At 46.0% G+C, this 72,089-nt stretch overlaps 1 non-coding gene across 1 annotated transcript; it reads left to right on the forward strand.

Annotated features, from left to right (window-relative positions):
* The first annotated feature begins 30,313 nt into the window (after window positions 1-30,313).
* On the forward strand, window positions 30,314-34,095 carry LOC109738277 (uncharacterized). The gene is made up of 2 exons (XR_005758227.3): window positions 30,314-31,798; window positions 33,549-34,095. It is a non-coding gene; the product is annotated as an uncharacterized protein (transcript).
* Window positions 34,096-72,089: the final 37,994 nt, after the last annotated feature.

Below are 72,089 nucleotides of genomic sequence, written 5' to 3' on the forward strand. Positions count from 1 at the left end.
CATCCGGGCCCGCGTGCCATCCACCAAATCACAGTGAGGTGCTACAGTCGAGACTCACCGGTCACCCCGGTGTGGCCGTCATGACCCGTCATATCACAAAACCCACACCTTTACCAGTAGTGGTAAAGTGGCCTCAAAGTGGCCTCGAAGTTGGATTGGACAAAGCAACCATCATTTCACTGGAACGCTCGTTGAAGCCCTTTCTCCCCTTTCTGGAAGAAAACCTCACTCCAGGCTACTCACTTCTGCCATTTTTCTTCTTGCCGATGAAGGAAAGGTGGGCGAATCAGTGATGCTACTATATTTTCATTCCAAGAATCTTCTTTTTGCGAAGCACCGACCGATTCTCACAACCTATTCTTTTCCCATTTTCATTGCGACTGTGGTTTCCTTTTGATTGGTTTTTGTTTTTCAGTTCATTGATGGATCCTAGAGCACTAGGCAAGGAGTTGCCGGCGAACAATCCACTGGAGACAGCGATCTCCAGGAAGCGAGCACCGACCAACGAGTTGACCATGTTGGCGGGCCAACCCATAGAGACGAAGAACTCCAAGAAACAAGCACTGGCCAAAGAGTTGACGACGTTAGCGGACGAACTCCTCAAAGAAAGTTGGAAGAACAGCAAGGGCCCCACCGTGCCTACCCTAGAAACTCTAATGGCCACCTATGCGAGGCTCAAGGCCAAGTTTGAGGAGATAGTCGCCGTTGAGAAGCAGTATTCCCCTGGCAAGGTGATGGCCCCCATCGAGGACAAGGAGATGGCCCCGGAGGGATGGGATCCCCCGGTGAGCTGCATAAGGTAAAACATAATGGCTTACCATAGTTGTGGTTTTTGATTATTTGCAATGTGCTTGCTAATATGTTAGGGTTGTGAAGGTACCGGTGGACGTCCTTGATGATTCCGATGTCGCGGCCCGTCCTGTGGACAACGCCCCAGAGATCGTTTTCGATGTCGCGGTCCGTCCTGTTGACATCGCCCCGGAGATCGATTCCGATGCCGCTGTCCATCCTGTGGACATCGCCCCAGAGATCAATTCCGATGTCACGGTCCGTCCTGTGGACATCGCCCCAGAGATCGATTCACATGCCGTTGTCCATGCTATGGTCATTGCCCGAGATATCAATGACAAGAAATAGTTGGTCACGCTAATCCTTCAGGGTAGTTTGCATTGTGTTTAATTACCAGAATGATGCATGTTATCAAACCATCTTAGGGCTAGTGCACTGTCTTGTGTGGGCGGTACTTGCTACTTTTGTTTGATAGTGAATCATGCGAACCCTCTCCGAGTTATGGAAACAGATGTATTCTCACCAGCTTTTGATGCAATATATGGCATTCTTAGATGTAAGTTTGAACTGTTTATCATATCAGCATGGCTTGTTTGATGATTCTTGGTGTTAGTAGGCTAGCTACTGTGCGAGCTATAGTACTTGCAAAACACTCACCGAAGAGAAACGTTGGGGCTGATGAGCTCGCGGTACGCTTATACTGACCCGTCGTTGATCGGACAATAGCCCAAGCTCCTAAAATTGTAGGCTTAGCGATCGATCAGACAATAGTCGACACAGATACATTCAGGCCTCATTTGGTTCATAGGGTAGGAAAATCGTAGCAAAAGGACAAAGACATACAACACAAAATCATAGCAGTACAGAGACGTACTCCCTCCGTTCCAAAATAGATGACTCAACTTTGTACTACCAACTTTGAAACGGTGGGAGTACAAATCCTAGGTGGGCTAGTTTAGCCTAGTGGGTTTCAGTGATATGACGTGGTACAGTGTCGTCCAGACTTCGCGTGTGGTATCAGTATTGCGGGTACAGTAAGTTTTCTTGAAGAAGCGGAATTCAATGAAGTCATGATGGTTCCTTCGTCCGACCAACTTACAGTGGGAAAGGTTGGGCCTGCGCTACGACCGGGGTGGACCATGATAATTTTGTGCATCGCAGGTGGGCCAGGATGGTCGACGTCCCACATGTCGACAAATGAAAGTATTATTTCCGATATAGAGGACGACCAACGAGTATTCATTGTTTATTTTTGACGAAAGCTATTGTCTCCAATGTTACGATGAAGGAGTGTGAAACACGGCAACCCAGTGAACTTGGCATGTGCACCCCTCCCTCCTTCCTCATGTAATACTACCATAGTGTTGACTATAAGGTTGGCTATAAGGTTACAACTTTTTCTCACTTTCTCTCTATCTATTTCCTCTCAAATGTTTTTACCTTTCTTTTTTAGACACAATTGTTTTTTATGCCTCTTATTTTTAGAATTAGTTTTTTTATACCTAGGAGCACGTGTAGAGACGGGCTCTTGCAGAGCCCACTCCTTGACTTTGTCGATGCCTCTCTCTCCTCCACATAAGCAGGCTTATAGCCCAGAATTTTACTGGTACTACTTGCTATGAATGCGGGCAGCTGGCGTCTGAGGGGGGAGCGCACGCGGGGAGGTGGGGGGTTTCTGGTGGGCCAGGGCGGTCAAAAGCGGGCTTGGAAGTGGTCCGGACTCCCGCATGGCCCACCTCACATTATCACCATATATTTCTTGGAGTCTGCCCGCCGAGCGATTAGATTTCGGCTATCGACGGTTTATTCAATTGCAGTCCCACATGTCAGTGAAAATGAAAGACAACGCGTGTCCCCTCTGGCGAGCGGCGTGCGAGCCAGACTGTCGGGGGTGCGACGCAAATGCGACGCGTACGAGTCGTAAGTGTGCCGCCTTTTCCTTTTGAACTTGCAAAGCGTAACATTTTCATGCGATCGATCGATAGAAATCCGGAACAAAATGACGAGGGCGGTGCTTTCCCGCACGTTAGGCGGGCTAGTTTCAGTGATATGACGTGCTACAGAGCCGTCCACTTGCTCCATTTTTATATAAGCAAGAGTCTACACTCTTACGTGGGAGGAGTGAGAAACACGGCGGATCTGATTTTGATCGAGGGATAACTGTTCCTTGCGAAATAATGGAGCACTATTAGCGATTATAGCATGATAGTTAGGGCATCTCCAGCGCTGGCCCACAAATTGACACCGGCATCTGTCCGAGGACACTGATGGATGCCATCCAATGCTGCCCGCATACCTTTCGACAACTATATGAACTAACCGGACAAAATTCATGCAAACAAAGCAAATTTCAAATTAACCGGATGAAATTCATTACATTTCGAAAACTTTTCCTATAAACTGGACAAAATTCATTACATATTTCACACAAACCGTAGTAAAACCTACTGTAAACCTAATCTAAATGATCGCCGGCGCCTAACCACCATGTCCGGCCATGAACCCGAGAAAACCGGCCATTGCCTTTGCCTCCTCCTCATCCGCCTCAATAACCTCCTTCTCCGGAGAACAAGGTTCTGAAGATTTCCGCCTCCACATCACCGTCAAGCGGCTAATCAGCCACCGATGTTTATCCCACCAAGCTTGGCGTCGACTGAGTGGAGGAGCGGTGGCCTTCCTGGGACAAAAGCGGCGGCGACCTACCGTGTACTACTCTTCCTCGCTGCCGGCTGCGCCCGCGCACGCGCGCCGGCTTTGTGGTCGTGGCGGCGGAGGGCGACCGGGGGGAGCCAGCGATCTCCTTCGTATGCTCCTGCGACAGTACGTCCAAGAGAGCTTTGGAGCGTGCCCGGAGCGGAGCCGCCGATGTCCTTCGTCTGCTCCTGCGATAGTACGTCTAAGAGAGCTTTCGAGCGCCAAGAGGCCATGGTTGCAGTGGTGCCGACAGAAGGAAGGGACCGGAGGAGAATGAGTGTGGGTCTTTGGTTATGGCTGGGAGCTGGGGCTCAAGTTAATATAGCGGGCGAATGGCAATGAGCCGCGGCAGACGGATGGACGGCTGGCGCTGGAGTAGGTTCGTTGGCAGCCGCGTGTCATTAATGTGGGCGGCGGACGGAAGGATGGCTGTGGTGTCGTTAACGCGGAGCAGTCGCTTGCACCGGGATGCCGTGCGGGTGGTGCTCTCTCGGCCGTCGCGCTGCTGCAATGCCGGCACCAGTGAGAGGTCGCGTCGGGCGTGAATGCGGACGCTGCTTCAATGACTTAACTGCAGGTGCGTTGTGTCACTGACATGTGGGCCCAACGGGCATCTGGCCCACAAGTCACTGACACACCAACTGCACCTGCAGTTAAGTCCGGTGAATGCATCATTGGCGTTCTGGAGAGACGGTGACCGTTTCAGGCGGGAAGCGCGCGCTAGCGATGGAAGGGGTTTCGATAGGCCAGGGCGGTCAAACGCTGGCGTGGTGGTAAAATGTGAACTCATGGATGACGAGCCTTTGAAGCGTATGCGGCACGTATTGACAACCAGGCGTCCATGCAACCGCTCTTGTCGCCATCTAGCCTTCGACGACCACCATTAGACACCACACAACCATGCATAACTTACAAATAATGGACGAATTGATCAGACACACACTCGTGTGTAGTGGCACTATGATCGGTCGCTCACGATAGTACATACTCCGTACCATAGTACCCTCTCTAGCTAGGTTGTTTTATAGATTGTTGTTGTGATGGACGATATACATGAGCAAGGCGTCGAGTCACGAGTATGACCGTTGGTATTGAGCCAGGTGAATACATGCTCGGTGCTCCCGGATGCCTCCAGCAAACGTCTAAACAGTAATGTCAGGCACCGCCGGGGCACGCAGGTGATGGGCTCGCCGTTTGCATTGCGCCATGAGCAGGACTTTGATTGAGAGGGCGACGTGCATGCATTAGCATGGTTTGACAGCATGAGCGTGAGTGTCTGCACGCGTACATGCTACTTGCCTCTATGGACGGTATGCGCTAATGTGTGCATCACGTATAATATTAAAAATCCATTTGTGCATTTAACGCAAAGTATTTCATTTTTATTTGGCTGAAGAGTGTGCGTTGCAGCGACGAGTCCGTGGTTTGATTCCTCACATACGCATAATTTTGGTTTTTATTTCTTTCTCCACTGATAGGTAGGCCCGCATAGATAGATAGATAAAGAACATGAGCTGATGAGGCGCATGCGGACTGTTTGACTGGTCAACCAGACAATACAGAGCTATACGCTGAGCCAGTGACCGTATAATCACCATATCTCGTATACAATGATCAAGGTGAGCTATCAAGACAAGTTCGATGACCGCCAATGCATTTTACTCGGTAATAAATGACCAGGATTGAAGGGGAATCCAAATTTCCTTCGTCTTCTGTCCTTGAGCTCTTGACAAACCAAGTCACTTTTATATACTAGTGGGAATTTTTCATTATAGAACTTGGCTTGTATATTCCAATGATGGGCTTCCTCAAATGCCCTAGGCCTTCATGAGCAAGCAAGTTGGATGCACATCCACTTAGTTTCTTTTTGAGCTTTCATAAACTTATAGCTCTAGTGCATCCGTTGCATGGCAATCCCTACTCACTCATATTGATATCTATTGATGGGCATCTCCATAGCCCATTGATACGCCTAGTTGATGTGAGACTATCTTCCTCCTTTTTGTCTTCTCCACAACCACCATATTCTATTCCACCTATAGTGCTATATCCATGGCTCACGCTCATGTATTGCGTGAAAGTTGAAAAGGTTTGAGAATACTAAAGTATGAAACAATTGCTTGGCTGAAATCAGGGTTGTGCATGATTTAAATATTTTGTGTGATGAAGATAGAGCATAACCAGACTATATGATTTTGTAGGGATAGCTTTCTTTGGCCATGTTATTTTGAGAAGACATAATTGCTTTGTTAGTATGCTTGAAGTATTATTTTTTTCATGTCAATATTAAAATTTTGTCTTGAATCTTATGGATCTGAATATTCTTGCCACAATAGAGAAGATAAACATGTTAGGTAGCATTCCACATCAAAAATTCTGTTTTTATCATTTACCTACTCGAGGACGAGTAGGAATTAAGCTTGGGGATGCTTGATACGTCTCCAACGTATCTATAATTTTTGATTGTTCCATGCTATTATATTATCCATCTAGGATGTTTTATATGCATTTATATGCTATTTTATATGATTTTTGGGACTAACCTATTAACCTAGAGCCCAGTGTCAGTTTTTGTTTTTTCCTTGTTTTTGAGTATCGCAGAAAAGGAAAACCAAACGGAGTCCAATTGACCTGAAATTTCACGGAGATTGTTTTTGGACCAGAAGAAGCCCATGGAGCATCGGAGATGGACAAGAAGAGTCCCGTGGCACCCACGAGGGTGGGGGCGCGCCCCCTACCTCATGGCCGCCTCGGAGACCCCCCTGACTTGTTTCCAATGCCAACACCTCTTATATATACCCAAACTTCCAGAACATAACCTAGATCGGGAGTTCCGCCGCCACAAACCTCCAGAGTCTCCGAAAACCAATCTAGACCTGTTCCGGCACCCTGTCGGAGGGGGGGAATCCCTCTCCGGTGGCCATCTTCATCATCCCGGCGCTCTCCATGATGAGGAGGGAGTAGTTCACCCTTGGGGCTGAGGGTATGTACCAGTAGCTATGTGTTTGATCTCTCCCTCTCTCGTGTTCTTGATTTGGCACGATCTTGATGTACCGCGAGCTTTGCTATTATAGTTGGATCTTATGATGTTTCTCCCCCTCTACTCTCTTGTAATGGATTGAGTTTTCCCTTTGAAGTTATCTTATCAGATTGAGTCTTTAAGGATTTGAGAACATTTGATGTATGTCTTGCATGTGCTTATCTGTGGTGACAATGGGATATTCACGTGATCTACTTGATGTATGTTTTGGTGATCAACTTGCGGGTTCAGTGACCTTGTGAACTTATGCACAGGGGTTGGCCCATGTTTTCGTCTTGACTCTCCGGTAGAAACTTTGGGGCACTCTTTGAAGTTCTTTGTGTTGGTTGAATAGATGAATCTGAGATTGTGTGATGCATATCGTATAATCATACCCACGGATACTTGAGGTGGCATTGGAGTATCTAGGTGACATTAGGGTTTTGGTTGATTTGTGTCTTAAGGTGTTATTCTAGTACGAACTCTAGGATAGATTGAACGGAAAGAATAGCTTCGTGTTATTTTACTACGGACTCTTGAATAGATCGATCAGAAAGGTTAATTTTGAGGTGGTTTCGTACCCTACAATAATCTCTTCGTTTGTTCTCTGCTATTAGTGACTTTGGAGTGACTCTTTGTTGCATGTTGAGGGATATTTATATGATCCAATTATGTTATTATTGTTGAGAGAACTTGCACTAGTGAAAGCATGAACCCTAGGCCTTGTTTCCTAGCATTGCAATACCGTTTACGCTCACTTTTACCACTTGTTACCTTGCTGTTTTTATATTTTCAGATTACAAAAACCCATATCTACCATCCATATTGCACTTGTATCACCATCTCTTCGCCGAACTAGTGCACCTATACAATTTACCATTGTATTGGGTGTGTTGGGGACACAAGAGACTCTTTGTTATTTGGTTGCGGGGTTGTTTGAGAGAGACCATCTTCATCCTACACCTCCCACAGATTGATAAACCTTAGGTCATCCACTTGAGGGAAATTTGCTACTGTCCTACAAACCTCTGCACTTGGAGGCCCAACAACGTCTACAAGGAGAAGGTTGCGTAGTAGACATCAGCCTCCCACTTTCCCTTGGAACCGGATCCAGACATGGCTGAGGAGGTTGGTGGCGGTGGAAAAGAATGAATTTTCGGGCGCTGGAGCTCGGAGATGGGAAGGCTGGATCTAGAAGAAGGCATGAGGGAGAAAGGAGGGATCTTTGCCCTCTTATAGGTAGTGAAATACCAAACGCCCCCCCTCTCAAGCCTTGAAACTCGCCTGTTCCCAAAGGGATCGTGCAAACGACGCGGTTGGATTACCCAAAACCGTATTAATGGGAATCCCGTAATGGGCGGGCATGATCTCTGTTTTGACAAGACGTGCCAATGGAGGCTATGCCTCGAAACACGAAACGGGGGCGTGGGAACGGTTCAAAATGTTAAGAGCCAGATGTGACTCTTCGTCGAAAAAAGTTGTCAGTAAAAGATAGTGTTTTGTTTTGACATTCTGCCTTCGTGGCTAAGGGTTATATTGACTATACAGAGCCGGATACAGTTCTTCTATGCAGAGAGTTATCCTAAAATATTCAAGAGAAGGAACCCACCTTGCAATGTTGAAGATAATCCGCGTGCTGAACACATCGTCATCGAAGACAGGTTCAGGGGCTACTGAGCGAGTCCTGGATTAGGGGGTCCTTGATATGTCTCCAACGTATCTATAATTTTTTATTGTTCCATGTTGTTATATTATCATTGTTGGATTTTTTATAATCATTTTATAGTCATTTTATATCATTTTTTGGACTAACCTATTGACATAGTGCCAAGTGCCAGTTGTTGTGTTTTTGCATGTTTTTTACATCGCAGGAAATCAATATCAAACGGAGTCCAAACACCGCGAAACTTTTTGTGGATTTTTTATGGACCAGAAGACCACCAGTGGGCCAGAGCAGAACCTGGGGGTGCCCCAAGGGGGTAAAGGGCATGTCTCCCCTATCTGGGGCTTACGGCTAACCCACCAGGGCGCGCCTGGGGGCCCAGGCGCGCCCAGGTGGGTTGTGCCCACCTCGGTGGCCTCCTGCACGCCCTCTTTACCCTATAAATTCACAAATATTCCAAAAACCCTCGGGGTTAACCTAGATCAGAAGTTCCGCCGCCGCAAGCCTCTGTAGCCATCGAAAACCAATCTATACCCCGTTCCGGCACCCTGCCAGAGGGGGGAGTCATCACCGGTGGCCATCTTCATCATCCCGGCGGCCACCACGATGATGAGGGAATAGTCCACCCTCGGGGCTGAGGGTTTGTACCAGTAGCTATGTGTTTAATCTCTCTCTCTCTCTCTCTCTCTCTCGTGTTCTTGAGATGTCACGATCTTGATGTATCGCGGGCTTTGTTAATATAGTCGGATCATATGGTGTTTCCCCCTCTCTATCTTGTTGTGATGAATTGAGTTTTTTCCTTTGAGATTTCGTTGTTATCGGATTGAATACTTTTATGGATTTGAGAGCACTTGATATATGTCTTCCATATGAATACTCATGGTGACAATGGGGTATCGTATTGATTCACTTGATATATGTTTTGGCACTCAACTCGCGGATTACCGAGGTGGCATTGGGGTAATCTATGCATAGGGGTTGAAGCACGTTCTTGTCTTTTGTTTCTCCGGTAGAAATCTTGGGGCACTCTTTGAAGTTCTTTGTGTTGGATTGAGTATTATGAATATGAATTTGCTTTGGTGTTATTTTAGTACGAACTCTTGGTTGGATCGATCGGAAAGAATAGCTTCGTGTTATTTTAGTACGAACTCTAGGATAGATTGATCGGAAAGAATAGCTTTGAGGTGGTTTCGTACCCTACAAACAATTCCGTCTTATGTTCTCCGCTAGATAGGAACTTTGGAGTGATTCTTCGTTGCATGTTGAGGGACGGTTATATGATCCAATTATATTAGCATTGTTGAGAGGTTGCACTTGTGAAAGTACGGACCCTAGACCTCATTTTCAAGCATTGCGATACCGTTTTTGTGCCCGTTTACTATTTGCTACCTTGCTGTTTTTTTATTCAGATTATAAAAATATATTTCTACCATCAATATTACACTTCTATCACCATCTCTTCGCCAAACTAGTGCACCTATACAATTTGCCATTGTATTGGGTGTGTTGGGGACACAAGAGATTTCTTGTATTTGGTTGCAGGGTTGTTTGAGAGAGAGACCATCTTCATCCTACACCTCCCACAGATTGATAAACCTTAGGTCATCCACTTGAGGGAAAATTGCTACTGTCCTACAAAACTCTGCGCTTGGAGGCCCAACACGAGTCTACAAGAATAAAGTTGCGTAGTAGACATCCGTCCTCGGGTGTCCGGACCGTTTAATATGGGCCGGACTGATGGGTCGTGAAGATACAAGTAGAAGACTTTCCCCCATGTCCGGATAGGACTCCTGTATGCATGGAAGGCAAGTTTGGTGTCCGGATATGTTATTTCCTTCCTCTACCAACCGACTCTGTACAACCCTAGATCCCTCCGGTGTGTATATAAACCGGAGGGTTTAGTCCGTAGAGGCTATCATAATTCTCATAGGCTAGACAGCTAGGGTTTAGCCATTACGATCTCGAGGTAGATCAAGTCTTGTAACCCCTATACTCATCAAATACATCAAGCAAGACGTAGGGTTTTACCTCCATTAATAGGGCCCGAACCTGGGTAAACATTGTGTCCCACTTGTCCCTTGTTCCATGAATCCTCAGACGCATAGTTCGGGACCCCCTACCCGAGATCTATTGGTTTTGACACCGACACTAGCCGCCGCGCACCCCGAAGACCAGGAGCTCCCCGGCGAGCAGCCGTTCCCGTATCAGAAGAAGGTGAAGAATCCACATCTGCTCCTGCTCGACTACTTCCTTGCTTCTGCTCAGTACGGACGCCGCTGCTCTGATCTGACCATAGTGTCGGCGCTGCTCCTCCTCAAGGTCAAGGTGGGGACCCATCTTTGGTTTGATTTGCTCTCCCCTTCTCACTGCTCTTCCCCCTCTCACAGATGGCCATGAGCTTGGTTTGTTCCTCATGCAGGTAGGCTGGGTAGGCCCCTCGTCGGCGTCAGCTTCCCCTGCCTGCCACTCCTCTCCTCTGATGGAGTTGACCTTTGCTGGAGCGGACAAGTTTGGATGCCCCTGGGCCTTTGGTGGTGGGCTAGGTAACCCCCCTAATGCTCTCTCTCTTTCTGTAATGTATCCATGGCCCCTTATATACGCATTTCAAGCAGGGGGCAAGCAGCTAGCAAAATACTGAATAAAAAGCTCCTTGTTGTGTTCTACCAAAGCAAACAATAACAACATTACATAGTGATCTAGATTTTGCTTGTCTTCTATAAAGGTGGAATCTGAGCCTTCTTGTTGAGGAGATGCTGATGTTTAGCTAGATTCCATCGAAGGAAAATTTTGTTGTCTTTCTTGCTTTGTTGGGTACCTAGCCTTTTGTATGTCATGGAGGAGGACAGTTTTGTCTGGGAGCCAGGGCCTTTTGTTCCTTTGCATGGTTAGCTTTTTTCCTTGTCCTCAAGTGGTAGGAGTTTAGGTATGGAATTGTTCTTTTTATCTGTTGTCCTTGCATGTTGTAGTGTAGTGCCAGATTAGCCGTCAACTTTGTTTGGGTCTCGCTAATAACATGGTAAATAGCTGAAAAGGTCTAGACTGGTTCATTTTCTTACCTAATTAGAAATAACTCCTCATTTTGATTTCTTCAACTTTTTGGACAGCGGCCCCTCCTCTTCTCCATGAGCAAGCATTGCCGTCTGTAGCCCCGTCTCTTCTCCTCTCTGGTCGCCGTGGAGGTGGGTGGTTGATGTTTGTTTCTTATATTGGTAATGTGGGTGAGTTGATCTGTGCCTGATTTGTGTGTTTTCATCTTTATTTGTTTAGCGTTGGAGCCCTTGAAGCATTCGAATGGAGCACATATAGGCATGCTCGGTTCATCTTAGGTGAGCGTGAATGTTGAAGTGTGATTTCGTAGCATTAGGCTTGCAATTTAGGATATCTTCCAATCCATTTTTTCTGGATTTTGGGGATGTGTACAGTGGAAAATTGTAGATAAATAAGATTTCTTTGTTCTTCTTTCATGTTGGAGAGAGTGACAGTACCTACATTCCTATGTCAGCTACTTACCATTCTTTTGTGTTTTTTGTTTTCTATTTCCCGTCAGAGGCTCATTCCATAATCAATTTCCAGGTTGTACGAGGGTAGTTAATGAATATACTTGTGACACCTATACTCTCAGGTAAATCACTAATCATTCAAATAGCTGATCGCCGCATGTTGACAAGAAAATCTGAGACATGCCCTTAGTCAATGGAGCAAGAAAATCTCAAGGCTTAAGACAGCCATTGCTAACACCAACAAAGCTCTACTTGAGATCGACCACATTGCTAATCGCCGCATGCTGACAAGACAGGACAGCAACTTTCAGTCCATTCTCAAGAAACATCTACTTAGACTCCTTCATCACCAAAAAGATTATTGGAAAAAGAGGTGCACTATTTGTTGGATTAAATTTGGTGATAAGAATTCCAAATTCTTCCAAGTTGTTGCCACGGAAAGATATCGTAAGAACTTCATGAAGGAAATATGCCCTAGAGGCAATAATAAAGTTATTATTTATTTCCTTATATCATGATAAATGTTTATTATTCATGCTAGAATTGTATTAACCGGAAACATAATACATGTGTGAATACATAGACAAACAGAGTGTCACTAGTATGCCTCTACTTGACTAGCTCGTTGATCAAAGATGGTTATGTTTCCTAGCCATAGACATGAGTTGTCATTTGATTAATGGGATCACATCATTAGGAGAATGATGTGATTGACTTGACCCATTCCGTTAGCTTAGCACTCGATCGTTTAGTATGTTGGTATTGCTTTCTTCATGACTTATACATGTTCCTATGACTATGAGATCATGCAACTCCCGTTTACCGGAGGAACACTTTGTGTGCTACCAAACGTCACAACGTAACTAGGTGATTATAAAAGTGCTCTACAGGTGTCTCCAAAGGTACTTGTTGGGTTGGCGTATTTCGAGATTAGGTTTTGTCACTCCGATTGTCGGAGAGGTATCTCTGGGCCCACTCAGTAATACACATCACTATAAGCCTTGCAAGCATTGTGACTAATGAGTTAGTTGCGGGATGATGTATTACGAAACGAGTAAAGAGACTTGCCGGTAACAAGATTGAACTAGGTATCGAGATACCGACGATCGAATCTCGGGCAAGTAACATACCGATGACAAAGGGAACAACGTATGTTGTTATGCGGTCTGACCGATAAAGATCTTCGTAGAATATGTGGAAACCAATATGAGCATCCAGGTTCCGCTATTGGTTATTGACCGGAGAGGTGTCTCGGTCATGTCTACATAGTTCTCGAACCCGTAGGGTCCGCACGCTTAACGTTACAATGACAGTTATATTATGAGTTTATATGTTTTGATGTACTGAAGGTTGTTCGGAGTCCCGGATGTGATCATGGACATGACGAGGAGTCTCGAAATGGTCGAGACATAAAGATTGATATATTGGAAGCCTATGTTTGGACATCGGAAGTGTTCCGGGTGAAATCGGGATTTTTCCGGAGTAGCGGGAGGTTACCGGAACCCCCCGGTAACTTAATGGGCCTTAGTGGGCCTAGGTGGAAGAGAGGAGAGGAGGCGAGGGCAGGGACGCGCGCCCCTCCCCCCAGTCCGAATAGGACAAGGAGAGGGGGCGGCGCCCCCCCCCCCTTCCTTCCTCCCCTCCACCTCTTCCCCCTTCCTCTCCTAGTCCAACATGGAAAGGGGGGGAGTCCTACTCCCGGTAGGAGTAGGACTCCTCCTGGCGCGCCTCTCCTCCCTTGGCCGGCGACCTCCCCCTTGCTCCTTTATATACGGGGGCAGGGGGCACCTCTCAACACACAATTGATCAACGATCTTTTAGCCGTGTGCGGTGCCCCCCTCCACCATATTACACCTCGATAATATCGTAGCGGTGCTTAGGCGAAGCCCTGCGTCGGTAGAACATCATCATCGTCACCACGCCGTCGTGCTGACGAAACTCTCCCTCAACACTCGGCTGGATCGGAGTTCGAGGGACGTCATCGAGCTGAACGTGTGCTGAACTCGGAGGTGCCGTGCGTTCGGTACTTGATCGGTCGGATCATGAAGACGTACGACTACATCAACCGCGTTGTTTTAAACGCTTCCGCTATCGGTCTACGAGGGTACGTGGACAACACTCTCCCCTCTCGTTGCTATGCATCACCATGATCTTGCGTGTGCGTAGGAATTTTTCTGAAATTACTACGTTCCCCAACACTTCATCTCTAGCTTGAAAATCAACGATGATACCGTCGTGGAGGACCATGCTGGAAAAGAGTGTATCTTATTTGAGGCTTTCAAAACTCGAATGGGGACAACAAAACCACCTCAGATGAAATTCAACCTTTCCCAGCTGCTACGTGACAGCGTGGATTTTGACAGCCTCACCACACCCTTCACGTCGAAAGAGATTGATGATGTAGTTACAGAAATGCCTCCTGACCGGGCACCTGGCCTGGACGGTTTCAACGGTGCTTTTCTCAAAGCTTGTTGGCCAGTGATCAAAGATGACTTCTACCGTCTTTGCGATGAATTCCATAAAGGTACTCTCAATCTGGAAAGCCTCAACTATGGTCACATTACTCTCATTCCTAAGACCAGAGCCCCTGAAACAGTCAATGATTATCGACCCATCACGTTGCTCAACTGCTGCCTTAAGCTGATCACAAAACTGCTAGCTAACCGTTTACAAAAAATCATTTTGCAAATCATGCATCGAAATCAATATGGTTTTCTTAAGGGGCGCAACATCTATGATTGCTTAGCCTGGGCCTTCGAGTACATACACCAATGCCAAGCATCCAAGCGAGAGATTGTTTTGCTAAAACTAGACTTCGCCAAAGCTTTTGACACGGTGCAGCACTCGGCCATCGTACAGATTATGAAAGGTATGGGATTCAATGACAAATGGATAGATTGGTTTAAATGCATCTCTTCCTCAGGTAGATCCTCGGTGCTCCTTAATGGAGTCCCTGGTAAACACTTCTGGTGCAAATGCGGTGTTCGTCAAGGGGACCCGCTGTCCCCCTTGCTCTTTGTGCTTGCCGCGGATTTACTTCCGACTGCCATTAATGAAGCCATGCACAACAACAATTTGCAACTGCCAATTCCCTCAGGACGCAACAACCATTTCCCTGTCATCCAATACGCGGACGATATAATCATTGTCATGCCGGCCTGCCGTGTCCAAGCAACCTACATGAAACAAATACTCATGGACTATGCTGACTCCGTGGGACTGCACATTAACTTTCACAAGTCCACACTTATTCCTTTGAACACTCCGGAGGAAAAGTACAAGGATATCGCTGCCATCTTTGGATGTGCATGTGCACAACTGCCGTTCACATATCTGGGCCTACCCTTGGGCGTAACCAAACCTATGGTCCTTGATCTAACTCCTTGGATCTTCAAGGCTGAGCGCAGAATCACCGTGGCAATGTCATTAATGTTATATGCGGGCACTCATGAACTCTTTGGTCACCTCGCTGGTGATATACCCTATGGGGATTCTTAAACTCCCGCCAAAGATAGTTGAACAATTCGACAAGATACGGAGACACGGCCTTTGGACTAAGAAAACTGAGGAGGGGAAAAAAAGAAACTCTCTTGCGGCTTGGGACATGGTGTGTTGGCCCAAGAAAAGTGGTGGCCTCGGAGTTCTCAATCTCAGAGTTCAAAATGACGCAATGCTTCTGAAACTGCTACACAAGTTCTACAACAAGTTTGATGCTCCCTGGGTGCACCTCATTTGGGACACGTACTATGCTTCCACTGACCCCCATGCTGCTGCGCCATGCGGCTCTTTCTGGTGGCGCCAGCTCACTAAGCTTATGCCAGTCTACAGGGGGGTCACTAAGGTGAAGATTGAAGCAGGTGACACGGCTCTGTTTTGGAAGGATGACTGGAACAACTCCATTCTCTCGGAAACATATCCGCGTGCTTTCTCCTTTACAAACGATGAAGATGCCTCAACACGAAAATTTCTCTCGATCACCCATCTTAACTAGGCTTTCTACTTGCCCCTCTCGGTTCAAGCTTTTGACAAACTGCGAGCTCTCCAGCAAAATGTTAACACTGCAATGATGGCCGACTCTAATGATGCCTGGATATGCTCTTGGGGATCTGCTGATTTCAAAACCACAGCCTACTACACCTTCTTCAGAGAGATGATTGCCCATGATGCATACCGATTGCTCTGGAAAACCAAATGCATCCCTAAAATCAAGGTCTTCGGTTGGTTCCTGCTCTCTGATCGCCTTAACACGAGAAACATGCTCAAGAGGAGGCATTATAACATTGGCAATAACTTTGACTGCCTGCTTTGTGGACGCCATGTGGAAGAAACCGTTGAACATCTGTTCTTCCATTGCACTTTTAGTCATGAATGCTGGAGCAAACTCAACATATATTGGCCATCACATGGCAACAGATTGGACCTCGTTGCACACCTCAAGACTTTGAATCCTAAGAAGATGATCATGGATGTTTTCTTGGTGGCAGCCTGGAGCCTTCGGAAAGAAAGGAATAATAACTACTTTCGCAAGGTGGCCCCATCAATCTCATCCTGGCTGGCTAGGTTCAAGAGAGACTTTGCTGACATCAGCTACAGAGTGTCCCCCCACAAGAAGCAGCTAGTGGCTGACTTACTTAACTCTTTACCTTAGTTGTAGCTTAACACTCTGGTCCGCAGTCTTCTGCCCCCCTTATACCTTTCTTGGCACACCTCCTTTTTCCACTTGTGCATATGTAAAGTAACACTTGTAACATGTACTGTTCCTGAGTTGGTAATATATATGCAGTAGGAGCCTTTCCTACTATCTAACCCCTTCAAAAAAAATTCAAATAGCTGATTAGTGTTGATTTTTACAAGTTATTGGGACACCTGAGAACCAGCAATAACACATACAAAAGAGTCTAGGGTTAGGCATTTTTAAATCTGGACAAGTTGTGCTTCATTTTGACTAAGTACCAACATCTCTATGCCTAGATCTCGGTGTTGTTATTTATTTGGATGTCATTGCTTCCTTTTCAGTGCTTATTATTTTGCATTGCGAGATCTTTTTTTCCGAAACGGAGGCATAAGCTTTGCCTCATCCATTAATTAAGAAGGAGAATAGAGTTTGTTTGTTACACCACACATATTACATGAGGTCCATTACTCTCCTGGCATTATGCTACCCAATTTGTGTGCACCCGCAGTAACCCAAAGTCTAGCTTCTCTTTTGATGGTGTCGAATATGACCAGCGCAAAGATAAGCAATTATGCTAATTAGAAATGGAAGGGAACTTCCAATCCACACATTGGTCCATGTGTGGCTGTGGGATTGGGTGACCAACGGGGAGGCCGCAGCATGCACGTCGCGGGATGGCGGGAGCAGGTCGCGAGGAGATGATTGGCCAAAGCTCTTTCACACATCTCAACGGTTAACCCAGCCAATAGACACAAGACCCCACCGAGTAATAAGCTGACCAGTCATAGAACAGGAAAAATAACCATGAAGTGAAAATAGACTAAAAATTAGACGGCTCGGAAGAGGTAAAGAAAGGATAGGACGACCAGTGAGCGCTCAATCTGGGGTAGCTCGGAGTAGCCGAGTTGCCCAGCTAGATTATTTTCGGGCATTCAGATTCTTATTTTGCATTTCCTAGATTTTTGGCTGGGTGTATAAACATACACATGCACAGTGACTTCAGATTTCAGTGACGGGGTAAATTATTGTGCTTGTTCCAAATTAGAAAAAGGGAGAATGAGTGAAATTTGTTATTAGTATGTATACACATAGTTGCATGTATATCTAATTGAATAGTTGGCTGAACAATTTCTTAAATGTACATCTCTGACGTTGCTTTGTTTATCAGTACATTCAGTTATTTGTCTTGTTGTTCCTTATCAAAGCAACAACCTTCTATTGCTATTTTGTGTCGTGCTCTTCTTAGTTTCTTATGAATGCGAAGACAACTCGAAAGAATGTTTAGATCTGTGTTGCATGCCACTTTGAACTTCGCGAACTACATTTTTAAATGGTTAGGAGTCGATCCATGTTGTGGTATTGAAATCTATACTGATGTTGCTCTGAGGGAAGATCTCATTATTACCGCTCTGAACTAATCATACTCTCTTGTTGTCTCGAGCTACAGCCTGGGTGTATGTTGCAAGTTTGTTGAGATAGCCACTGCGTGTACTACTGAAGAGAATGTTGGATTCGCTGACATCAATTTATTGTTGACTTAGAAATCTTTCTTTTGAAATTATGATAATTTGTTCTGCTCTTACATTAAGAAAGTGTTAAGAGGAGGTTCTGCCTTTGATGACGCTTAAAAACAAGCTATCACAAAATACTATCAATTTACAGGGGCCTACAGATCTTGCTTCGACCTCATAGAGGGCGCGCCAATGGGCGGAGCAGAGGAGAAGTCCCAGGTGGAGCGCACTACATAATCAGTTTTATCAGTAGTGATAAACAAACACTATCACTGAGAGCATTTTTTTCTTGTGCAAGTGCTCATCTCGGCTGGCATGTTTCCTGATACAAACTCATTCAACCACATATAGTCTTCACTGCACATCATGTGGTTGATGTTTAGTTCTTGGGTTTTTGCAAATGCAACTGGAACCCGCGACAACCCTTCTTCCTCGCCCTCAGGCTCGACACCACCGCTGACGCCTCCAGAAGTAGTGGGGCATCAGCGGCAATGCCGGCAAGGCAAGGTGAAGCAACTAGAACCCGCGACCAACCCTTCTTGGGTTACCAGAAAGTTTCTCAATATAGCCCATCTTTTCTAATTGGTATTCATTGCGGTACTCTCGAGTTCAGTCATTACGGTTGCTGACGTCGAGGCGGACGAGGACACTGAGCCAAGGTGAAGCAACTGCTAGCCACCGCCCTTCTCCACTTTACTGAGCTCACGGCGTTGCTATGACTGCCTCCTTCCTCCTCAGCAACAGATAATAAGATACTGGCAGTGTCTATGAGCGGATGGTCAACAGGATGTTGACAACAGTGATTTCATCGTTTGTGCACCATCCTGAGGTATATTTGGGCTCCCAGCCCCATCCCTGATGTTGCCCCTAATTTATTATTTTGAATTGCACCAATTTCTTTCCATCGCTTATATGTTATCAAATGCCCCAGATTTAGATATGAAATCTTCCTGCTTTATACAAGCATAACTATTTCCTGTGACGCGGGTGATGCGTATAGCGTTGCTTAGGGAGTTGTGTATTAGTCATTGGGTATGGTCATTGGTATGGTAGAAGCATTACACAATGCATTGGTGATAAATCTATTGTTCTCTCAAACTGGTAATATTGATCTGTTTTCTTGATTGATGTAAACTAACGGATAGCCTGCTAGCATCAGCTTGGTTTATAATAGGTTAATATGCATGTATATATTTATGTATTTCTATTTTAACTTTTTAGTGATGCTTACTGAAGTATTACATAACTGAATGTTAATTTCTATTTTGATTTATTTTTAGTGATGCTTTCTGCAGTTTAACATGATGAATATTGCTTTCTGATTTGATTTATTCTGGGTGAATGCTTCTTTTGTCATGTTATTGTATCATCCTTGATTTTCAAGCTGAAAATAAGCTTGCCATGATGTTACTGATTATGATAATCAGTGGATGTTGTCTAGAGTGCTTCTCCTTCAGATGTGATGTACGATGTCTTCTGGCTCATACTAGATGATACAGTCGTGTGCTCCCTAGCTTCCTTCCGTGGTTCTTGCTAATTAGGGTGATATTTATCTAATAATCTTACTTTGGCATCATCAAATTACTCACCTAGCATTTCTTCGGCTACAACTCTGCATCTTTTTGTTTATACATCCAGAAAGCATGGCTTGGGTTTTTATGATGGATAGGTTACTGCACTATTTAATTAGTTGTATTTTGGCTTCTTTCCATTTGATCTGCTTTAACTGTTCTTATATTTGGTTTTAACGATTCTATTTTTTGGCTGACCACAGCTCATAAACAAGATTATGTGTTTTGCACTTTGATCTCTTTCATTCTAAATGCTTAATACTTTGCCTCTTTGATATAAAACTTATATGTCATGCTAGCATGTTTGCGTTGTTTCTTAGGATTCCTGGGAGCATTTAGGTTTAAACTTGATTCTCATAGGAACTGATAAATTGTTTTCATATAGAAGCACTTATCAAAGAGAGTCTACGGCTCCATCAACTCCTGGTTGCACCACCGTGCGATGTACAATCCCTCTCTCTCTCTCTCCAATGAAGTGGTACTTCCATTATGGCAGATCGTACTATATGTAGTGTACATACCAACTTTTATAACCACTGATGTAACTAAGGTCCTTTTTAAGCATCTGATCAAGTTGAGGGAGATTGTGCTAGCTATACAAATATCTATCCACGCTGCACTAACTAATTTATTTTGCCCCTTACAGGATGCAAGGATGACTTATAGTTCTCTATCCAAGATGCGATGTGCACTCTTTTACCCAATATGCTATGTAAAAATAGCTTACAGTCGGTATTTGGACGAATGAGTTCTATCGGTGATGTAAGCTCGCTTCATGTAGCTAACTAATTTATTTTGCCTGGTACATCATATAAGAATGACTTATGTAGTTCTCTATCCAAGATGCACTGTGTACTCTTTGCCCAATATGCTATATAAAAATAGATTGCATTAGTTAGTATTTAGATGAATGAGTTGTATCGGTGATGTAAACTCGCTTCATGTATAATCTATGTGACTGGGTGTGCACATATAAGCTCTGATGTATTGTTCATACAGTTCTTATTCCTGTGACTCATCATCTGGATAGTAGATGAATGATTAGTTGTGACTTATTTTGGTATGATGAACCTTTATCCTTTTGGTATATCATGTTGCATTTCCTATGAAAACGCACTACTGGTATGTAATAGACTTTGGTACTCTTGGACATCTTTGTTTTTGTTAACTCTATGGAGTATAAAACATGCCTTACCGGGCTGGCTATGGCTGGGGCGGGTGGGGTGCGGCAAGCCACACTTCCTATCTAGTGTCTTACATGGCAAGCTTATTTTCAGATTTGGTTAGAGCCCACCCGCCGCAAGTGTCGGGTGGGGTGGGGTGCGGCAAGCCACACTTCCTATCTAGTATCTTTTGTCATGGATACCTTGTCAATGCTCCTCCATTGTTCTCTCGGATGATGAATTTCATCTTCAACCCCTATACCAATGAATTCGTTTTGGTGTATCTCGATGATATCTTGGTCTTCTCCAAGAATAAGCAGGATCATGCCAAACATTCGCTTCAGCACAGCTTTTCACCCTCAAACTAGTGGCCAAGTCGAGCGAGTCAATCAAATTCTTGAAGATATGCTCAGGGCTTGTGTCATTTCCTTTGGCATGAAATGGGAAGATTGTCTTCCATATGCTGAATTCTCCTACAACAACAGCTTCCAAGCGAGTTCGGGCAAGGCCCCATTCGAGATTCTCTATGGCAGAAAGTGCCGTACTCCTCTCAATTGGTCAGAGACTGGTGAACGCCAACTTCTTGGCAATGACTTAATCACTGAAGCTGAAGAAATGTGTAAAGTCATCCGTGATAATCTCAAAGCCACGCAATCGCGTCAGAAGAGCTACTATGATAGTAAGCACCGTGATTTGGCTTTCGAGATCGGAGACCATGTCTACCTCCGCGTCTCTCCAATGAAAGGCACTCGTCGCTTCGGTATCAAAGGGAAGCTTGCCCCTAGATACGTGGGTCCTTTCAAGATCATTGGCAAAAGAGGCGACCTCGCCTATCAACTTGAGATTCCTTCCAACTTCGCGAACGTGCACGATGTGTTCCACGTGTCACAGCTCCGCAAGTGCTTCAAGACGCCTGAGCGCTCTATCAACTTCGAAGAGATTGACCTCCAGGAAGATTTGTCTTATCATGAGCACCCCGTTGCTATTCTTGAAGAAACTGAGCGCAAGACTCGCAACAAGTCTATCAAATTCCTGAAAGTGAAGTGGTCGCACCATTCCGACCGGGAAGCCACCTGGGAACGCGAGGACCATCTCCGTTCCGAATATCCGGAGTTCTTTCAGTCCTAGATCTCGGGACGAGATCCTCTCGTAGTGGTGGAGTGTTGTAACACCCCGCATGTAACTTGTCATATTTGTAACTCCGACTCTTGCCATTTCCGGCTATGTGTTATGTTTTTCCCTCCGTTGTCGGGTTTTGTCTTTCGTTTTGTATTTTGTCATGTCATGCATTTTCATATCATGTCATCATGTGCATTGCATTCGCATACGTGTTCGTCTCATGCTTCCGAGCATTTTCCCCGTTGTCCGTTTTGCAATCCGGCGCTCCTATCTCCTCCGGTGCACCCCTCTAGTTTTCTTTCGTGTGCGTGTGTCAAACTTTCTCGGAATGGACCGAGGCTTGTCAAGTGGTCTTAATATACCACCCGGAGACTACCGGTCAAGTTTCGTTCCATTCGGAGGTCGTTTGGTACTCCAACGGTTAACCGGGCATCCGCAAAGTCCATTTGAGTATCCAGCAAAAACCCCCTCCAAAACCAGCCCAAAACCCACCAAACTCTCTTCCATGCTCTAGGTCGTTCGATCGCGATCGTGTGGGCGAAAACCGCACCTCATTTGGAGCCTCTTAGCTCCCTCTACCTATTTATATGTGGGCATCCCGAAAAACGAAACTGCACACGAAACCCTAGATTTTTCCCTCCGCGCCGCCGGACAACGTCCTCCGCCGCGCCCCGTCCAATCCCGTGGCGACACGTGGCCGTCGCCGTCCTCGCCCCGCCGCCGGCCCGCAGGCCCAACGCCGGCCCCCGCGGGCCCGCGCGCCGCCCCGCGCCTGCCGCCGTGCCCGCGCGCCGCCGGGTCCCGTCACCGCCGCCTGCCCTCGCCGGCGCCGGCCGGCCCCGCCATCTCCGCCGCCGCCCGACGCGCCTCCCGAGGCCGCCGCCGGCGCTCCTCCTCCGGCCACCGGCGGCCCCGCCGTCCGTGTTCCCCGCCGGCCGCGCCTCTCTCCCTCCGGCCGGCGCCCCGTCCCTCCTCTCCGGCGAAGTTGCGCCGCCGCCATCGACGGCCTCTCCCTCGATCCAATCTGGTAGACAATGTAGCTCCCGTTGACTTCGTCCTTCCTTTTTTTCTAAGTCCTGTTATTTTATCAGCAAGTGCTCCTGTTCCCGATGAGATAACTTTGTGCATGTAGCTCCGATTCACGCGTGTAATATGTCAAATTGTTCGTATCGTGATGCTCTTCATTTTGTTCAGTTGCACCATGTTCATTAGAGGTCATCTTGATGCCCAAATCTCTGTTGGAAGAGGGCTAGTTGCTGTTATTCTCTGGTTCTTATCAGAACTTGGAGATTTGTCATTTTTGTATCATTAAATCTGTGCATCTTTTGAGCATGAGCTCTACATGTGTTTTGAAGTATGTCATGCCATCTTTCCAGTGGTGTAGTCCATGTATTTTTGTGATCTCTGTGGTGACTAGCACAAGCATGCAAAGTAGGCCCCGTAATATTTCTGATTTCAGGGACTTGGTGATTTCTCCAAGTCCTCGTCTGCTGTAATTTTGTTGCCATGTAAACTTGATGCTACAGAGAGATCCATGCATATTTTGGAGATGTTCAGTAAGTATGTTTTGTAGATATTGTTGTAATTGATCCATTCCTGCAATTTTTTGCAATTATGGAGTGCCATAGCATGACTCAATCTTGCTCTACTTTTGCTATAAAATATTTCTGGCAGATTCTTAACATGGTATGCATTTTTGCCAAGCTTATTTTAGTTGATCCATACATGCTATGCAATTGTTCTTGCCATGGATAGCTTCATAAACATGCCATCTTGCTGTAGGTATACTTGGTTTGTCATGAATTGGTCTGTAGTGAGTGCATCAAGCTCACAAAGAGGCCTACATATTATTATTTCTGCCATGCTCTGTTTTCCGCCAAGTCTGAAACCTGATAACGAAACTTGCTATGTTTACATGCTTGCCATCATATCTTCTGATCCTTTTTGGCTTATGGTCAGTAAGGGACTTTTGTCATGTGCTTTTAGTAGAACACTGCCATGCCTTGTTTTGCTATGTTAAGTTCCTGTAGCATGTTGATTTCATGCTCTGAGCATTGCTACCTGATGCTGATTTCTGCCATGTCCAGTTTTTCACCAAGTCTGTGAACCTGTAATCTTTTGCACTTTTGCCATGCTTGTTTGAGCTTGATATGTTGTGAACTAGCCATAGCTCAGTGTTCATCTTTTGTCAAGCATCTCCTGTAGATTACTGCCATGTACTTTTTTGCTATGTTGGGGTGCTGTAGCATTGTTACCTGTTGCATTTTAAGTGCTATCTTGCTGTTAATCGCAGATTCGTGTCATTCTTGTTTTGCTCGCCATTTGCAAACCGTGCACCCGATTCCGGTGATCTTTATATCGATTTCGACCGAAATCATCTCACCTTTCCAGTGGAATGCTTGGTTTGCCAAGTTACTGCCATGTTCATCATTTTCCTTCCGGAGCACGCATATGCATCGCATATCATATCTTGCATATCATACATGTTTTGCATCACGTTGCTTGCGCATTTCTCGTTGTTGATTGTGGTTCCGTTTGTTTGTGTTCTTGTCTTGGGTAGAGCCGGGAGACGAGTTCGTGAACGAGGAACCTGTCGAGTACGCTTACGAGGATCAAGCTTTCGACAACTCTGAGAATCTTGCAGGCAAGATGACCACCCCTCGAAATCACTTCTATCTTTGCTATGCTAGTTGTTCGCTCTATTGCCATGCTCCGCTACCTATGACTTGCTATATCATGTCTCCCATTGTAGCCATGTCAGCCTCTAACCATCCTCTCCTAGCAAACCGTTGTCTGGCTAAGTTACCGCTTTTGCTCAGCCCTTCTTATAGCGTTGCTAGTTGCAGGTGAAGTTGAAGTTTGTTCCATGTCGGAACATGGATATGTTGGGATATCACAATATATCTTATTTAATTAATGCATCTATATATTTTGGTAAAGGGTGGAAGGCTCGGCCTTATGCCTGGTGTTTTGTTCCACTCTTGCCGCCCTAGTTACTGTTATACCGGGATTATGTTCCTTGAGTTTGCGTTCCTTACACGGTCGGGTATTTATGGGACCCCCTTGACAGTTCGCCTTGAATAAAACTCCTCCAGCATGGCCCAACCTTGGTTTTACCATTTGCCACCTAAGCCTTTTCCCCCGGGTTTTCGCGAGCCCGAGGGTCATCTTATTTTACCCCCCCCCCCCCCGGGCCAGTGCTCCTTCGAGTGTTGGTCCGAACTGAGCAGACTGCGGGGCCCCCTCCTGGAAACTCGAGGTCTGGTTTTACTCGTAGGATGTCTCATCCGGTGTGCCCTGCGAACGAGATATATGCAGCTCCTATCGGGATTTGTCGGCACATTCGGGTGGCTTTGCTGGTTTTGTTTTACCATTGTCGAGATGTCTTGTAAACCGGGATTCCGAGACTGATCGGGTCTTTCCGGGAGAAGGTTTATCCTTCGTTGACCGTGAGAGCTTATGATGGGCTAAGTTGGGACACCCCTGCAGGGTATTATCTTTCGAAAGCCGTGCCCGCGGTTATGAGGCAGATGGGAATTTGTTAATGTCCGGTTGTAGATAACTCGTCACTTGACCCAATTAAAATACATCAACCGCGTGTGTAGCCGTGATGGTCTCTTCTCGGCGGTGTCCGAGAAGTGAACACGGTCTGTGTTATGTATGACGTAAGTAGGTGTTCAGGATCACTTCTTGGTCATTGCTAGATGACGTCCGTTCCGTTGCTTCTCTTCTCGCTCTCATTTGCGCAAGTTAGCCACCATATATGCTTTTGCCGCTGCAGCTCCACCTCATTGCACCATCCTTTCCTACCAGCTTAAATAGTCTTGATCTCGCGGGTGTGAGATTGCTGAGTCCCCGTGACTCACAGATTCTACCAAAACAGTTGCAAGTGCCGACGATGCCAGTGCAGATGATGGCGTCGATCTCAAGTGGGAGTTCGACGAGGAACGTGGTTGTTACTATGTGTCTTTTCCTGATGATCAGTAGTGGAGCCCAGTTGGGACGATCGGGGATCTAGCATTTGGGGTTGTCTTATTTTCATCTGGTTTTTGACCGTAGTCGGTCTTTATGATTGTATTTTGGATGATGTATGATAATATTTATGTATTGTGTGAAGTGGCAATTGTAAGCCAACTCTTTATCCCATTCTTGTTCATTACATGGGATTGTGTGAAGATGACCCTTCTTGCGACAAAACCACTATGCGGTTATGCCTCTAAGTCGTGCCTCGACACGTGGGAGATATAGCCGCATCGTGGGCGTTACATCATGTTATTGTCATGTGATGCATATGAATAAACAAATATATTATAATTGAATGTTCTTTTGCATTTATGGTAAAAAAATGTTTGTCTTCATTCATGATGTTACTGATTATGATAATCAGTGGATGTTGTCTAGAGTGCTTCTCCTTCAGATGTGATGTACGATGTCTTCTGGCTCATACTAGATGATACAGTGGTGTGCTCCCTAGCTTCCTTCCGTGGTTCTTGCTAATTAAGGTGATATTTATCTAATAATCTTACTTTGGCATCATCAAATTACTCACCTAGCATTTCTTCTGCTGCAACTCTGCATCTTTTTGTTTATACATCCAAAAAGCATGGCTTGGGTTTTTATGATGGATAGGTTACTGCACTATTTAAGTAGTTGTATTTTGGCTTCTTTCCATTTGATCTGCTTTAACTGTTCTTATATTTGGTTTTAACGATTCTATTTTTTGGCTGACCACAGCTCATAAACAAGATTATGTGTTTTGCACTTTGATCTCTTTCATTCTAAATGCTTAATACTTTGCCTCTTTGATATAAAACTTATATGTCATGCTAGCATGTATGCGTTGTTTCTTAGGATTCCTGGGAGCATTTAGGTTTAAACTTGATTCTCATAGGAAATGATAAACTGTTTTCATATAGAAGCACTTATCAAAGAGAGTCTACGGCTCCATCAACTCCTGGTTGCACCACCGTGCGATGTACAATCCCTCTCGCTCTCTCTCCCTCTCTCTCTCTCTCCAATGAAGTGGTACTTCCATTATGGCAGATCATACTATATGTAGTGTACATACCAACTTTTATAACCACTGATGTAACTAAGGTCCTTTTTAAGCATCTGATCAAGTTGAGGGAGATTGTGCTAGCTATACAAATATCTATCCACGCTGCACTAACTAATTTATTTTGCCCCTTACAGGATGCAAGGATGACTTATAGTTCTCTATCCAAGATGCGATGTGCACTCTTTTATCCAATATGCTATGTAAAAATAGCTTACAGTCGGTATTTGGACGAATGAGTTCTATCGGTGATGTAAGCTCACTTCATGTAGCTAACTAATTTATTTTGCCTGGTACATCATATAAGGATGACTTATGTAGTTCTCTATCCAAGATGCACTGTGTACTCTTTGCCCAATATGCTATATAAAACTAGATTGCATTAGTTAGTATTTAGATGAATGAGTTGTATCGGTGATGTAAACTCGCTTCATGTATAATCTATGTGACTGGGTGTGCACATATAAGCTCTGATGTATTGTTCATACAGTTCTTATTCCTGTGACTCATCATCTGGATAGTAGATGAATGATTAGTTGTGACTTATTTTGGTATTATGAACCTTTATCCTTTTGGTATGTCATGTTGCATTTCCTATGAAAACGCACTACTGGTATGTAATAGACTTTGGTACTCTTGGACATCTTTGTTTTTGATAACTCTATGGAGTATAAAACATGCCTTACCGGGCTGGCTATGGCTGGGGCGGGTGGGGTGCGGCAAGCCACACTTCCTATCTAGTGTCTTACATGGCAAGCTTATTTTCAGATTTGGTTAGAGCCCACCCGCCGCAAGTGTCTGATGATTTTCCGCGGATGGCAAGGATCTAGAATGATTTCATGGTTCTTGCTGCATAGTATTTTTGCTGCTCCCATTAATATACATGTATCCGACGAGACAATTTCCTGCGGGTGGCTCAAACGGGGCTACTGGCACCCTATACATGCATACAACAGTCATGCCCTGCCCTTCCAGTTCCATCGTTCGTCTAGGTACATTTTGTTTCATCCGTTGTTTAACTTTTAAAATCAAGCGATTGAATTTACCATTTTTACGGTATAAACATGGATGAGTTGATTGTCTTAGTTCACTTTGTTTCTCCTACGGATAGGAGCATCAGTGGTTTTACACATGCTACCGGTTGCAATTCAGGTTGCTACTCAATTGATTCTTACCAAATGTTCCGCAGCAATGCGCGGGGAATTATCTAGTATATAGGAGTATATGGATGAGAGTTAAAATCAATAACCGGCTCGAGCATTAATAAGGAGAGGGCAAAGAATGGATCAGCGCATCCGAAATTAATGGAGGAGCCCCAGACGGGGCGGCCTAGCCGTACGGGAGCCACAACCTATTATTTTTTTTCTAATTTTTTGCTTTATTTTTGTACTAATCTTTATACTTTAAAATATTCTACATATATGGAAAATGTTGAACAAGAATTTTTAAAATGTTGAACAAGTATTTGAAAAATGTCGAGTAGGTATTAAAAAATGTTGAACGAGTATACGGAAAATGTTGAACAAGTATTTGAAAGTGTTGTACAAGAATTTAAAAAATGTTTAACAAGTATGTGAAAAGTGTTGAATAGGTATTAAAAATGTTGAATGAGAATATGAAAAATATTGAATAAGTATTTGAAAATGTTGAACGAGAATATGAAAAATGTTGAACAAGTACTTAAAAATGTTGAATAGGTAATAAAAAATGTTGAATGAGTATATTAAAAATGTTGAACAAGTATTTTAAAATATTAAATAAGTATTAAAAATGTTGAACAAGTATTGTAAAATATTAAATAAGTATTAAAAATGTTGAACAAGTATTAAAAATATATTAAATAACTATTAAAATTTTGAACAAGTATTTGAAAAATGTTGAATAAGTGTTCGGACAGCGTTGAACGTGTTTACAAAAATGTTGATCACTTTTTACAGAAATGTTTTTTATATGAACGAAAATGTAGAGTGAAAACAAAAATAAACATAACGAAACACAAAAGAAAAATAAAAAAAACAAAAAATGAAGGAGAAAAGAAAAACAAACAAAAAATGAATAAGAAAAAAGAAAATAATGAAATAAACCGGAGAAGAAAAAATAAACGAGACAAAATAAAATGGAAAGAATGAAACAAATCTGAAAAGAAAGAAAAAAGGATGAAAAAATGGAGAAGGAAAAAAAATGAAACAAAAGAAACCGAAAAGAGTAAAAGAAAAAAAAATGGAGAATACCGGTTCGGTTGCCTCATCGCGATTCTACTACTAACCTGTAACTTGAAGTGGGCGGAGTGGTTAGCTGCGCCCGTAGTTAGTCACCAACATGTACGATGTCGAAATCACTAATTAAGGAGTACTCGTTGCAAAAAACATTCCACCTTCCAGGTCGCGACAAGTGGCGCACATGCAGCGCGCTACTTGTCGCAACCTGAGAGTTTTTCCCTTTTCCGTATATCCGTTTATTCAAAACGTTTTATCTCTTAAACCGTGCGTCCAAATTTCGAACCGTTTTCACCATTGGATTCCTCGCGTCGAGATTTTCAAAACTAGATCTCATGTTGATAGGTTTTGACAAACTTTTTTTCACGAAAAAAACCGGATGAAAAAACCGAACCGAGAGCACGGTATTTTTCCCTTTCCGAAAGAGGTACGCCCGTGCCTTTCACAAAATCACAACCATGCCTCTCGTGAAAGCAAAACCGCGACTCTCGCGGAAGGAAAAAAAACAGAAAACATGTTTTTTTTTTCGTTTCCAAGAGGCACGGTCGTGACTCTCGCGAAAGCACAACCGTGCCTCTCGCGAAAGCAAAACCGTGACTCTCGCGAAAGAAAAAAAAAACAGAAAACGCGTATTTTTTCCCTTTTTGAGAGGCACGGCCGTGACTCTCGCAAAAGCACAACCGTGCCTCTCACGGAAGCAAAACCGTGACTCTCGCGAAAGAAATAAAAACAGAAAACACGTTTTGTTTTTCCCTTTACGAGAGGCACGGCCGTGACTCTCGCGAAAGCACAACCGTGCCTCTCGCGGAAGCAAAACCGTGACTCTCGCGAAAGACAAAAAATAGAAAACGCGTTTTTTTTTCGTTTCCGAAAGGCACGGCCGTGACTCTCGCTAAAGCACACCCGTGCCTCTCGCGAAAGAAAAACCGTGACTTTCGTGAAAGGAAAAAAACACATATTTTTCGCGCAAAAATAATTTTTTTCGATTTTTTATATCGAAAAGCTAAGGAAGACCGGGGCAAAACCAAAACGTCAAAAAAATCCAAGAAAAAAACCGTTTAAAAAGCCGAAAATGCGTGCAAAAAAGAAAAAACAAAATCCAGAGGAAGCGTCCAGAGCGCGACATGTGGCGAATGACTAAGAGCGCGCCAAGTGGCCCTGATCGTTGCGAGGCTCCCAAAGGAGTGCTCGTTAACTAGTTGCTCTCGTACGTGTGCGGAACCAAACAGCAGTGAGTGAGGCGGCCCATTCAGGGCGTCCCGCGTTGGGCTGGCCCATTACCTCACGGCTCGCGCTAAAAGGCGAGACGCTGCCCTATTTCCCCGCCCATCAGCGCCTTCCCCTCCCCCCACCCCCCCGCGCCGCCAAAAGAAGAACAACCTAGGGTTAGGGTTGTGGAGGCGGCGGCTGCTAAATTCCAGATCCGATCGCCATGCCCGGGCTGGAGGAGGAGATGTTCGTAGCCACCATAGTCGCGCGAGAGTCGAAGGAGGAGGCCGCCATGGCCACCGAAGTCGCGCCAGAGCCAGAGGAGAAGACCGTCGTCTTCCCCGATTGGGTGATGCTGGATCGCTTCGGCCGCACCCACAGCCATGCCGACCTAGACGCTGCACGTGAGGCGGCCAATAAGAAGAAGACCGCCGTTGAAGTCGTCACGGCCACCGGCCACCGCTGCTTCTTGTCCTTCGCCCTCTCGGATCCTCCAGAGGTCTCTTACCTCGATCTCGAGTGGCCGCGGGAAGGCTCAGTCGAACCCGTGGCCCCCTCCCGCCTGCCCGCGTATCCCTACGTCCGGGCAACTGACGAGGACCTCGTCCTCTTCGAAATCAACATCCCAAGACAGCTCCACGACTTGCCGTCAGATCTGTTCGTCTACACAGCTGGTCGTACCCCCTCGGTGGATCAGCTCCCTCTGTACACTGAGCCCATGGTAAGCCCGTTTCTGATGTCAAAATTCGACACAGGCATCCTGCGCCTCCCGGACAACAGCTACATCGTTTCCGACATCAAGGTCTACCATAAAGAGAATGGCCCTGACAATTATTCCATGTTTGTCGAGCTCTACGTCTTCAACTCCAAGACCAAAGAGTGGAAACGCTTCCCCGAGATGCCTGCCCCCCAGCCGCAAGACGAGAGCAATACCCAGTTCCCCATCCTCTGGTCAACTGAGGAGGTGCTTGCTTTCGGCCACAGGTTCCTCTGCTGTGTCGACTACTTGAGCGGTGTCCTGCTATGCGACTTCTCCAATTTAGAGTCCCCGGTGCTCCACTTCGTGCCTTTCCATGGAGGAGATGGGTACTCTGAGAAGCTACAGATCATGCCTTTCCTTGGAGGAAAAGAGAACGCTAAGAAGGAACAGATGGCAAAGTGCTTAGCGGAGAGATTCCGACGTGTGTCCGTCAGCCAAGGCATGATGCACTTTGTCCGCATTGATGGCTGGCGTCCGCCTCTTGAGAGAATCCAAGGGCAGCAGCAGCCTCTCCAAAAGATCACAGTATGGACTTTGGATATCGGGGATGGTAGCAAGTTCAAGTGGAAGATTCATTGGGGGATCAACCTGGATCTTCTCTGGGCGCAAGATGGTTTCCATGCTCTGGACATACCTCGCTGTCTTCCCCAGTTCCCAGTCGTCTGTGCGAACAATCCGGACGCCCTATGCTGCCTGTTGAGGAAAGAGGAACTTTCTGGACAGCCGTGGATGATCATGGTTGACATGAACCAGGAAGATCTGCAGCCATCTACTAAATATATCAATCAAATCTTCTTTTCTCATCTGCCCCTACTTCCAACTGTCTTCTCCAAATACCTTGTAAGGCCAACAGGTAAGCTCTCTTAATATTCAAATGTTGTCCCTTGTAATTACGTATCGATACAACATGGTTGTGTTTGCTTAGCTTTCTGTTGGATATGGTAGTGTAACACTGGTGTCTTTGCCTATTTATCTTAAATATGATGCAATACATATCCTGCCTGGTTGTGAGGCTAATTGAACTGTGAGACTTCTGCATGCTTAATATCTATTACCTCCGTCCCGAAAAGCTTTTCTTCGATTTGTCGAGATACAGATGTATCTAACACTAAAACGTGTCTAGATACATCCGTATCTAGACAAATGTAAGACATGCTTTTTGGGACGGAGGGAGTAGTTTGCGCTGTCTGCTCTCTCTGTGGGTCTCTTTGGAGTGTTCCCCCCTTCATTAGCAATTCTCAGCACAAGGACTTCTGGACACATACCGCTCTATTTATCAGGGCTGTTTGCCCTGTGTTATTTTCTATCTATTGCTTTTCTCTTGTCCCAAAATTTCTATTTTTGCTGCCTTTTGAGGCTGCGTTGTGCTGCTTTGGTATAGCAATATTAATTAATTGAGGCCTTTAATATATTTGCTGTCATCAATCTTCTCTTAGGCTGTTCAAGTGTTTTGAGTTTTAGCTGCTCCAGTTGTGTAGGTGCACTAAACTTTATACTCCCTCTGTTCCTAAATATAAGTCTTTGTAGAGATTCCACCATGGACTACATACGGATGTATATAGATGCATTTTAAGTGTAGATTCACTCATTTTGTTCCGTAGGTGGTCCATAGTGGAATCTCTTCAAAGACTTATATTTAGGAACGGAGGGAGTACTATATTATAAATAATAATACCTTGCTCCTTCTGCCGTCAAGTTGTCCTCCAGAGTCTACCATTTTTTCCTTGTTGGATCTTTTGCTTTTCACGAGACTGTTCACTATCTATACACGTGGTAGTTCTTGATTCAGCACGCAGCCTTCTTTTGCTACTAGTTTTGGTGTGCTATTCTGAAGCAAAACTCTAGAAACCACACTATTGTGATTGCTCTTCTAAAGCATAAAACTTGGTCCTCTAATTTTATATCAGTGCAAATGTCTTGTACCTTTTAGATTATATGTACAGACCTTTAACACATACTTTTCTGTTGGTAAAAGATTTAGAATGTGTTTCGTTGGGTTAGTTTGGGTCAATCAGGTCACATCTTTGCCTTTTTCTGTTAGAATACTTTTGTTCTAGATAGTGCTTGTATTTTATATCGTGTAACTCGGTATTGGGCCAGTGAAAAGCCATTCTCCCTGCACGTGAATTTTCATTAGGTAAAATTCCTGTAGTATTAGCCCCGTTGGCGCCCTCATGTGTCTGTCTTCCTCTTGATTCTGGTGACAACCCCTCCAACTGTTTTCTTAATCCTCACATGCCTCATCCGACATCATTTCACCTGGACTGTTGTCAGGACTCCCATGTTTCTTCAGTCGGCCGCCCTCTCGCTGCCTCTAGTCCTGTGCCACCTGAGCACACAGCCCCATGCCGCTGGTCTGCAGCAGATTACGGCCAGCCCCCTATGTTTACATTGATATTTAGGGTGAAAGAATTCTCTTGATCAGGGTACCCCAATCCAATGCTGTTTGTACCTCTTGTTTGTCTTCTTTTTTTGCACAGCAAAACCATTGCATGTGGTTTTGCTGTTCATCTTATGTGTCAATACTTGTCGCAAACAACATAGTGAGATGTTCAGATGGTGTACATATCTAAGTTGTTTTTGTTTTATTTTATTGGTTGCAGTGATACCCCGGGACAACAAGCTCAAGCTCGCAGCTAGCTCTTCAGAGGAGATTATGCCCATAACTGGAGAAAGCTTAAGTTTGCAATGTGAATTCCAAGACCTGAAAACTGATGACCCGGCTTGGAACCTTCTTCTGGTTGGTCACACAAAAGATGGTATTTGTCCTGAATGTCATGGGAATGTCATGGGATGAGGATGATGGGATGAGGATGTGTACTACCTCTATCCCAAAATAAGTGTCTCAAGTTTAGTACTCCCTCCGTCCCATAATATAGGAACGTTATTGACAATCTCAACTTTAGTATAAAGTTGTACTCAGTGTCAATAACGTTCCTATATTATGGGACGGAGGGAGTACAAACTAAAGTTGAGATACTTATTTTGGGACGGAGGGAGTATTAAATACCTATGTCAGTAAGAGTAAACGATACATGTTCTGGATCCTGTAATCATATGTTTAAGACCCCGTATCTCAAAAGTTTGAGATTGAAAGCCTTCTCTTTTTATTCTTTCTCGCATAATAAATCAAGCGGGTTTTGCAGGCAACAGCCTCAGTGTTTGTCTCCCCAGACCCAGGACAATACTTTGATCTTTCTCTTTAGACGCACAAGCCCAAAAGGATGTCTTTTTTGTTTGGATTTTGTCTGTTTACGGATGGCACCAAAAGGATGTCTGTTTTGTTTGGATTTTGTCCGTTTAGGGATGGGGATGTCTGTTTTGTTTGGATTTTGTCCGTTTAGGAATGGCAATGACGGTGTCTTTCTGAATGTGGCCGGTCACATCTTGTTCAGCTGCATGCAATTTTTTTAAAGCAACAAAGATGTAGATAATGCTAGCCGCCATAGTCACGCCAGCGGCTGTGGTTCATGCCGGTCGGCAACAATGCCAGCGGCCTATAAAATGGCCATTCCCTAGTTTAACGCCGCCAACAAAGCTAGTGACTGATACACTAGCCAAACTTCAAAATGAACAAGTTTTTTACGCCGGCAACAAAGCCAGCGGCCGTCACACTAGATTGCCTTCACAATGAACAAGTTTTTAGCGACGACAACAAAGCCAGCTGCCGGCACACTAGCCAGCCTTCAAAATGAACGACCATAGTCCACGACCGAGGTCTCACCTAGTTCAGGCCGTCTTGTGCGAACATCTCTTTCTGCCCGTTCACGAACCAAGCCTTCCTCTTTGGTTCATATCAAGTCACCAACGTCTAGGCCACTCACGGGACGGGTTTGGACGCTCTCAAGCGCGGGACAATACGTGTTGCGCTCTTGTTGAATGAACCCCCATCTCTTTTGGATTGAGTTGATGCCGCGGGTGCTCACAAATTGGTATGGGGCAAACTTCCTTCGCTCATGAAAAGTTTTGTGAACTTTTGTCCAAAAGACATCCTTTTTGCTGGGCACCTTTTGTGGGATCTTGGCCTATCTTCATCCAACTCTCGCAAATCAAAGTGTCCTCCTCTTGGGTGTATAATCCCGTGCGAATGCTTTGCCTCCTTTGTGCCTTGACCCTTTGGGTGAGCTCATCGATAAACACCAATGGCTCCTCCGCAATGTCGATCTCTTCTTCCTCATCTTCACAATACATGTCATCATCTTCATGCCATGAGTTGCCATGGTCGTCGATCTCATCTTCATCATGGCCACCGAATAGGTCATCACCATACTGGCCGCGACTGTCCTGGCTTTGGGTCGCGTCGGGATCGAAAGCATGGCCTTGACCGTCGAAGTTGAAGGCCTCACCACGGCCCCCGAAGATGACGCTCTCCATGAAAGCGGCGTAGTCAGGGTCGTCGACCGTCAGCATCGGCAGTGGCATTTCATGGAACAACTTGCACGCGCCGGCAAGGTTGGCCGTAGGAATCGACCCGGGATACGCCTCCACGAATATATTCCGAATATAAATGAAACAATTTCACAAATATATTCTCATCACTCCCATCCTACTAACACTCAACATATCGTGATTTCCTTAAGCTTGTGAGCCTGTAGGTTCGGTAATCCATAGACATGAATGAAACCGTTCGTTCAATGACCGACATCGGGATCATGGACGTCCATATCGATCCCTATGATCACACAAATGATATTCGAGTGAACCTATGGTTATCATGTGATGTTCCCTTTGCTTCACGATACTTCACAAAACCCGGGATGCATCGATATCCTCTTGAGTCATCACAATGCTCACTATACTGAAATCCTCATTACCGGTTTTGTTCTTCTTTCTCGTTATTGTGTTTCGGCATCCCGTGACGAAGTCACCTATGTTTGGCTAGACGACGATCGATGCCATCACACCAAGAGGGCCCTAAGAATGTCTCTCCATCGTTGGAGGAGCAAATCCCATTCTCGAGCTATCCAAGCACCTGTCAAACTTTCCGATTAACCTGTAAGTTGTCCTTATGATTACCGTGTTATAGCTGACGTTTGAGCAACCCCAAAACCCACCATACGGTAAGAAGCGACCACGATACTCTCATGGTCTAAGGAGCAAAATCACACGTTAACACTCCATATTATTACAATTGATTATAGACGATACTATCTCAATTCATAACAAACAAGTTTAGGTCGATTCAATATGATCGTTCTTCCAACGTCATAATCTCAATGTTGTTTTAGGAATATCGTTACACTTAACGATATCCAAAGATCCGGAAAACGTGATCACTAAGAACACTTGAGCTACTCCCTCCTTCCACTTATATAGGGCCTAATACATTTTTCAAGGTTATCTTTGACCACGGGTTAGCACAATGATATATGACATGCATGTAACACAAAGCATACCATCGAAATCATATGTGAAAGAGGTTTCTAACGATATAATTTTTATATCATACATCTCATATACTAATAATTTTATCATGGGCCATTTGCATTTGTGCCCCTAACTCGAACCCACTACTCAGATTTGCCCCTAATTTCGAAGCGTGCTCAAATTTGCCCCTCTGCCGTTAGTTCCCCTTATAAAAATGCCCTTCTATGCCGTTACCGTCCGGTCAAAGGGCTTTGACCGTCTACTGGTCGTTTATTGGACATATTTGCCCTTCCATGCACATGTCACTTACACGTGGGACCCACCCAGAGTAAAAAAAGCAATATCTCTCTCACTTACACATTGGACCTACCCCAAAGTTAAAAAAATGTCTCTCTCACCCTTTCTCTCACTTACCGGTGGACCCACCGAAATAAAAACAAAATATTTTTTTCACACACAAGCCCTGTCCCTTCCCTGACATGTGGGCCACGGGACCCACCGTCAAGGTCAAAATTGGTCCACGACGAGACATGCCTGGCCGTGAGCGGCTCACTTGCCGGCAGCTCACCGTTGGTAGCCGGACGACTGCGAGAGGAGGGCCCGAGGGGCGCAGTGTATCTGCGCAACGCACACCAAGCGAGTTGGGCGCCGCAGAGATAGGTGGTAACGCGCGCATGCGACCACCCGAGGTCGGTCATGGCGGGCGGCTTCATGCTAGGAGCTACGGGTGCAGAATCAAGAGGGGGAAGAGGGCGTTAGGGGCGCGACCTTACAGCAATGGCGGAACGGATGTCAGGGAGGTCTACGGTGGCTTGGGGCGGTCGAATCTTGGAGGTCAACGACGACGACCGTGGCAGAGGACGGGGTCCGGGGCGTCGTCTACGGGTGTCCCCTGCCCGATTCATTGCGTGGGCTAGAAGAGAGCTGGCCTGCAGTGCTCATGGACATGCTCCTTTATCTCGAGCTAGCCTCTGGCGGAAGGAATCGTTCGACGTGCTTCAACGACATCGAATCAAAATCGGCGGTCCGAGGTCGAAGGCGGGGAAGATGTGCTGTGGCACTCGACACTAGTCATCTCTCATCAAATTAGTTGGCTTTTAGGATGAGGGCATCTCGTAAGAGCTTCCTAGCAAGGTGGAGGCGCTTGGGGTTGCCGTTGGCCGCGCGGAGACGAAGGCAACGGCGACGGTGGCGCTCTTTAGAGGTGAGAGAGGGAGAGGTCGTGGGGGAGGGAGGAAGAGGGATGGATGGATGGAGGGAGGGCTGCGGTGCTCGGGGAGCTGGCAGCTGCAGCGCACGGTATCTGAGTAGCTTGCGGTCGCCGGAGTTGAGAGAGAGAGAGGCTGTGAGGTAGAGGGAGAGAGGTGGGAGGTGAGAGAGAGGCCATGAGGGGCCCACATGTAAGTGAAAGGGACAGAGGGGGTGAGAGAAACATTTTTTCCTTTTTATTTTTTTTCTGAGTGGGTCCCACATGTAAGTGACACATGGAGGCAGGGGCAAAATGTCCAATAAACGCCCCTTAGATGGTCAAAGCCCTTTGACCGGACGATAACGGCATAGAAGGGCATTTTTACACAGTGAACTAACAGTGGAGGGGCAAATTTGAGCATGCTTCGAAATTAGGGACAAATCTGAGTAGTGGGTTCGAGTTAGGGGCACAAATGTAAATGGCCCTTACTTAAATACCTCCATAAATTCTACAATCGATGGGACCTGCCTTGGGTTGAGCTAATATGGAACACATACTACAGTAACAAGATCCCTCACGCATCTGACTCTTGCGGCTCCTTCTGGTGGCGAGATGTAACAAAACTCATGCCGATCTATCGAGGGATTACTAAAGCTCAAGTGCACACGGGCAAGGATATTCTTTTCTGGAAAGATTTATGGCTTGATGATATTCTATCAGAAACACACTCGTGGGCCTTCTTGTTCGCTATTCAGGAGGATCTCTCGGTCAAAGATTTCTTGGGGACCACGAGACTAGGAGAAACCTTTCACCTTCCGCTCTCGGTGCAGGCGCATGCAGAGACAAGAGATCTTCAACGGCTGGTCCTAGACATTCAACTGCAGGACAGCCAATATGCTGCTGACAAGTGGATCCTCACATGGGGGACTGAGATGTACTCGGCCAACAAGTATTACAACTTTTACTTCAAGGATGTTCGGGCCCATCAGGCTTATAACTGGCTATGGAAATCTAAAGCAACCATGAAAATCAAGGTGTTCGGCTGGCTCTTACTGTCTGTCAGGCTTAATTCCAGAAACATGTTGAAGCGAAGGCACTACAACATTGGTAACGATTATACCTGCCTCCTTTGCGAGTCCAATTTGGAAGAAACTGTGGAGCACCTCTTCTTTGAATGCTCCTTTAGCAAAAACTATTGGTCAGACCTTGGCATTTGCTGGAATACACAAGGCACAAGATTAGATTGGATCAACCTAGCAAAAATGTCCTGGAACAAGCCACTGTTCATGGCAATCTTCTTACAAGCATCTTGGAGCATCTGGAAAGAAAGAAACAATAAGCTCTTGAGAGGAATAACACCTACTAAAGCATCCTGGATCTCAAGATTAAAAGTAGACCTCTCCCTTTTAACTCATAGAGTTGGGGAAAAGCAAATTTCCTTTCTAAACTCTTTTGTAGCCTCTTTATAGACTCCTGCTCCCCTAGCCCTCCCCAAAGGGGATGGCCTGTAAAAACCATATGTAAATACACCCATTTATTTATTTAATTACACAGCAGGAGGCTCTCCTACTGTTTCATGTGTCAAAAAAAGTTGCAAATTATGAAACTAGGTGAAATTCTAAGCATTTTACATGTTTAAAGCATTTCAATCCGATGCACAGTTGTGGAGTTATTAAATGCACGAACCATAGGGATCAATCTGTAAATATGCAGTTTTCTGAACAAATAGGAAAATCGCAGCGCACATAAAAAACACATGCGGGCTGAAACTGCTGGGTGCCGGGCTTTCTCTGTTGGGGAACGTAGTAATAATTCAATATTTTCCTACGTGTCACCAAGATCAATCTAGGAGATGCTAGCAACGAGAGAGAGGGAGTGCATCTTCATACCCTTGAAGATCGCTAAGCAGAAGTGTTACAAGAACGCGGTTGATGGAGTCGTACTCGTGGCGATTCAAATCGCGGAAGATCCGATCCAAGCGCCGAACGGACGGTGCCTCCGCGTTCAACACACGTACAGCCCGGGGACGTCTCCTCCTTCTTGATCCAGCAAGGGGAGAGGAGAAGTTGAGGGAGAACTTCGGCAGCACGACGGCGTGGTGGTGGAGCTCGTGGTTCTCCTGCAGGGCTTCGCCAAGCACTACGGAGGAGGAGGTGTTGGGGGGGGGGGTTGGAGGGCTACGCCAGGGGAAGGGGTGCGGCTGCCCTCCCACCCCCACTATTTATAGGAAGAAGGGAAGAGGGGGCCGACCCCCTTAGATGCATCTAGAGGGGAGGGGGGCGGCCAGGAGGGGAAAACTTGCCCCCAAGCAAGGTGGGAGGCAACCCCCTCCCCTACGGTTTCCAACCCTAGGCGCCTTGGGCCCTTGGGGGGGGGCACCAGCCCACCAGGGGGCTGGTTCCCTCCCATATTCAGCCCATTAAATCCTCCGGGGCAGGTGGCCCCACCCGATGGACCCCCGGACACCTTTTGGTGGTCCCGGTACAATACCGATATCCCCCGAAATCATTTTGGCGACTGAAACTGGACTTTCCATATATAAATCGTTACCTCCGAACCATTCCGGAACTCCTCGTGTCGTCCGGGATCTCATCCGGGACTCCGTACAACCTTCGGTAACCACATACAATTTCCCATAACAACTCTAGCGTAACCGAACCTTAAGTGTATAGACCCTACGGGTTCGGGAACCATGCAGACATGACCGAGACATCTCTCCGGCCAATAACCAATAGCGGGATCTAGATGCCCATGTTGGCTCCCACATGTTCCACGATGATCTCATCAGATGAACCATGATGTCGGGGATTCAATCAATCCCATATACAATTCCCTTTGTCCATCGATATGTTACTTGCCCGAGATTCGATCATCGGTATCCCCATACCTCTTTCAATCTCGTTACCGGCAAGTCTCTTTACTCGTTCCGTAACGCATGATCCCGTGGCTAACTCCTTAGTCACATTGAGCTCATTATGATGATGCATTACCGAGTGGGCCCAGAGATACCTCTCCGTCATATGGAGTGACAAATCCCAGTCTCGATTCGTGCCGACCCAACAGACACTTTCGGAGATACCTGTAGTGTACCTTTATAGTCACCCAGTTACGTTGTGACATTTGATACACCCAAAGCATTCCTACGGTATCCGGGAGTTGCACAATCTCATTGTCCAAGGAAATGATACTTGACATTAGAAAAGCTCTAGCAAACGAACTACACGATCTTGTGCTATGCTTAGGATTGGGTCTTGTCCATCACATCATTCTTCTAATGATGTGATCCCGTCATTAACGACATCCAATGTCCATGGTCAGGAAACCACAACCATCTATTGATCAACTAGCTAGTCAACTGGAGGCTTACTAGGGACATGATGTGCTCTATGTATTCACACATGTATTACGGTTCTGATTAATACAATTATAGCATGAACAATAGCCAATTATCATGAACAAGGAAATATAATAATAACCATTTTATTATTGCCTCCAGGGAATATTTCCAATAGTCTCCCACTTGCACTAGAGTCAATAATCTAGTTACATTGTGATGAATCGAACACCCATAGAGTTCTGGTGTTGATCATGTTTTGCTCGTGGAAGAGGTTTAGTCAACGGATCTGCGACATTCAGATCCGTATGCACTCTACAAATATCTATGTCTCCATCTTGAACATTTTCACGAATGGAGTTGAAACGACGCTTGATGTGCCTGGTCTTCTCGTGAAACCTGGGCTCCTTGGCAAGGGCAATAGCTCCAGTGTTGTCACAGAAGAGAGTCATTGGGCCTGATGCATTGGGAATAACTCCTAGGTCGATGATGAACTCCTTCATCTAGACTGCTTCCCGTGCTGCCTCTGAGGCTGCTATGTACTCCGCTTCACATGTAGATCCCGCCACGACACTTTGCTTGCAACTGCACCAGCTGACTGCCCCACCATTCAAAATATACACGTATCCGGTTTGTGACTTGGAGTCATCCAGATCTGTGTCAAAGCTAGCATCGATGTAACCCTTTACGACGAGCTCTTCGGCACCTCCATAAACGAGAAACATATCCTTAGTCCTCTTCAGGTATGTAACGCCCACGATGTAGCTATATCTCCCACGTGTCGAGGCACGACTTAGAGGCATAACCGCATTGTGGTTTTGTCGCAAGAAGGGCCATCTTCACACAATCCCATGTAATGAACAAGAATGGGATAAAGAGTTGGCTTACAATCGCCACTTCACACAATACATAAATATAATCATACATCATCCAAAATACACACATAGACCGACTACGGTCAAGATCCAAATGAAAATAAGACAACCCCAAATGCTAGATCCCCGATCGTCCCAACTGGGCTCCACTACTAATCATCAGGAAAAGACACATAGTAACGACCACGTTCCTCATCGAACTCCCACTTGAGGTCGATCCCATCATCTGCACTGGCATCGTCGGCACCTGCAACTGTTTTGGTAGAATCTGTGAGTCACGAGGACTCAGCAATCTCACACCCGCGAGATCAAGACTATTTAAGCTTATAGGAAAGGATGGTGAAATGAGGTGGAGCTGCAGCAGGCAATAAGCACATATGGTGGCTAACAAACGCAAGTGAGGGCGAGAAGAGAAGCAACGGAACGGTCGTCATCTAGCAATGACCAAGAAGTGATCCTGAACTCCTACTTACGTCATTCATAACTCAAACCGTGTTCACTTCCCGGACTCCGCCGAGAAGAGACCATCACGGCTACACACATGGTTGATGTATTTTAATTGGGTCAAGTGACAAGTTCTCTACAACCGGACATTAACAAATTCCCATTTGCCTCATAACCGCGGGCACGGCTTTCGAAAGATAATACCCTGCAGGGGTGTCCCAACTTAGCCCATCATAAGCTCTCATGGTCAACGAAGGATAAACCTTCTCCCGGAAAAACCCGATCAGTCTCGGAATCCCGGTTTACAAGACATTTCGACAATGGTAAAACAAGACCAGCAAAGCCGCCCGAATGTGCCGACAAATCCCGATAGGAGCTGCACATATCTCGTTCTCAGGGCACAACGGATGAGCCAGACGTCGGGTTGGCATAGACCCTGGTTGCCCAGGGGGCGCCGGACATCGCTCGGTTTGGGCCAGCACTCGAAGGAGCACTGGTCCGGGGGTTTAAATAAAGATGACCCTCGGGCTCGCGAAAACCCGGGGGAGAAAGGCTTAGGTGGCAAATGGTAAAACCAAAGTTGGGCCTTGCTGGAGGAGTTTTATTCAAGGCGAACTGTCAAGGGGGTCCCATAAATCACCCAACCGCATAAGGAACGCAAACTCAAGGAACATAATACCGGTATGACAGAAACTAGGGCGGCAAGAGTGGAACAAAACACCAGGCATAAGGCCGAGCCTTCCACCCTTTACCAAATATATAGATGCATTAATTAAATAAGAGATATTGTGATATCCCAACATATCCATGTTCCAACATGGAACCAATTTCATTTTCACCTGCAACTAGCAACGCTATAAGAAGGGCTGAGCAAAAGCGGTAACTTAGCCAAACAACGGTTTGCTAGGAAAGGATGGTTAGAGGCTGACATGGCAATATTGGAGGCATGATATAGCAAGTGGTAGGTAGCGCAGCATGGCAATAGAACGAACAACTAGCAAAGCAAAGATAGAAGTGATTTCGAGGGGTGGTCATCTTGCCTGCAAGGTTCTCAGAGTTGCCGAAAGCTTGATCCTCGTAAGCGTACTCAACAGGTTCCTCGTTCACGAACTCGTCTCCCGGCTCAACCCAAGACAAGAACACAAGCAACGGAACCACAATCAATCACGAGAAATGCACAAGCAACATGATGCAAAACATGTATGATATGCGAGATATGATATGCGATGCATATGCGTGCTCCGGAAGGAAAATGATGAACAAGGTAGTAACTTGGCAAACCAAGCATGCCACTGGAAAGATGAGATGATTTCGGTCGAAATCGATATAAAGATCACCGGAAACGGATGCACGGTTTGCAAATGGCAAGCAAAACAAGAATGACACGAATCTGCGAACAACAGCATGATAGCAGTTAAAATGCAACAAGTAACAATGCTACAGCACTCCAACGTAGCAACAAAGCATATGGAAGTAAACTACAGGAGATGCTTGACAAAAGATGAACACTGAGCTACGGCTAGATCACAACATAACAAGCTCAAACAAGCATGGCAAAAGTGCAAAAGATAACAGGTTCACAGACTTAGTGAAATTACTGAACATGACTGAAACAGCATCAGGTAGCAATGTTCGAAGCACGAAATCAACATGCTACAGGAACTTAAAATGTAAAAACAAGGCATGTCAGTGTTCTACTAAATGCATATGACAAAAGTCCCTTACTGAACATAATCCAAAAAGGACCAGAAGATATGATGGCAACCTTCTAAACATAGCAAGTTTCGTTAACAGGTTTCAGACTTAGCAGAAAACAGAGCATGGCAGAAACAATAATATGAAGGCATCTTGGTGAGCTTGATACACTACCACAAAGTAATTCATGACAAAACAAGCATACCTACAGCACGATGGAAAGTTTATGAAGCTATCCATGGCAAGAACAAAATCATAGCATGTATGGATCCACTACAACAAGCTTGGCAAAATTGAATAACACGTAAACAATCTGCCAGAAATAATTTATAGCAAAAGTAGAGCAAGATTGAATCATGCTATGGCACTCCATAATTGCAAACAAGAACAGGAATGGATCAATTACAACAATATCTACAAAACATCCTTACTGAACATCTCCAAAATATGCATGGATCTCTCTGTAGCATCAAGTTTACATGGCAACAAAATAACAGCAGACAAAGACTTAGAGAAATCACTAAGTCTCTGAAATCAGAAACATTACGGGGCCTAGATTGCATGCTTGTGCTAGTCACCACAGAGATCACAAAAATACATGGCATACACCCTTGGAAATATGGCATGACATAGAACAAAACACATGTAGAGCTCATCCCCATAAGATGCACAGATTAAATGATACAAAAATAACAAATCTCCAAGTTCTGCTAAGAACCAGCAGATAACAGCAACTAGCACTCTTGCACCAGAGATTTGGGCATCAAAATGACCTCTAATGAACATGGTGCAATTGAACAAAATGTAGAGCATCACGAGGCGAACAATTTGACATGTCACACGTGCGAAACGGAGCTATATGCAGAGAGTTACGATGCAATGAACATGGCAATATGCTATAAAAATACTGGGACTTAGGAAAATTTCGGGATCTCGGGGTCAACCTCGGCGTTGACCAGATCCGATCGGGACGAGGTGCGGCTCGGGCTCGTCGCCGGCGACGGGAGAGGAAGGGGCGGCGCCGGCCGGGGACGGCGGGGCCGCGGCGAGAGGAGGCGACGGCGGAGGGCGGCGGCGTCGGGCGCGGAGGCGGGGCCGGCGATGGCGGCGGCGGCGGCGGGCACCGGCGACGCGGGCGAGGTGCGGCGGGGTACCGGCGCGGCGGCGGCGGCGGGGCACCGCGGGAGAAGCGCGGGGCGCGGGCGGAGACGAGCGGGCCGCGCGGGCCTGACTCGGGCCCCGCGGGCCGGCGGCGGCGGAAGGCGGCGAAGAACAGGTGTCGGCGCGGGATTCGTCGGTCGGCGAGGGCGGACGTGTCCAGCGGCGCGAGGTGGAAGACGCTAGGGTTTGATCTGCGTATGTATACGGGAGGGGATGCATATATATAGCTAGAGGGAGCTAGGAGAGTCCAAATGAGGTGCGGTTTTCGCCCACACGATCGTGATCGAACGACCTAGAGCATGGAGAAGAGTTTGGTGGGTTTTGGGCTGTTTTTGAGGGGGGGTTTCCTGCAACACATAGAAGGCATCTGCGGTTACCCGGTTAACCGTTGGAGTACCAAACGACCTCCAAATGGAATGAAACTTGACCGGTGGTCTACCGGTGGTATACCAAGGCCACTTGACAAGCCTCGGTCCATTCCGAGAACGTTTGACACCCGCACACGAAAGAAAACAAGAGGGGTGCGCCGGAGGAGGTGGGAGCGCCGGATTGCAAAACGGACAACGGGGAAAATGCTCGGATGCATGAGACGAACACGTATGCAAATGCAATGCACATGATAACATGATATGATATGCATGACATGAACAAAAAGCAAAACGAAAGACAAAAACCCGACCACGGAGGGAATATCATAGCACATAGCCGAAAATGGCAAGAGTTGGAGTTACAAATATGGAAAGTTACATCCGGGGTGTTACAAGGTACTTTAGGATATTCTTGACCGCTGTCCAGTGTTCCATTCCGGGATCACTTTGGTACCTCCCTACCAAACTTACGGCAAGGTTCACATCAGGTCTGGTACACAACATGGCGTACATAGTAGAGCCTATGGCTCAGGCATAGGGGATGACACTCATCTTTTCTCTATCTTCTGCCGAGGTCGGGCATTCAGCTGTGCTCAATCTCACACCTTGCAATACTGGCAAGAACCCCTTCTTGGACTGATCCATATTGAACTTCTTCAATATCTTGTGAAGGTATGTACTTTGTGAAAGACCAATGAGGCATCTCGATCTATCTCTATAGATCTTGGTGCCTAATATGTAAGCAGCTTCTCCAAGGTCCTTCATTGAAAAACACTTATTCAAGTAGGCCTTTATGCTTTCCAAAAGTTCTATATCATTTCCCATCAATAGTATGTCATCCACATATAATATGAGAAATGCTACAAAGCTCCCACTCACTTTCTTGTAAATACAGGCTTCTCCATAAGTCTGTATAAAACCAAACGCTTTGATCATTTCATCAAAGCGAATGTTCCAACTCCGAGATGCTTGCACCAGCCCATAGATGGAGCGCTGGAGCTTGCATACTTTTTCAGCATTCTTAGGATCGACAAAACCTTCCGGCTGCATCATATACAATTCTTCCTTAAGGAAGCCGTTAAGGAATGCTGTTTTGACGTCCATTTTCCAGATCTCATAATCATAGAATGCGGCAATAGCTAACATGATTCAGACGGACTTCAGCTTCGCCACGGGTGAGAAGGTCTCATCGTAGTCAACCCCTTGAACTTGTCGATAACACTTAGCGACAAGCCGAGCCTTATAAACGGTCACATTACCATCCGCGTCAGTCTTCTTCTTAAAGATCCACTTATTCTCTATGGCTCACTGATCATTGGGCAAGTCTGTCAAAGTCCATACTTTGTTTTCATATACATGTATCATATCTCGGATTTCATGGCTTCAAGAGATTTGTTGGAATCCGGGCCCGTCATTGCTTCTTCATAGTCTGAAGGTTCACCGTTGTCTAACAACATGATTTCCATGACAGGGTTACCGTACCATTGGTGCAGAACGTGTACTTGTGGACCTACGAAGTTCAGTAGCAACTTGATCCGAAGTTTCATGATCATCATCATTAACTTCCTCTCTAGTCGGTGCAGGCACCACAGAAACATCTTCCTGAGCTGTGCTACTTTCCGGTTCAAGAGGGGGTACCTCATCAAGTTCTACTTTCCTCCCACTCACTTATTTTGAGAGAAACTCTTTCTCCAGAAAGGATCCATTATTGGCAACAAAGATTTTGCCTTCAGATCTGAGGTAGAAGGTATACCCAATAGTTTCCTTAGGGTATCCTATGAAGACGCATTTTTCTGATTTGGGTTCGAGCTTTTCAGGTTGAAGTTTCTTGACATAAGCATCGCATCCCCAAACTTTTAGAAACGACAGCTTAGGTTTCTTCCCAAACCATAATTCATACGGTGTCGTCTCAATGAATTTAGATAGTGCCCTATTTAAAGTGAATGCGGATGTCTCTAAAGCATAACCCCAAAATGATAGCGGTAGATCTGTAAGAGACATCATAGATCACACCATATCCAATAGAGTGCGATTACGACGTTCAGACACACCATTTCACCGAGGTGTTCCAGGCGGCATGAGTTGTGAAACAATTCCACATTTCCTGCGTGCCAAACTCGTGACTCAAGTATTCTCCTCCACGATCCGATCGTAGGAACTTTATTTTCCTGTCACGTTGATTCTCTACCTCATTCTGAAATTCCTTGAACTTTTCAAAGGTCTCAGACTTGTGTTTCATTAAGTAGACATACCCATATCTACTTAAGTCATCAGTGAGGGTGAGAACATAATGATAGCCTCCGCGAGACTCAACGCTCATTGGACCGCATACATCAGTATGTATTATTTCCAACAAGTTGGTTGCTCGCTCCATTGTTCCGGAGAACAGAGTCTTGGTCATTTTGCCCATAAGCCATGGTTCGCACGTGTCAAATGATTCATAATCAAGAGATCCAAAAGTCCATCTGCATGGAGTTTCTTCATGCGCTTGACACCAATGTGACCAAGGCGGTAGTGCCACAAGTATGTGGGACTATCATTGTCAACCTTACATTTTTTTGGCATTCACACTGTGAATATCTGTAACATCACGTTCGAGATTCAATAAAAATAAACCATTGACCAGCGGGGCATGACCATAAAACATATCTCTCATATAAATAGAACAACCATTATTCTCGGATTTAAATGAGTAGCCATCTCGCATTAAACGAGATCCAGATACAATGTTCATGCTCAAAGCTGGCACTAAATAACAATTATTGAGGTTTAAAACTAATCGCGAAGGTAGATGTAGAGGTAGCGTGCCGACGGCGATCACATCGACCTTGGAACCATTCCCAAGGCGCATCGTCACCTCGTCCTTCGCCAGTCTCCGCTTATTCCGCAGCTCCTGTTTTGAGTTACAAATATGAGCAACCGCATCGGTATCAAATACCCAGGAGCTACTACGAGTGCTGGTAAGGTACACATCAATAACATGTATATCATATATACCTTTGGTGTTGTTGGCCTTCTTGTCCGCTAAGTACTTGGGGCAGTTTCGCTTCCAGTGACCATTTCCCTTGCAATAAAAGCACTCAGTCTCATGCTTGGGTCCATTCTTTGGCTTCTTCCCGGCAACTGACTTACTGGGCGCGGAAACTCCCTTGCCGTCCTTCTTGAAGTTCTTCTTACCCTTGCCTTTCTTGAAACTAGTGGTCTTATTCACCATCAACACTTGATGTTCCTTTTTGATCTCCACCTCCGCTGATTTCAGCATTGAATATAACTCAGGAATGGACTTATCCATCCCTTGCATATTGTAGTTCATCACAAAGCTCTTGTAGCTAGGTGGAAGCGACTCGAGGATTCTGTCAATGACCGAGTCATCTGGAAGATTAACTCCCAGTTGAGACAAGCGGTTGTGCAACCCAGACATTTTGAGTATATGCTCGCTGATAGAACTGTTTTCATCCATCTTACAACTATAGAATTTGTCGGAGACTTCATATCTCTCGACCAGGGCATGAGCTTGGAAAACCATTTTCAGCTCTTGGAACATCTCATATGCTCCGTGCTGCTCAAAACACTTTTGGAGCCCCGACTCTAAGCTGTAAAGCATGCCGCACTGAAACAGGGAGTAATCATCACTACTCAATTGCTAGGCGTTCATAACGTCTTGAGTTGCTGGGAAAATGGGTGCATCACCTAGCGGTGCTTCAAGGACATATGCTTTCTTGGCAGCTATGAGGATGATCCTCAAGTTACGGACCCAATCCTTATAGTTGCTACCATCGTCTTTCATCTTGGTTTTCTATAGGAACGCGTTGAAGTTGAGGGCAACATTAGCGTGGGCCATTGGATCTACAACATAGATTGTAAAGACAATTTTAGACTAAGTTCATGATAATTAAGTTCATCTAATCAAATTATTTAATGAACTCCCACTTAGATAGACATCCCTCTAGTCATCTAAGTGATACATGATCTGAATCGACTAGGCCATGTCCGATCATCACGTGAGACAGACTAGTCATCAACGGTGAACATCTCCATGTTGATCGCATCTACTATAGGCCTCATGTTCGAACTTTCGGTCTCTCATGTTCCGAGGCCATGTCTGTACATGCTAGGCTCGTCAAGTCAACCTAAGTGTTTTGCATGTGTAAATCTGGCTTACACCCGTTGTATGCGAACGTTAGAATCTATCACACCCAATCATCAGGTGGTGCTTCGAAACAATGATCCTTCGCAACGGTGCACAGTTGGGGGAAACACTTTTGTTGAAATTTTAGTGAGGGATCATCTTATTTATGCTACCGTCGTTCTAAGCAAATAAGATGTAATCATGACTATAAGGGCATATTTATCCCTTAGTTGTTTTGGTGATTGATGGCAATGCTTTTGCGGACTAATCATGTGCATGGAGTATTTCAGACATATCATGACTAGGCACAAGACGGTTTGGTGCCCCTCGAAGACTATTGAAGACAGCGTGTCTCTAGGTTTCTTTTCGGTAGATTTTAGTCGTAGGAAAGCCGTACTATTAAGAGGGGGTCCGCTTTGGAAAGGTTTGGGTGGAATCATCACGTACACGTCTACTCCTTTTTGCACCACCTTTCCTTTGGCTCTTTGGAGCATCCTCCGTCTTTCCTTGTCTATGCAAAATGAAGGTTTCCGTGTGTTGCTGAACTGGAGCATGCGGTAGTACTGCTCCCTGGAGCAGTAGTACCGCAGGCCCTTGCGGTAGTACCGGCCTCTAGCGCGGTAGTACCACAAGTGCTCACGGTAGTACCGCACCTCGGGAGCGGTAGTACCGTGGGCTCTGTCCAGGCTCAACCGCAGGAGCGGTAGTAGGCGCGGATGTAATTTTTTTACATCCGTGCCTGGCCTACGGTAGTACCTTATCGGATTTTTGCATAGATCAAAACTTAGCGGAAGTAGTCACGGATGTATTTTTATATGTCCGTGCCTTCCCGGCATAGTCCATTCCTGCCTTGCGGTAGTACCACAAGGGGTCGCGGTAGTACCACAGCAGCGGTTCTACCGCTCCTCGCCTTGGCATTTTAGGATGGATCTTAGGCTCTGCCGTGGCAGCGGTAGTACCGTGGTTCGCCGCGGTAGTACCGTGAGCCCTTGCGGTAGTACCGCTGTGTTGGTGCGGTAGTACCGCAGGTCGCGGGCTGGTTTAGTGGATAACGGTTGGATTTGTCCTCGCACTATATAAGGGGAGTCTTCTTCTCCGAATTGACTACCTCCTCCACTCCCAAGCTCCATTGTTGCTCCAAGCTCCATTTTTGCCCGATCTCTCTCCCTAGCCAATCAAACTTTTTGATTCTTTAGGTATTGGTTGAGAAGGCCCCGATCTACAGTTCCACCAAGAGAAATTTGATTCCCCCACCAATCCCTTGCGGATCTTGTTACTCTTGGGTCTTTGAGCACCCTAGATGGTTGAGGTCACCGCGGAGCCATATTCCATTGTGGTGAAGCTTTGTGGTGTCGTTGGGAGCCTGCAATTAAGTTGTGGAGATTGCCCCAACCTTGTTTGTAAAGGTCCGGTCGCCGCCTCCAAGGGCACCAATAGTGGAATCACGGCATCTCGCATTGTGTGAGGGCGTGAGGAGAATACGGTGGCCCTAGTGGCTTCTTGGGGAGCATTGTGCCTCCACATCGCTCCAATGGAGACGTACTTCCCCTCAAAAGGAAGGAACTTTGGTAACACATCCTCGTCTTCACCGGCTCCACTCTTGGTTATCTCGTGCCTTTACTTGTGCAAGATTATCTATGTTATATCCCTTGCTTGCTTGTGTGCTTGTTGTTGTTGCATCATATAGGTTTCCCACCTAGTTGCATATCTAGACAACCTACTTTGATGCAAACTTTAAATTGGTAAAGAAAAGCAAAAATTGTTAGTTGCCTATTCACCCCCCTCTAGTCAACTATATCGATCCTTTCAATTGGTATCAGAGCCTCATCTCTTTATTAAGGACTTTGTCGTCCGAAGAGTATGGTTGAGCACTCCGGTGTGAATCCATTCTTGTCTACGACCGATGGGGGAACCGCGCTCTCTCGTGAGGAATTCAATGTGGCTTTGGACACATTGAAAACCTCCATGATGACCAAGGTTGAAAGCATGTTTAACAAATTCTTAGAAGGGCTTAAATTATCCACCACACCGATGAAAGTGGGTGATCCCACTAACAAGGCCATGTCCTCCGTCATTCGTCAAAGGCCGGATTTCCACACCCTGTCCTCAAGTGAAGTGTTGGATGAGTTTGTGGCTATGAGTATCTTGGACAAGACCGCCGACAATGCGGTGTTACGTTCTCAACGAGCAAAGAAGCCCAACCTTGCCTTGAAGGCCAAGGTTAATGTGGAAGAAGAGGACGAAGAGGAAGAAGAGGAGAGCAATCCCGAACATACAAAGTATGCCTATCATGGACACATGGCTCTTGCTTCAAGGCAATTTTGGAGCAAGAAGAACACAAGGCCCAACTTCAACAAGAACAACTCAAGTGGCGCGAAGGTCAAGCAACGAGTGAGGACGTGCTATAATTGTGGCAATGTGAGCCACTTTGTTGCGGAATGCCCGTATGAGAAGAGGGAAGACAATGGTGGCAAGCTCATCCGAAAGACAAGGCCAAGTCCTTCCCTAACAAGAGCAACTTCACCAAGAAGACTCCTCCCAAGGGGTTGGTGGCACAAGAAGAGTACAATGAGGACGATGAAGATGGTGAGTCGGTTGCCATGGCCTCCGTCGCCATTGCGACAACTCCACGGGTGTCTCTCTTCGACTCACCCAATGAGAACATCACCGCCAAGTGCCTCATGGCTAAAGCCACCAACAATGTAACCCCCAACATCAAAACTACCATCATTAATAATCCTTCTTTGACGGATTGCATTGATAAACATGAGGGGTCTAATGTGGAGGAGAATGAATTTGAGTCTTTTATGAGTAAGCTCAAGGGTAAATCCAAGAAGCACTTCGTTGCTCTCTTGGAACAACTTGGTGAAGCCAATGACATGATCGAGGCTCACGAAGATACCATCTCTAAGATGGAGGGGCATAGTCGTGACTATGCCGATGAGATTTTGGATCTTTCCAATGCTCTTGAGGAAGAGCGAGGTCTTCGTTTGGCTCTTGAGGAGTCATACGATGATGACCACGCTAAATTAAAGAAAGATCTTGATCATGCTCTTGTTGTATCTCGTGTGCTAAACTCCGAGAAGGCCAAGCTTGGGGTTGATCTTGTTAGACTCAAGGAGGAGTTTGACTTACTTGACAAGGCTCACAAGGTCTTGAAGGGTGTTCATGCTAGCCTCAAAGAGTCTCATGATCAACTCCAAGTAAAGCTAACCAAGGAGAAAGCCACTTTTCCTCATATGGTCTTAATTGATAATGCAAATGCTACTTACCCGTGTTGTGAGCATGTGCATCTTGTTGAGGAAAATGCAAAGTTTAAGGAGCAACTTGAGAAAGGCCTTGTATCTTGCATACAAGACGAGAAGAATCTCAACGACCTTTTGAGCAATCAAAAGGAAGTTGTGGCCAAGGAAGGGATTGGGTACGCGCCCAAGTCCAAGAACAAGAAGAAGAATGACAAGGCCAAATGACCTCCTCCTCTTAAGCAAACCTTTGTGAAGGAGGTAGAGGGTGCTTCTAAGGAGAAGAAGAAGAACAATGTGAAGGGCACTGTTCAAAATACCGGCCGATATACCGATAAATCGGCCGATTTATCGCTTATCGGGGTCTAACCGGTAAGATAAACGCATATCCCCTGAGTTTATCGGTCTGGCCGATTTATCGGCTGTCAGAGCGATTTATCGGCAGTCAGAGCGATTTTGGCCGGTAAATCCAGGGGGCCCACCTGTCTGAAATCACAAAAAATCTCCTGTAGCGCACCGCCTTCCCCAGAACCCTCGCGCGGGACACATCCCTCCCGAGTCCCGATAGAGTTTGGCGTTTGGGCTTCGCCAGCAGCCGCTCCCCGCGATTCACCACGCCGCCGCTACCATGGCCTCCTCCGGCGGCCGGACCTAGCTCGCCTGCCCCTCACCTCGTCCCCCTGTCCAGCACCGCCCCGCACCTCGTCCCTCATCTCATCCCCGTCTCCAGCACCGGCCGGCCACGCCCAGTCCTTGAGGATTCCACACAGCGGCGCCCCATCCTTGAGGCTTCCACAGGGCGGCGCCTAGGAGCAGGACGTCTAGAGCAGCTCCCCGCCCACACCCCTCCCCAGGATCCAGCAGCGGCGTGCCTCAACCCCCCGCGAACCCTTCGTCCACGATCGAGAGCAGCAGAAGCTCCACACGCCACGGCATGGATTCTTCTCATTCTCGATTCTATTCTCTGGACAAGTAGTGATGCATGCTTGTTGATTTATTTTTGTTGAGTTATGTAGATGGCTGATTGTATTAGGCAGATTTTAATTATATTAGTCAATTATTGCTTCATTAGTAAACTATGTAGATGGCTGATACATGGTTGTTTCCTTTATTTATGTAGATGCCGATGCATGGTTGGTTCCTTTTATTTATGTAGATGGCTGGTTCAGGTTCATCTCAAGTTGCAAGTTCATCACTTAAGAGGAAGTCGGATGACATGGCTTGGGAGTTTGCCGAGTTGATTGATCCTAGTGATCCGCAAAGGCTCAAGTGCAAGCTTTGTGGAAAAGTTATGTCGGGAGGGGTCACTAGGATGAAGGAGCACATTGGGCAGATCAAAGGCGCCGTGACCAGCTGTATGCAAGCTACACAAGATCAGATTACTCGAGCTTTTGCATCACACGAGGCACCAAAGAGGAAGAAATTGGCAAAGCAAAAGCGTGAAGAAGAAGTTAAAGCTGCAGTCACCGTAGAGGTTAATGAGGATAATCAAGAACAGCTGAATGAAGTTGGTGAAGGTACTCCAAAGAAGGGGGCAATGGATCAATATCTTGCACCAATTGATCCTTCGATCCCGTTGAAATCTAAAAAACAGCAGACTATAAATGTTAGTGTTGATAAGGAAAGAAGCTACAAAGTTGGGCAATATTTTGGCTAGATGGATGTAAAAGAAAAATGTACCCTTCAATGCTATCAATGATGATGATTTCAAATAGTTTTGTGAGGCTCTTGGTCGCTTTGGTCCTGATTGGAAGCAACCCTCGCAATATATGATCAGGGAGAAGATGTTGGTGCAGGAGGTGGAAAGGACTAGGGATTTGTTGAAGCCACATGAGGTCGAGAGGGCGGATACGGGGTGCTCTGTCATGACTGATGCTTGGACAGACAAGAAAAAGAGAAGCATCATGAACTTGTGCGTGCATTGCAAGTTGGGGACCGTCTATCTTGGATCAAAGGAGGCGTCGGCCGATGCACATACAAGTCTATACATTTTCAATTATGTGGATGAATGCATTGAGAAAATAGGTATGAATAATCTTCAACTTGCTCTCATTCGTTTCTTTTCAAGTTTATTACTTGCTGAATTTTAGTACTTGCTTATTACTTGCTGAAAATTACTTATTGTGTTTTGTAGGCGCTGAAAATGTTGTGTAAGTAGTCACGGATAATGCTTCAAACAACATGGGAGCAAAGGTGATGTTGAAAGATAAAAGGCCCAAGTTATTTTGGACCTCGTGTGCAACTGACACCATCAACTTGATGGTAGAAGCGGTTGCAAAGTTGAAGCATTTTGGTTCTACAATAACCAAAGCTAAAGAAATGACTACTTTCCTTTATGCACATCATACTACATTGGCCTTGATGAGGTCCTATACAAAAAAGAGAGACATTGTTAGACCGGGGGTGACTAGATTTGCGTCGGCATTTCTTACCTTGCAAAGTCTTGATGCTAAGAGGAAGCAACTAAAGGAAATGTGTTGTAGTGATACTTGGGAAGGATGCAAGCACACGAGAACAAAGAAAGGGAAGGTGGCTCATGCCGCAATAATGAGTAGGGCATTTTGGAAAAATGTGTCTCTTTGCATTAAGGTATTGTTTACTAAACTTCAAATTGTGCTTGTGTATGTTGGAATGCATGTGTATATGTTAAATACTAATGTTGTGCACTTGTGCTTGGGTATGTTTGAAACTTGGAATGGAAGGTTTTTGAGCCATTGGTGAAGATACTTCGGTTGGCTGATGGCGATGGACAGTCCATGGCCTCTATGTATGGAGAAATAATAGAGGCAAAGAAGGCAATATTGGTTGCGGTTGATAATTCGGACAAGGACTATAAGGCGATCACAACGGCCATGGAGAGCAAGATGAATGGGAGGCTAGATACCCCATTGCACATGGCTGCATATGCCTTGAATCCATATTATAGTTATGCTACCACAAGCATCTTTACCGATGTGGAAGTCATGTCCGGCTTGATGGAAGTTATTGAGCAATTTTATCTCGATGATGATGAGAAGCAAAACAAAGTGCTTAACATTGACTTGCCCAAATTTAAAAAGAAGGAAGGCATGTTTGGGAAGGTGGCTGCCACCAAAGCAATTAGCAATGCAAATTTCAATGCCGGTAAGCTTGTTCCCAAGATAATATTGTCATATTGCAATTCTGAATTTTTTGGGCTGATGCATAATACTTTGTATTTTTCCTTTAAATGTAGGGGAGTGGTGGGCAACTTATGGACTACAAACTCCTACATTGATGCACATTGCTTTGAGGATACTCAACTTGACCACAAGTTCATCCGGATGTGAAAGAAATTGGAGCATTTTTGAACAACTAAGTCTCAACTTGCAAATACTCAAATCTGACCCGTATATTATTTTTGACAGAATGTAAATCACTAAGCTTCATTTCGCAATTTTTAGGTGGATGCAAAGAGGAGAAATAAACTAGACGTGCATCGTAGGGACGATCTAGTTTATATTCAATTCAATAGAAGAATGATAGACAAGAGGAAGAAGTATTCCTCATCTTGTGATGTTCTTCTTGGTGAAGATGCTTCCATGGCACAAGATTGGATATGTGAAGGTGCTTACGTTGATGCTGCGGAGGAGGTTGATGCTGCGGAGGTTGATGCAATGGGAGCTTCCGAGTTTGTTGAGCTACGTAGAAGTGCAAGAGTGAGAGAACTTCATGAAGTGGAAGAATTTGTTTCCGATGGGGAAGAATCTGATCACGGGCTTGTCAATGAGGATGACATAGACTTCGAGTCCGATGATGATGGGGTGATACAAGGTGCCAATGAAGATGAGGAGGGGGACCCGATGGAGCCTTAATGGGGCTTCAAGCCTTCAATGCTTTGCACTATGTGTGCTTTTTTATGTTTGCTAGCTATTTATTTCAGTTGTGACTTGTGAGAGAACTATGAACCACTATGCGTGTTGTTTGCTAGTTTCCTATTTTGCTTTGTCATGCAATGATGCAGCTATGCAAAGCTATGGTTATTTATGACCTTACTATGTAATATGTATTGCTGGACTATGTTTATTTCTCATTGTTTGTCATGTGTGTGCACCTACATTTTGCAATTTATTTGATTTTTGAAGGCTTGGAGCACAACTGAGGGTACATGGTCATGTATGTCCTTGTGCGTGTGTGCGTGTGTGTACTGTTTAATATACTAATATATCATTTTTAAGGCTTGGAGCACAACGTGATGGTAGATGGTCATGTATGTGCTTGTGTATGTGTGCACTGTGTAATATATTACTATAGCATATTTTTTAAGGCTTAGAGGACAATTTATTTGTCATGTGTGTGTAATATTATGGCATATTTTACATTATTTTGGTTGGGAAAACCTGAGATTTTTTTTAAAAACTTGCCGATAAATGGTTGACCGATAAAAACGACAAATTGGCCGATAAGCCGATTTATCTCTTCTCTTGGGTCGGCCGATAAGTTAACGAGAAGCGATATCCCAAACATTGGTGAAGGGTAGTAATGCCAAGAAGGGCAATGCTACCCCTTCCAACAAAGCCGACGACTTTAACCCTTCTTATGTGTTATGTCGTGCTAGTGATGGACATGTTTATGCCAAATTTGTTGGTTCTCCTTATGAGTACATTGAATGGTCTATTTGGGTTCCTAAGACCCTTGTCACTAACATCAAAGGACCCATTGCAAAATGGGTACCTAAAACCAAGCATTGATCTCTTGTAGGTGTTTGCTTCCGGTGGAGGATCATGGTTGCTCGATAGTGGAGCCACTAATCATATGACCGGAAGCAAGGACTTGGTGGTGGACATACACAAGATTCCATCTATGCCCACCAATGTCGAGTGGGGTGATGCCTCGTCCTCTAAGGTATTGGGACTTGGCAAGGTTGTCATTTCTCATGATCTCATGATCGAGAAGGTCATGCTTGTTGAGTCCCTTGCATACAAGTTACTTTCCATTCGTCAACTTGCACTCATGGGCTTTGCCACTTTCTTTGATATTTATACCGTTGCCCTCTTGTGGAGCAAGGCTCTTAAAGTAGCCTTTGTTGGGCATGTCGAGAACGGTCTCTATGTGATTAACTTTTCGGAGCGACCCACTAAGACCGCGACATGCCTAATGGCTAAAGTTGATCTGGGATGGCTTTGGCATCGCCGTTTAGCCCATGTCAATATGAGATCTTTGCAAAGTCTTCTCAAGGGGGACCATGTTCGTGGACTAACAAATGTCAGTTTTGCCAAAGATCGTGCTTGCAGTGCTTATATCGAAGGAAAGCTACATGAGAAGGCTCACCCTCCCACGACTGTCATCTACTCAAAGAGGCCTTTGGAGATCCTTCACTTGGATCTCTTTGGGCCTCCATCCTTTGATAGTCTTGGGGGTAGGAAGTATTGCTTGGTGATTGTGGATGATTACTCAAGATACACATGGGTATACTTCTTCAAGAGGAAGAGTGAGACCCAACTAACCGTCATTGACTTTGCAAATGAAGCACAACGCCAACACAATGCAAAGATCTTGACAATAAGAAGTGACAACGGCACCGAGTTCAAGAACTAGACCTTGGATGAGTTTCTTAGTGATGAGGGGGTCAAGCATCAATATTCCGCACCTTACACCCCTCAACAAAATGGTGTAGCGGAGAGGAAGAACCGGACGTTGATGGATGCGGCAAGGACCATGATGGCGGAGTTCAAGTCTCCATACAACTTTTGGGCCGAAGCCATCAACACCGCCTGTCATGCATCCAATCGGCTCTATCTCCGCAAGGGCTTGAACAAGACTCCGTATGAGATACTCACCGGTAACAAGCCCAACCTCAAGTACTTTCGGGTGTTCGGGTGTAAGTGTTTCATTCTCAAGAAAGGTGTTCGCTTGTCTAAATTTTTGGCTAGAGCTCAAGAGGGCATATTTGTTGGTTATGCTACAAACTCTCATGCTTACCGTGTCCTCAATAAGTCTACGGGACTTATTGAGGAGACGTGTAACATAGAGTTTGATGAGAATAATGTCTCCCAAGTGGAGCAAAGTGGTACTTGTGATGTAGGTGATGAAATTCCTCCCCAAGACATAAGAAGAATGGGTGTTGGCTTTATCCTACCCATTGAGGAACCCCTTGTGGCCGAAGGAGAAGGACAATGTTCCACTCAAGTAGAACCATCACCAACTCAAGACCCACACGCTTCCGAAGAGCAAAGTGAAGGTCCTCAACCTCATGAACATGACCAAGGGCAAGATCATCCTCAAGATGGTATTGAATCCCCAAGTGATGCCCAAGGTCAAGTTCTTTCTTCCAAAGCAAGTTCAAGATCAAGAGCAAGCTCAAGATCAAGAACAAGCTCATGACGACGCTCAAGATGATCAAGTGACCGCTCCACAACTCACTCCGGAGGAGGAATTAGAGCGTCGTGCCGCCAAGATCGCTTCCAAGCTTTCCACCAAAGATCATCTCATGACAAATGTGCTTGGAAGCTTAAGAAAGGGGGTAAGCACTCATAGACAATTAGAAAACTATTGTGAACATCATGCATTTGTCTCTTGTGTTGAACCCCAAAAGGTTTATGAGGCGCTCGAGGATCCGGATTGGCTTAATGCCATGCATGAAGAACTCAACAACTTCGAGCACAACAATGTGTGGAGATTGGTGCCAAGGCCAACGGGGAACCATAATGTCATTGGAACCAAGTGGATATTCAAGAACAAGCAAGATGCTCATGGAATCATCATTCGCAACAAGGCTCGTTTGGTGGCACAAGGCTACTCCCAAGACTATGGTGAAATCTTTGCTCCCGTTGCTCGCCTTGAATCCATTCACATGTTGATTGCTTATGCTTCTCATCATAACTTTAAGTTGCAACAAATGGATGTGAAGAGTGCTTTTCTTAATGGTCCTATTAATGAGTTGGTATATGTCAAGCAACCCCCCGGGTTCGAGGATCCCTATTTTCCCGATCATGTGTACCAACTCGATAAGGCACTCTATGGCCTTAAGCAAGCCCCACGTGCGTGGTATGACCACCTTACCGAGTTGTTGCAAGATCACGGTTTTGAAATTGGGAAAATCGACCCCACTCTTTTTACTAAGAAGGTCAAAGGGGAGTTGTTTGTGTGCCAACTATATGTTGATGATATTATCTTTGGTTCCCCTAACAAAACTTTCAATGAGGAATTTTCCGCACTCATGACCTCCAAGTTCAAGATGTCCATGATGGGAGAGTTGAAGTTCTTTCTCGGGTTCGAGGTCAAGCAAAGAAGAGAAGGAACATTCATCAACCAAGCCAAATACACTCAAGACATGCTCAAGAGATTCAAGCTAAGTGATGTCAAGCCGGCTTCCACTCCAATGCCTGTCAAATGCCAACTTGACATAGATCCCAATGGTAAAGCGGTGGATCAAAAGGTATATCGCTCCACGATTGGCACCTTGCTTTACCTTTGTGCATCTAGACCGGATATCATGAGATGAGTGTGGGAATTTGTGCACGATTTCAAGCCGCACCTAAGGAAAGCCACTTTGTGGCGGTCAAGCGAATCTTTCGATATTTGGCTCATACCCCAAACTTTGGCTTATGGTATCCAAGAGGATCTAACTTCAACCTTGTGGGCTATTCGGACTCTGATTGGGCGGGAGACAAAGTGTATAGGAAGTCTACTTCCGGAGGGTGCCAATTTCTTGGTTGCTCATTGGTAAGTTGGTCTTCCAAGAAGGAAAGTTGTGTGTCTCTCGTCCACCAAAGCGGAGTATGTGGCCGCCGGTAGTTGTTGTGCACAACTCCTATGGATGAGGCAAACTTTGAAGGATTACGGTGTCATTTGTGACAAAGTGCCTCTTTGGTGTGACAATGAAAGTGCCATCAAGATTTCTCTCAACCCGGTGCAACACTTCAAGACGAAGCATATTGAGATTTGGTATCACTTCATCCGGGATCACATTAGGCGAGGGGAGATCGAGCTCCACTACGTCAACACTCATGATAACCTTGCAGATATTTTCACGAAGCCCTGGGATGAAGCAAGATTTTGCGAGTTAAGGCATGAGCTAAATATCATTGATTCGAGCAATGTTGCTTGAACCCTTGCACACCCCACCATACTCAACTTGTTATCTTGTTTTGGTGTAGGCATGGACATAGGGGGAGTGTTGTTCTCTCAATGAACTCTCCCTCCCCCCATTATGCACAAGTTGATCAAATCTTTCACATTAGCCATTGTTGATGTCACTTGTGCTTCAAAGACGAGTTTTGGTCATGGGCCCAAGGATAATTCTTCGCGGTGCCATACCAATTGACTAAAACATAGGTGGCTTCGGCCACTACCCTCTCTTTGGAGAGGTTGCGTTGCGTGTTTAGTCCTTGTTGTCTCGTGGGTTAGCTCTTTGGTGTGTCTGTTTGCTTGAAGGTTGCATTGCAAAGGCCCCCTTTTCTTCTCTGTTTTTGAAACGTGCATTTTCTTGCGTCTACGGTACTACCGTGGGTCACCACGGTACTACCGTAGGAGCTGCGCACGGTACGACCGCACCCAACACGGTAGTAATTTTTTTACTGCCGCCTGGGGGAGCGGTACTACCGCCCTCGGTGCGGTACTTCCGCCCGGACGGTACTACTGCGATGATGCGTGGTACTACCGCGCAGTCGCGAGCGCGTGGGGGTTAAGAGCGGGCAGGGGGAGTTCCAACTCCCCCATACCCATTCAACTCATTTTCCCCACGCCGTCTCTCTCTCACCTGCCCAAGAACTGTCACGACCGGTTTTTCAATAAAATAATTATTGAGAGACCAATCCCTTTTACGGACCAGCAAGGAAGAATTCCTTCTCACTGGTAGACAATATCTTGGTCACAGAAGAAAATACCAGGAGTACTGAATATAATACAAGGTTGAGCGGAGACTGCCGAACAATTTATTACATGCACGCCGATAAAACAAGACAGCGGATAGGGTGGCATAACTACTAACTCACGATAATAACGGTGGTGGAAATATCACCGCGAAGCGAGTGATATGACTCCTGAAGACTACAGCTCTTCGAGCGTCGGAGTGAGGCTCGAGGAGACTTATTGCGGGTGGCGGAAGCGTATATAATACAAGTGACCAATATCCGGGATCACGCAGGACTGGCTGGGACTCCTCTAGGCGTCGGACGCGCTATCAAACTCTTCATCCAAGAGATCGCCTTCGTCAACATCTGGCCAAATCAACAAGCCAGGTGAGTACTATGAAAGTACTCGCAAGACAGTTCGGACTTAAGATATAACAAATGAAAACATGAAGCATATGAACAAGTTAACCAGTGCGTTCAGACATAGAGATAGTAATTACTGGGTGCCAAACGAGGGTCTGAATGACTCCTCGAGCGGAAACTGCAAAAATAATAATACTGGTGCCAAACGAGGGTCTGAATGACTCCTCGAGAGGAAACTGCAAAAAATAATAATACTGGTGCCAAACGAGGGTCTGAATGACTCCTCGAGAGGAAACTGCAAAAAATAATAATACTGGTGCCAAACGAGGGTCTGAATGACTCCTCGAGCGGAAACTGCAAAAAATAATAATACTGGTGCCAAACGAGGGTCTGAATGACTCCTCAAGAGGAAACTGCAAAAAATAATAATACTGGTGCCAAACGAGGGTCTGAATGACTCCTCGAGCGGAAACTGCAAAAAAAATAATACTGGTGCCAAACGAGGGTCTAAATGACTCCTCGAGAGGAAACTGCAAAAAATAATAATACTGGTGCCAAACGAGGGTCTGAATGACTCCTCGAGCGGAAACTGCAAGAATAATAATGCCATAGTCGGGCGTCGGGGCGACACCAAATAAAGGGCTTATAACAGAAATAAAGGCAGTGCGTGCCACAGTCGGACGTCTGAGCGACATCACATAAAGGGCTTATATTTAAAGTAAGAAAAAAACACGCCATAGTCGGACGTCTGCGCGACGTCACATAAAGGGCTTATATTGTAGCTCAATAATTCAATAGTTCGGGAACATAAATTATCACAAGTACGAGACAAATATAAAGTTAGTCCATCCACAGGAATAATAATTAAACTGGATTTACGACTTGAGCTTGTTCACCGGGGACAAGTTTTCCACGCGGATAGATATGGATATACTACTTGATCATGGATGCGATGACTTGGAAGAATTTGACTCTGCAGAGTTTGTACTTAACCACAGCCAACGGATTCCAGTAGTCACGGGGACTAGTTCCGTTTACGGTGTTTTAGAAGAAACACGTCTAACCAGTACACACCCATTCAACATTCCGAAGCCAGGGATCACCCTCGGCAACGTTCAAGAAAAACCTTGAGACGGGGAGGCTACAACCTCGCGTAGCATGGGATCAAATTTCTATACACGCGCTCTAAGGGGGTGCCCCCCCTCTCGGTCCCAACCGGAAACACCCATGCCCCCTGACCGGATGACTGGCTTTAATCCTGGGCCAAGGTACCATCATCCCGGCCCCTCTGTTTGGTGTGTACATGGAAAGAGGTTACCGACTTACTAAACCGCATCCTGGCAAGAAACCTGTGGTAGCACGGAAGGGGAAAGGACGATAACATGACTCCGTCCACGTTAACGTCGGGATTCGTCGGATGACGCAAGGCTGGTATGCTACAACAGTACCACCTTGCTGCCCTTCATGTCACCACATGATTAGGCCATCTCTCATCAGAGATCATCGCAACTTTGGAACATGCGGGTAGTTGCCTCACAAGCAACGAGGTATTCACCGACACTCATATGTCACGCACAAACTTTCACGCAAACATGCAAAACACCTGTCATATCAAATGTTCAAAACATGCTTGCTTGGTTCGGAGAAGTCGGAGTCTAGCTCGGCGAAGTTCGCGGCTCCGTCACCTCTTCCGGAACCTACGGCACAACGAAAACGGGTACTAACGTGAAAACCAATGCGTGCACAGAAACTTCTACAATTTTTTTTCAAATAAATCCCATAAAAAACTAGACAAAATTTTAAGACTGTCAGAAAAAGAATCACTCAAAAATCCCTTTTTATTAAAAAGTTAGAAAGGTTTCTGTCCAGGGACTTATCTGTAATGAAACAGAAAAGTTCCAGGGTTTAAACTGAGAAAACAGAAAACGCTTCGGAAAGAAATGCGCCAGCTAAAAAGGGAAAGCGTATTTTGCCCGAAGGCGCCAACAGAAAACGGTTCGCGAGTGGAAACAGAAGAGAGGCTGACAGGGGGTCCCACATGTCAGGTTTAAAAACCTCGCCGGCGCCCGAAGACTGCGGTGGACGCCGGCGTCGAACCACGGCGAGTCAGGGAGATCGGAGGGTACCAAGAGCTTCAGCGTGTTCTTCCGCGTCGGTGGGTGGTGGACTCGACCAACGGGGAGTACCACGTCGGCGGCGACACTTTCTCCGGCGGACGGCGGCTCAGGTGAGGGTGGAGAACTCCGGTGGAGGGCTGCAAACTTCGAATTGAAGCGCGGGTCAGAAGAGTGGATGCATAGTGAAGCTACTGGCAAGAGATGGGAGGCAGAGGTGCACGCACGGGAGCGAATCGAGCTGGATCCCGTGGCGGGCCGCGGTGGCCGGAGTCGAGGAAGGAGACCTCCTCGGGGCTCTTCCAGTGGCTAGGCGTGCTCTAGGTGGAGTGCAGGGATGGTGTGGGTTCGGGTTGAAGCTCGGGGCCTCTATTTATAGGCGGATCGACGGGGTGGCCGTGAACGGAGAATCTCCGGCGAGCAATTACGGCGATGCAGTGGATTGGCAAGAGGTTTGAGTGGTCTGGCAGCATCAGTGGAAGTTACTGGTGTCATTCCCCCGCTAATCTCGGCTGGTCTTGGCGTAACGGCGCCGGTCCACGGTGGGGTGGCCACACGGGCACGTCGGCGGCAAAGAGCGCGCTCCGTGCCCTACGGTTCATGACGAGAGTGGCAGCGCGTTCTGGGGAGTGGAAGGCCACGCGGCGAGCTCCGGTGGCTTGGGCGGCGCTGGGTGGCGTCATCAGCGCCGCGCCTCTCCCTGGCGGCCGCAAAGCCGCTGCTGGCGTCGGTCACGGGGCGGCGCACCTTCTCCTGCTCGTCGCCGACGTCCGCAAGGTGCCAAACGCTCGTGCGGTGCAGAGGACAAGGGGGAGGGGACAGGGAACATGGCGACACAGCGGCACTGGCGAGATCGACGTCGGGTTCTGAAGAAAACGACAGTGCACTGAAACTGTTCTCTGAACTTAACTGAACTTGACATTGACAATGCACTGCAGGTGTTCGACAGAATGATTTGGCAAGCAGATTTTTTTTCTGGAGCTGGTACTTGGTGAGGTGACCACTCAATGCACCCAGAGGCTGCCTGATTTTACTTGGAATTTTTGGAGAAGGATTTGAATGAATTTCACCAAATTTGACAAATCTGGTCCAAACTTGCAGCAAGTGTAGTTTGAAAAATTTGAACTGAAGACCAGTGGATCTTCATGGATCTTGGTTGAGGGTTCAAAGGACTAGGAAAGGAAAAAGGTTTGGGGGCAAAAATCAAAGCAGAAAGTGTAGCTCCTTTGTAAATCACCAATGGCTAGAATAGAAGACATAAATTTGTTTGAATAAGATTTAAATGGAAAATAATCATATGGGGAGGTTCAACTTGCTGGATTTGATGCAACTCATGATCCAAAGGTGAGGGAAGGTTTAGGAGAGAGTATTTGCACTAAGGCCATGGCAAGAGAGAAATGTTGAAAGTGGCAAAGGATTATTCCAAAAGCCATAGTGCAAATTTCAAAGAGATTTTCAAAAGGCATTTCCCAAGTGAAAAGTATTTTGTCTTGAGTCCAAATGAAAAGCAAGAACCTCCAACACCAAAAACAGATCTTGGGTGAATCCAAATAAAACTCTTGCCAAAAAAAATTATTTGAAAGGGAGAGTTCTTTTGAAGAAAAATTTAAATCACCTCCCTCAAGTCAAATAATTTTTTTTGAAAAATCCAAATAAAAATTTGGGTGTCACAACACCTACCCCCTTAGGAAAAATCTCGTCCTCGAGATTTCTGCTGATCCTCAAATAGATATGGATACTCTGCCTGGAGGAATTCTTCCCTTTCCCATGTAGCTTCATCCTCAGTGTGGTTGCTCCACTGAACCCTGAAATTTTTTGTCGTTTTCTGACGGGTCCTCCTTTCAGATTCCTCCAATATCTTTACCGGCCTCTCTCTGTAGGTGAGATCTGGTTGTACATCAATGCCCTCATGAGGTACATGCTTCTCCGGGTTACTCACACATTTTCTCAATTGTGAGACGTGGAATACGTCATGGACGTCTGACAGCTCCTTGGGTAGGGCTAGTTGGTAGGCTACCGTGCCTCTCCGTGCCTTTACACAAAATGGTCCAATAAATCTTGGGGCTAGCTTCCCCTTAATTTTGAACCGCTGCAGACCCCTCATAGGAGATACTCGGAGGTATACGGAATCACCGGGTTCAAAGCTGACCTCACGATGCTTCTGATCATAGTAGCTCTTTTGTCGGCTCTGTGCTGTCTTGAGTCTGTCCCTGATCTGCTTAACTTTCTCCTCGGCCTCTTTAAGCATGTCTGGGCCGAAGATACGGCTGTCACCTGTTTCTGACCAATTCAGTGGGGTACGACACCTCCGTCCGTACAATGCTTCAAAGGGTGCCATTTGCAAGCTGGCTTGGTAACTGTTGTTGTAAGCAAATTCGGCATACGGCAAACTCTCTTCCCAACTGGATCCATAGGTGAGCACACAGGCTCTTAGCATATCCTCTAGGATTTGGTTTACACGTTCCGTTTGTCCATCAGTCTGAGGGTGGTACGCTGTACTGAAAGCTAGTTGCGTGCCCAGAGCTTGTTGTAGGTGATCCCAAAATTTGGAGATGAATTGTGTGCCTCGGTCTGATATTATAGTCTTTGGGACTCCATGCAAGCAAACTATCCGGGAGAGATAAAGTTTGGCCAGTCTTTGTGTGGAGTAGGTAGTCTTCACGGGAATGAAATGAGCAACCTTGGTTAGTCGGTCTGTGATGACCCATATGGCGTCATTTCCGCGTTGTGATCGGGGTAAACCGACAATGAAGTCCATTCCTATTTCATCCCATTTCCACTCCGGTATCCTGTTTGGCTGGAGTAGCCCTGCTGGCTTTTGATGCTCGGCCTTGATGCGCTGACATGAATCGCAACAAGCAATAAATGTGGCTATATCTCTTTTCATACCGTGCCACCAAAATCTTTCCTGTATGTCTTTGTACATTTTGGTTCCTCCAGGATGTATCGAGTATGGAGCGGTGTGGCTTTCGGTTAAGATTTGTTGCTTGAGTTCCTCAATGTTAGGTACGCAAAGCCTGTCTCCGTACCATAATATTCCTTCACTATCGGTGATGAACTCTGAAGCCTTTCCAAGGTTCATTTTCTTCTTTATACCTTCGATGCTGGGATGTCCCTGTTGAGCCTTCTTAATTTGTTCCACTAGGGTGGGTTGTATCTCCAGATTTGATATGGTGCCTTCAGAGACTAACATCATGTTGAGCCTAGCGAACTCTTGCTGAAACTCAGGCCTCAAGTTTTGCGGACCGTCATTGTCCAGGCTGGGGTTTCGACTAAGGGCATCTGCCACTACATTTGCTTTCCCTGGATGGTAGTGAATGCCGACATCATAGTCCTTGACCAATTCCAACCAGCGTCGTTGGCGTAAATTTAGCTCTGGCTGTGTAAAAATATATTTGAGGCTCTTATGGTCCGTATATATTTCACAGCGATTTCCCAACAGAAAGTGCCTCCACTCCTTGAGTGCATGTATAACTGCTGCTAGCTCCAAGTCATGTGTTGGGTAATTTTCCTCATGTTTTCGCAGCTGCCTGGAGGCATACGCGACAACTCTGCCATCCTGCATTAGCACACACCCGAGACCTTTTCGGGATGCGTCACAATACACTTCAAAACTCTTGTGTATGTCTGGCACAGTTAAGACCGGTGCGGTTGTTAGCTTCTTCTTGAGTTCTTGGAAGCTTTTCTCGCATGCTTCCGTCCATACAAATTTCTTGTCCTTCTTGAGCAACTGTGTTATTGGTTTTGCCACAGTGGAGAATCCTTCAATAAATCTTCTGTAATATCCGGCCATTCCTAGGAAACTCTGTACATCTGAAACATTGGCGGGTGGCTTCCAGTCAAGTATGGCTTTGACTTTTTCTGGGTCTACGGCCACGCCTTCTTGGTTTAATATGTGGCCTAGGAAACCCACTTGCCTTAGCCAAAATTCGCACTTGCTAAATTTGGCGTACAACTGGTGTTTTCTTAATTCTCCCAAAACAATTCTGAGGTGCTCAGCATGCTCTTCTGGTGTCCTTGAGTAAACCAGAATATCGTCAATGAATACCACAACAAATTTGTCCATGAATTTCATGAACACTTTGTTCATGAGGTGGACGAAATATGCGGGGGCGTTTGTTAGACCAAAAGGCATCACTGTGAACTCATATAATCCGTATCTGGAAGTGAATGCTGTCTTGGGGATATATTCTGTCTGTACTTTCAATTGGTGACACCCCGATCTCAAATCAATCTTTGAGAACACCTTGGCTTGTGCGAGCTGGTCAAACAAATCATTTATCCATGGCATCGGATATTTGTTTTTGATGGTGACCATATTGAGGGCTCGATAGTCTATACACAGTCTCAGTGTCCCATCCTTTTTCTTGGCGAACAACACAGGCGAACCCCAAGGTGAGGAGCTGGCTCGAATAAATCCTTTGTCCAATAATTCCTTTATCTGCTTCTTCAACTCCACCAATTCTGAGGGTGCCATTCTATAAGGCTTCTTATAGATGGGAGCGGTGCCAGGTGCTAGTTCAATGCTGAATTCTATCTCTCGGTCTGGTGGCATGCCTGGTAGTTCTTCAGGGAACACATCAGGAAACTCGCATACCACTGGAACTTTTCTCAGTTCTGCAATGTCCATTTTGTTCAGTTTTGGTTGCTGTGATCGTGGCCTTTCTTGAGCGGAAACCCTTATTGTCTTGCCGTGATGGTGAGTGAGAATCACTGTCCGATTGAAACAGTCGATGAATCCCTTGTTGGTGGTCAACCAGTCCATCCCTAAAATGACATCCAGTCCTTTACTCTCCAACACGATGAGATTTGCTTGGAATTGTAGTCCTTCGAACTCAATGACCACTCCTTGGCAGTAACCCTGAGCGATTTGCTTACTTCCGGGGGACTTGATGATCATAGATTTTTCCAAGGGAAGTATCGGAAAACCATGTTGCAAAACAAAACTCTTCGAAACGAATGAATGGGAAGCTCCAGAATCAAACAAAACCGTGGCAGGTACTGTGTTGACAGGGAACGTACCGAGCACGATGTCTGGGGCATTCTGCGCTTCTTCCCTGGTCACATGGTTCAGGTGACCCTTCTTGTGGTTGTTGTTGGGATTGAAGTTGTTGCGCTTGGGGGCTGGATTGTTTCCACCATTGTTTGGCTTGGGTGCCGAGTTCCTCGGCTTTGGGCATTATTTAGCATAGTGTCCTTCTTCACCACAAGCATAGCATGGGACCCCTGGATGGTACGTGAACTCTTTGTCCCTGGCATGAAACTGTCTGACGGGCCTTGGATCAGTAGTCGTGGATCTCCTTGCTTCTTTCCTTGGAACCTCAGTCTTGCCTCGGTTGTTGCGAGCAAGAGTCGTCTTGTCCGTCTTTCGCTTACGGAGATCTTCCAGACTACGACGCTCATTCTCCAAGGTAATGGCCTTGTCAACCAGAGTTTTAAAATCCGGGAAAGTGTGTACAACCAGTTGGCATTTTAGTGCTGGTGCCAGGCCGTCCAGGAATTTTTCCATCTTCTTGTTTTCTGTCATGTGCTCGTCGTAGGCATAACGAGATAGCTGGGTAAACTGACCATTGTATTCTGTCACTGACATGCCTCTCTGCTTCAGGTCATCAAACTCTCTCTTCTTGATTTTTATGATGCTCCTGGGGATGTGTGCCCCACGGAAGCCTTCCTTGAACTCTTCCCAGGTGATGTTGTGTTCACTGGGATGCATGTGTAGGAAGTTTTCCCACCATGCTGCCGCTGCTCCAGTAAGGTAGTGTGGTGCATAAAGCACCTTCTCATGATCCGAACACTGAGCAATAATTAGTTTCCTTTCAATGTCACGAAGCCAATCATCGGCTTCCAGCGGCCTATCGGTGTGAGCAAAAGTTGAGGGGCGAGTCTTCTGTAACTCAGATAACTTGGAATGTGGTTGATAGGGCTCACGGTGGTTTCCCATATTGATGACATGATTCATCATCTCTTGGTGCTATTGCTGGCTTTGCTCGAAGAGACGGCATACTTGAGACAGGGCTGCTTCGCTGTCTTGTTGACTGGACTGTCCCTGAGTGAAGTTGTTGCTAGTCTGTGTCCCATAAACCTCTTCTGGCTGATTGGGCATGTAGCGAGTCCACGGGCGAGACATTTTCCTAGTCTGGGGGTATCATTTTGCAAAACCCATGAGAAAAACTGTGTAGCACAAGGAAAATCTTGCAAAGGCAACAATTTAAAAGACCTCAAGGTTTTTAAGAAAACATAAACGATTTTGCACGGAGAAGAACTGCTTAGCATATATCTTACACGCGAAAAGCAAACACATGATACAGCACTCAGGATGCGCGTACACATTCCTGACATGTTATTTAGGCTAGCGTACTCCTCCGGAAAGCAGCAAACACACCAATGCAAACTAGCGTATAGATAAAACACATCATACAAGCAGACATAACGCGCGGCTACTCGGCGCTCTCAGTCGGAGATGGTGAAGATTTCCTTCCCCTTGCCGATGGCGAGACTCAGCGGTCCAGGAGAATCAACCTCCACCTCCTCTCTAGCTGGCTCCTGTCGCGTAACGCTGCGCTGCGGTGATGGCGCGGGAGCGACCGGTGGTAGAGCGGGTGCGGTAGGCGGTGCAGCTCTGACTGGAGTAGGAGCGATGACTCAGTCGAACTCCTCAGTGGTAGGCAGACGGCGAGCAGTGGCTAAAACGGCCGGTGCATAAGAGGCTGAAGACGAGACGAATGTCAGAGGCGGTGCCGTGTGGAGAAGCTCCTTCCTGCTGGCAGGACCGCCCCGGACTAAGTCCATGCGGGCAGCCACAAGATCGTCCACGAGGTTGTCGAAAGACTCCTCCAGAGCCTTGAGATACTCCACAACCATCTCGATGGCTTCATCTCGCTCTCCCCGATGGCAGGCGAAAGCATAGTGACTAGTGTATGGCACATGGCATGGGAGGTAGCGGTAGCGACGAGTCTTCATCGTAGGAAGGATGTCCCGAAGACGAGCTATCGCCTCACGGGCAGCCATCTGCATGGCATGCCTCTCTGTAGGCATGGCCCTTCCCACAAAACGGAAGTGGCGAGCTGCAGAACGCCCTCCCTTGAATTGCACCACAGCTTGGTGCATAGACACGTCGTCGCTGAGCTTGTGCTGGTAGAGCGTGAACTTTGGGCGAGCCGCATGGCCCGATCGCGAGCTTGGTGATGGAGACGAGGAGCTTGACAAACCCCTCGGGCACGTTCGTGAACACTCGATTCTCACAGCTGCTGCCAGCCATCTACAAAAGTAGGCAAAAATTCTGAGTAGTCATGTCATAAATTTATGATGACCAACAGAAAATAGCTACAATTGCAAAATGCTGAAAAAGCACAAAAGACGCTAATAACCGATTGGCGATCGCACCTAGCGGCTTCCTACAGTCAGCCTGGCTCTGATACCAAGCTTGTCACGACCGGTTTTTCAATAAAATAATTATTGAGAGACCAATCCCTTTTACGGACCAGCAAGGAAGAATTCCTTCTCACTGGTAGACAATATCTTGGTCATAGAAGAAAATACCAGGAGTACTGAATATAATACAAGGTTGAGCGGAGACTGCCCAACAATTTATTACATGCATGCCGATAAAACAAGACGGCGGATAGGGTGGCATAACTACTAACTCACGATAATAACGGTGGTGGAAATATCACCGCGAAGCGAGTGATATGACTCCTGAAGACTACAGCTCTTCGAGCGTCGGAGTGAGGCTCGAGGAGACTTATTGCGGGTGGCGGAAGCGTATATAATACAAGTGACCAATATCCGGGATCGCGCAGGACTGACTGGGACTCCTCTAGGCGTCGGACGCGCTATCAAACTCTTCATCCAAGAGATCGCCTTCGTCAACATCTGGCCAAATCAACAAGCCAGATGAGTACTATGAAAGTACTCGCAAGACAGTTCGGACTTAAGATATAACAAATGAAAACATGAAGCATATGAACAAGTTAACCAATGCGTTCAAACATAGAGATAGTAATTACTGGGTGCCAAATGAGGGTCTGAATGACTCCTCGAGCGGAAACTG

Source organism: Aegilops tauschii, chromosome 5 (assembly GCF_002575655.3).
Source record: "Aegilops tauschii subsp. strangulata cultivar AL8/78 chromosome 5, Aet v6.0, whole genome shotgun sequence".
Lineage (NCBI taxonomy): Eukaryota > Viridiplantae > Streptophyta > Magnoliopsida > Poales > Poaceae > Aegilops > Aegilops tauschii.